At 54.4% G+C, this 60,948-nt stretch overlaps 1 pseudogene and 4 gene segments (V, D, J or C); 2 read left to right on the top strand and 3 right to left on the bottom strand.

Annotated features, from left to right (window-relative positions):
- Window positions 1–4,205: 4,205 nt before the first annotated feature.
- Window positions 4,206–17,932, top strand: LOC128946269 (Ig heavy chain V region 914-like). The segment is given in 3 exon segments: window positions 4,206–4,325; window positions 9,074–9,325; window positions 17,831–17,932. Coding segments are annotated over 3 exon segments (474 nt in total).
- A 1,555-nt stretch (window positions 17,933–19,487) lies between these two features.
- LOC128946268 (immunoglobulin heavy variable 3-64D-like) lies at window positions 19,488–22,504 on the bottom strand. The segment is given in 3 exon segments: window positions 19,488–19,493; window positions 19,807–20,105; window positions 22,459–22,504. Coding segments are annotated over 3 exon segments (351 nt in total).
- Window positions 22,505–27,747: 5,243 nt separating this feature from the next.
- LOC128946266 (Ig heavy chain V region 914-like) lies at window positions 27,748–28,258 on the bottom strand (annotated as a pseudogene).
- A 2,856-nt stretch (window positions 28,259–31,114) lies between these two features.
- LOC128946265 (immunoglobulin heavy variable 3-64D-like) lies at window positions 31,115–50,012 on the bottom strand. The segment is given in 2 exon segments: window positions 31,115–31,522; window positions 49,983–50,012. Coding segments are annotated over 2 exon segments (438 nt in total).
- A 103-nt stretch (window positions 50,013–50,115) lies between these two features.
- On the top strand, window positions 50,116–52,623 carry LOC128946264 (Ig heavy chain V region 914-like). The segment is given in 2 exon segments: window positions 50,116–50,443; window positions 52,598–52,623. Coding segments are annotated over 2 exon segments (345 nt in total).
- Window positions 52,624–60,948: the final 8,325 nt, after the last annotated feature.

The raw sequence follows: 60,948 nt of genomic DNA, 5'->3' as shown, positions 1-60,948 counted from the left end.
GCTGGATGCGCCAGAGACCCGGGCAGAGTTTGGAGTTTGTGGCGAGTGTCACCGGTGATGGCGCCACTCCCAGATACGCGCCGTCATTCAAGGGCCGGTTCAGGATCTCCAGGGACAACGGGCAGAGCTTGGTGATGCTGACCATGAACAACCTCAAGGACGAGGATTCCGCCGTTTATTTCTGCGTCAAACTTTGCAATGGTTGCGCTGGCAATGCTATTGACGCTGGTTTTGGCATCAATCCTGATAGTGACCATGATGGTCAGCAAATATTTCCAGTCCCAGAGATCCTTCCCCAAAATCCCAGCTGTGTTCCTAAAATATTGACCATTTCCCCCAAACTCCACCGTCACTTCCCCAATTCCCAATTTCCCCCAGTTTCCCCCATTTCTCCCCATTCTGGCCCTTCCCCTCCGTCCCAGTGCGGAACGGCGATCGCTCCAGGCCCCTTTGCTCACAAAGCTTTTTGTGCAGCCGGTGCTCTGCCGCAGCGCCCAGAGGCTGAGCTGCCCTCTGCCAAACACAGATGTTCACAATGACCAAAACCAGGAACTTTCTGTTTCCTTTCCTGCCCCGGCTGGGCCCCAGCAGCTGCCGGGGAGGAAGTGGGGGGAGGCTGTGGAGCCCCAAAACCACGGCGTCTTCTCCTCCCTCCCTCCCTCCCTCGCTCCCACCTGGGGCTTCACTGCTCCCTCAGCGGCCGCGGTGTCTGGGGCTGCTCCTTGGGGCTGGGACTGGAATCCTCTCTCTGGAGAAAACCCCCTTTTTTTTACACAAAAATCTCAGGAAATTTTGGGGAAATTAAATTTTTCAAATTGATCTCGAGTCGAGGGTTCCATGTTGAGCGAAGCAGAGGGGTCCAAGGGTGGAGTCACCTGGAACCTTCCATCGGTCAAGGGCAGGGTCAGAATGGCCAAGGAGAGCTCAGGAGCCAAAATGGCCCCGAGTGGGCCCCGAGCTGAGGTTTGGGGCCAGGAGCTGAGAATGTGGGGCAGAGTCAGGGCAGGGTTGGGGCACGGGGACAGGAATGGGGTCAGGGGCTGGGGATTGGGGAAGGGTCTGAGGAACGGGGACAGGGGGGACACAGCGATAAGGGTGGCATCAAAACGATCAGGAGCAGCCCAATCATCAGCAGCAGCTTTGGCACAGAAATAGGGTCCGGAATCCTCATCCTTGAGGTTGTTCATGGTCAGCGTCGCTGAGCTGTGCCCGTTGTCCCTGGAGATCCTGAACCGGCCCTGGACTGAATCCGCGTAGCCGATGCCTCCTCCAGTGTTGAACCCTGCGACGAATTGCAGCCCCTGCCCGGGTCTCTGTCGATACCAGCTCATCCCAAAACCGCCGAAACTGAACCCGGACCCTCGGCAGAGGAGGCGCAGGGACCCCCCGGGGGGCTGGAGGTTCCCCCTGCACTCCAGCAGGGTCACGGCGGCCCGGAGCCCTGCGGGACAAAGGGCAGATGGGGATGAGGGAAAAAATCCACCCAAATGTTGATTCCTGCCTGCAGATTCTGTTGTTGGGCTTAAATTGTGGCACTTTCTCCACCTCCCGATCCTGCTGGCCCTCCTAGGTGGGTTCAGGTCCCTTTTGGGATCTGGTCACCCCCAGCACAGCCCACGTCCGGGTCCGGCTCCTCATCTCCATCTCCCCTTTGTCGCGCAGGGCTCCAGGCGGCCGTGACCCTGCTGGAGTGCGGGGGGGACATCCAGACCCCCGGGGGGTCCCTGGGCCTCCTCTGCCGATCGCCCGGGATCGATTTTGGGATTATTGTGATGGCCAGTGGATCCGCCAGAGACCCGGGCAGGTGCTGGAGTTCATTGCAGATATCAGCACCACTGGCAGCACCAGCTACGCGGATTCTTTCAAGGGCCGGTTCACGATCTCCAAGGACAACGGGCAGAGCTCGGTGACGCTGACCATGAACAACCTCAAGGACAAGGATTCTGGATCCTATTTCAGTGCCAAATATGCTTATACTCCTGATGGTACATATGGTGTTCCTTCTATTGACGTGCCGGGCTTGGCCCCATTCCCCAACCAGCACTGCAGGAGCATCAGGGCATAGGACGGTCGGGACAGACCGATGGACACGAGAGATCTCTGCAGCCAGGTCTGGAATTTGGGGTTTATTGCAAAGGACGAAATGCAGGGCCCTGCTGGGAGCTGCCAGGCACAGCTGGAGCAGGGCTGAGAGAAGAGAGGGGAGAGCGGGAGAGAGAGTAAGAGAGTAAGAGAGTAAAAAAGGTAAATGAGTAAAAGGGTGAGAGAATAGAAAGGGTAAGAGAGTGAAAAAGTCAGTGAATAAAATGGTAAGAGTGTAAAAGGGTAAGAACATAAAACTGTAAGAGAATAAAAGGGTAAGAGAGTGAGGTTCCCACCACAATACAATTAATCTTCTCTGTAGAATATTCTAATTCTCACTAACCAATCTGGTCCAATATACAAACCCTACAGCATTTACATACAGCCTATAAGAATCGTTTCATTACCATACTCTATTACATTTTAAACCCTAAAATCCCCTCTTTGGGCCCTTCTGCCAAGCTGTGGGGTCTACTCTGACCCTTGGAGCTGTCTGCAATCACAGGGTGTTGTTCCATCAAAATGGGATCACCTTCAGCCGGCCACGCTGAACAACTGTTTTCCAGTTTTTCAGTAACTGAGGGATCTCAAAGGTTGCTTTCCTTTCAATCTCGCTGATGGTTTCCATATTCTCAAAATCTTTTGCCAGGCAATCACATTGATAAGGCTTTCCTGTTTCATCTTCCCCAACCAGCATCAGCATAAGCACCGTCACCATCGGTGTCCTTGGCGCAGAAATAGGATCCGGAATCCTCGTCCTTGAGGTTGTTCATGGTCAGCGTCACCGAGCTCTGCCCATTGTCCCTGGACATCATGAACCGGCCCTTGACTGAATCCGCGTAGATGGTGCTGCCACCACTGCTGGTGACGGTTCCGACCCACTGCAGCCCCTGCCCGGGTCTCTGGCGGATCCAGGCCATTCCAAAATTGCCGAAACTTAACCCGGACCCTCGGCAGAGGAGACGCAGGGACCCCCCGGGGGGCTGGAGGTCCCCCCCGCACTCCAGCAGGGTCACGGCCGCCCAGAGCCCTGCGGGAAAAAGGGGAGATGGGGATGAGGGGTTGCAAAAGTCAGGTGGAGGTGTCCAATTAATTAATGGGGGAATTGAGGATCATTGCAGGGTTTAAAGCACTTTACAATACTGGAAATCTCTGTTGGAGATTTGGGGCGAGACAAAGGGAATTTGGGGCAAACCAGTGAAGGTTTGGGGATGGGCAGCGGCTGTGACCCTGCTGGAGTGCGGGGGGGAACTCCAGCCCCCCAGGGGGTCCCTGCCCCTCTTCTGCCGAGGGTCTGGGTTCGATTTTGGACAATTTGGGATGGGCTGGATGCGCCAGAAACCCGGGCAGGTGCTGGAACACATCGGAGGGTTCAAAAGCGATGGGAGCACCTACTGCACGCCATTCAGGGGCCAGGTCACGATCTCCAGGGACAACGGGCAGAGTTTGGTGACGCTGACCATGATCAACCTCAAGGACGAGGATTCAGGATCCTATTTCTGTGCCAGATGCAGTGATGGTGGTTGGAATGGTGCTGCTGTTTCTTATGGTGACAATCCTCAGCATCGCCCCAAGCCCGCAGCGCGAGTTCCCAAAATTTCCCAAATTACTTCTCCCAAATCCCAACCCTTGACCCCATTTTTGAACTTACTCCCCAGTCTCCACTATTGCTGTCCGAATTCCTGATGTTTCCCCAATTTTGCCCATTTCACTAAAATCTCCCCCAGCTCCCGGGCCCTGATTGGAGGAGGCCTGAACTGGAGCCCAAGGGAGAAGGTTTGGGGCCAATGGTTGAGTTTTGGGGCAGGAGCAGGGGAGGGTTTGGGGTCAGTGCTGACCATTGGTGCAAATGGGGACAAAGGGTCAAGGGCTGGGTAAATGGGTGAGGTTTGGGATGAAAAGCAGAACTCTGGGGACTCAATGATGGGAGTCGGATGAACGGCAGGAGCTTGAGACCATCAGGGGAATCGTCACCATTAGCAGCAGCACTATAACCATCAGCAGCCCTGGCACAGAAATAGGATCCGGAATCCTCGACCTTGAGGTTGTTCATGGTCAGCGTCACCGAGCTCTGCCCGTTGTCCCTGGAGATCCTGAACTGGCCCTGCACGGAAGGCGCGTACATGGAGTTCCAGCCCTCCTTCCTGATGCTCCCAACCCACTCCAGCCCCTGCCCGGGTTTCTGGTGGACCCAGAACATGGTGATGGCGCCGACATCGAACCTGGACCCTTGGCACAGCAACGTCAGGGACCCCCCGGGGAGCTGGAGGTCCCCCCCGCACTCCAGCAGGGTCACGGCCGCCTGGAGCTCTGCGGGACAAAGGGAAGATGGGGATTAGGCCAAAGCTCAACCCTTGACCCAAATCCTGACTCTTGGCCCCTCCTGGGACCCTTGGAGTTCATCATCCTCCTCCTCCCAGGTGGGTCCTGCCCCTTTTACCTGCAGCCATGCCCACTTTGAAGCTCTAGAGTAATGAGGTTTCTCATCCCCATCTCCCCTTTGTCCCGCAGGGCTCTGGGGGGCCGTGACCCTGCTGGAGTGCGGGGGGGACCTCCAGCCCCCCGGGGGTCCCTGCGCCTCCTCTGCCGAGGGTCCGGGTTCATTTTCGGGGATTATGGAATGTACTGGATCCGCCAGAGACCCGGGCAGGCTTTGGAATACGTCGCAGGAATCCACTACAATAGTGCCAACACCATCTACCCGCCATCGGTCAAGGGCCGGGTCACGATCTCCAGGGACAAGGGGCAGAGCTCGGTGACGCTGACCATGAACAACCTCAAGGACGAGGATTCCGCCGTTTATTTCTGCGCCAAGTGTGCTGCTAATAATTACCCTGTACATGCTGCTCGTAGTGACGATGCCCATGGTGTCCCCATCCCCATCCCCTTATCCCCTCCCTGTCCCCATTGCCCAGACCCTTCCCCAATACCCCCAGCCCACACCCAGCCATTGACCATTGATCCCAAACTTGCTCTGCCTCCGCCCCAATTCTCACCCGCTGACCCCAAACCACAACTCCTGACCCCTAATCTCCTGTTTGTGCCCCAAACTTTGCTCTGAAGGTCGGGGTTTGAGGCCCAGGGTCCCTATTTGGGGACAAAGGTTGAGGATTCGGTCAGTGGCTGCTGCTGCAGGGAGCATAAAGTGGGGATTTGGGGCAGATTCGGGCGAGGTTTGCTGCCAACTTAGTTGGGTTTGGGGCAGAAGCAGTTCGCGGGTTGTGGCTCCGTGGTTGTTGGTGTTGGAAATGGGGGAGATCTGGGACAAAGGGTCAAGAATGGGGTCAAGGGCTGACATTTGAAGGAAGGGTCTGAGATTTGGGAACAGGCGGGGCTCAGAAATGGTGATGCCACCACTGGCATGGTCAGTATAAGCTACAGCAGCAGCAGCGCTACCAGTGCTGTAAGATTTGGCACAGAAATAGGATCCGGAATCTTCGTCCTTGAGGTTGTTCATGGTCAGCGTCACCGAGCTCTGCCCATTGTCCCTGGAGATCCTGAACCGGCCCTTGACCGAATCCGCATAGTAGGCGCTGCCATGGCTGCTGATACTGGTTACTGCTTCCAGCCCCTGTCCGAGTCTCTGGCAATGCCAGCCCATCCCAAAACTACCGAAAACGAACCCGGACCCTTGGCAGAGGAGGCGCAGGGACCCCCCGGGGGGCTGGAGGTCCCCCCCGCACTCCAGCAGGGTCTCGGCCGCCCAGAGTCCTGCGGGAAAAAGGGGAGATGGGAATGAGGAACCTGATTGGCTGAGGGCCACAAAGTTGGCGTGTCAAACCGGAAAATGGGGTGGGACTCACCTTAGAGGGGCAGCCGGAGCAGGACAACTAGGATGGGGTGGTCCAAAGGTTCCAGTTTCGGGCCCAGAGTCGGGGTTTGGGTCAAGGGTTGAGCTTTGGCCTCATCCCCATTTCCCCTCTGTCCCGCAGGGCTCTGGGCAGCAGTGACCCTGCTGGAATGCGGGGGGGACCTCCAGACCCCTGGGGGGTCCCTGCGCCTCCTCTGCCGAGGGTCCGGGTTCAGTTTCGGGAGCTACGACATGTTCTGGATCCGACAGAGACCCGGGCAGGGGCTGGAGTGGCTCGCATGGATCAGGAACGATGGTGGCAACTCCGGCTACGCGGATTCAGTCAACAGCCGGGTCACGATCTCCAGGGACAATGGGCAGAGCTCGGTGACGCTGACCATGAACAACCTCAAGGACGAGGATTCCGGATCCTATTTCTGTGCCAAACGTGCTGGTAGTGGTCATGGTGCTGGTGCTGCTGCCTATAGTGACGATGGCCGTGTTGGATTCACCCCATCTCTGTGTCCTCACCTGTCCCCAAACTGAGATTCTCCCTTCAAATTGTCCCCCAAACCTCAGCCCTTGACCCTTTGTCCCAAATCTCCCCCGTTTGCACCAATGGTCAGCACGTACCCCAAACCCTCCCCTGCTCCTGCCCCAAAACTCAACCATTGGCCCCAAACCTTAACCCCTGGCCTCCAGTTCAGGCCTTGCTCTCCAAGAGTTCCCATTCCTGCCTGTGCCAGCTCAGCCAATCAGGGCCTGGGGAGCTGGGGGAGATTTGGGTGAAATGGGCAAAACTGTGGAAACATCAGGAATTCGGACAGCAATAGTGGAAACTGGGGAGTTAGGTCAAGAATGGGGTCAAGGGTTGGGATTTGGGAGAAGTAATTTGGGAAATATTGGGAACTCGGGCAGCGGCCTTGGGGCGATGCTGAAGATTGTCAACATAAGCAACAGCAGCACCATTCCAACCACCATCATTGCATCTGGCACAGAAATAGGATCCGGAATCGTCATCCTTGAGGTTGATCATGGTCAGCGTCACCAAGCTCTGCCCGTTGTCCCTGGAGATCGTGACCCGGCCCCTGAACGATGGATCGTAGTAGGTGCTGCCATCGCTTTTGAACCCTCCAATGTGTTCCAGCCCCTGCCCTGGTCTCTGGCGCATCCAGCGCATCCCAAATTGTCCAAAATCGAACCCAGCCCCTCGGCAGAGGAGGCGCAGGGACCCCCCGGGGGCTGGAGGTCCCCCCCGCACTCCAGCAGGGTCACGGCCGCCTGGAGACCTGTGGGACAAAGGGGAGATGGGGATGAGGCCAAAGCTCAACCCTTGACCCAAATCCTGACTCTTGTCCCGAAAATGGGACCCTTGGGGTTCATCATCCTCCTCCCAGGTGGGTCCTGTCCCTTTTTTCCCGTTGGCCACGCCCACTTTGAGATTCTCAACCAATCAGGTTTCCAATCCCCATCTCCCCTTTGTCCCTCAGGGCTCCGGGCGGCGGTGACCCTGCTAGAGTGCGGGGGGGGCCTCCAGCCCCCCGGGGGTTCCCTGCGCCTCCTCTGCCGAGGGTCCGGGGTCGATTTTGGGAATTTTGGGATGGGCTGGATGCGGCAGAGACCCGGGCAGGGGCTGGAGTTTTTCGCGAGTGTCACCAGTGATGGCGCCACTCCCAGATACGCCCTGTCATTCAAGGACCGGTTCAGGATCTCCAGGGACAACGGGCAGAGCTCGGTGACGCTTACCATGAACAACCTCAAGGACGAGGATTCAGGATCCTATTTCTGTGCCAAACGCACTGATCCTGGTGCTGCTCCTTATGCTGCTGATGTTTGTCGTTTCAGCCCCATCCCTTTGTCCCCTCCCGTCCCCGTTCCCCAGACTCTTCCCCAAAAGAGTCCCCCGTTCCCCAGCCCCTGACCCCATTCCTGTCCTTGTGTCCCAACCCTGCCCTGCTCTGGCCCCAAATCTCAGCTCCTGGACCCAAATCAGGGCCGGTTTCACCCTGAGCTCGGCCTCGTCCCTCCAATCCCAACCACTGCATCCAGACTTGTCAAGTTTCAGCCCAAATCTCCCCTGCGGGCATCGAGTCCCAGCCACTAACCCAAATCTGCGCCGTTGGCCTCACATCAGGAATTTTGGGCTAAAATTTGAATTCTTGATCCCTGATCTTTACTTTGGGCCAAAATCCAGACATTTCGGTAACTTTTGGGGAACGACGGCACTGAGTGTGGCCCAGAGGGTACATGTCAGACAGAACCAGAGCAGGGCTGGGACACAGGCTGAGGGATGGGGTCAGGGGTTGGGGTATGGGGGAAGGGTGTGGGGAACAGGGAAAAGGCCAAAAGGATAAACTGGAGCAGCATCCCAATTACCGGCACCAGCAAATTTGGCACAGAAATAGGACCCGGAATCCTCGTCCTTGAGGTTGTTCATGGTCAGCATCACCGAGCTTTGCCCGTTGTTCCTGGAGATCCTGAACCGGCCCTTGACAGATGGCGCGTAGTCAGTGGTGCCTACACCAGTGTTGATCCCTGCAACCGATTCCAGCGCCTGACCGGGTCTCTGGCGGATCCAGAGCATGTCAGAGCTGCTAAAACTGAACCCAGACCCTCAGCAGAGATGGCGCAGTGACCCCCCCGGGGGGCTGGAGGTCCCCCCTGCATTCCAGCAGGGTCACGGCTGCCCAGAGCCCTGCGGGACAAAGGGGAGATGGGGATGAGGCCAAAGCTAAAACCCTTGACCCAAATCCTGACTCTGGGCCCCAAACTGGGACCTTTGGACCACCCCATCCTAGTTGTCCTGTTCCTCCTGCCCCTCTCAGGTGGGTCCCACCCCATTTTCCCGTTTGACACACCCACTTTGAGGCTCACAGCCAATCACGTTTCTAATCCCCATCTCCCGGGGATTAGAAACCGCACTCCAGCAGGGTCACGGCCGCCCGGAGTCCCGCGGGACAAAGGGGAGATGGGAATGAAGGAAAACATCCACCCAAATGTTGATTCTTGCATGCAGATCCTGATGTTGCCCAAAAATTGCGACTCTTGGACGTCACCATCTTTCTCCTCCAACTCCTGCCAGTCATCCCGGGTTGATCCCACACACTTTTTCTGGAATGGCAGCGCCAACTTTTACCACACAGCCAATCCATCCCCTCATCCCCATCTCCCCTTTGTCCCGCAGGGCTCCGGGCAGCCGTGACCCTGCTGGAGCGCGGGGGGGACCTCCAGCCCCCCGGGGGGTCCCTGCGCCTCCTCTGCCGAGGGTCCGGGTTCAGTTTCGGCAATTTTGCCATGAACTGGGTGCGCCAGAGCCCCGGGCAGGGGCTGGAATTCGTGGCGTACATAAACATTGGTGGAGCCACTTACTACGCGCCATCCGTCAAGGGCCGGTTCACGATCTCCCAGGACAACGGGCAGAGCTCGGTGACGCTGACCATGAACAACCTCAAGGTCGAGGATTCCGGATCCTATTTCTGTGCCAGGGCTGCTGATGGTTATGGGGCTGCTCCTAATGGTGACGGTACCCCTGATGGTCTCAAGCTCCTGCCTTTCATCCCACTCCCATCGCTGAGTCCCCAGAGTTCTGATTTTCATCCCAAACCTCACCCATTGACCCAGTCCTTGACCCTTTGTCCCCATTTGCACCAATGGTCAGCACTGACCCCAAATCCCCCACTGCTCCTGCCCCAAAAATCAACCATTGGCCCCAAACCTTCACCCCTGGCCTCCAGTTCAGGCCTCCTCCAATCAGGGCCCGGGAGCTGGGGGAGATTTGGGTGAAATGGGCAAAATTTGGAGAAAGTCGGAAATCGGGGCAGTAATGCCAGAGTTTGGGGGTAAATGGTGACCATCTGAGGAGAAGGTCTGGGATATTGGGAAAGGATCTGCGGGGATCAGGGACATCTGGTGACCATCATGGCGGGGGGGACCACTGCCGGAACTGTCACTAAGAGCAGTACTATCATAACTGTAACTACTAGCAGTACCACGTTTGGCACAGAAATAGGATCCGGAATCCTCGTCCTTGAGGCTGTTCACGGTCAGCGTCACCGAGCTCTGCCCCGTTGTCCCTGGAGATCGAGAACCGGCCCTGCATCGACGGCGCATAGTCGCTGTAAGCACCACTGCTGATACTGGCAATGTATTCCAGTGTCTTCCCAGATTTCTGTCGGATCCAGATGATTCCAAAATACCCAAAATCAAACCCGGCCCCTCGGCAGAGGAGGCGCAGGGACCCCCCGGGGGGCTGGAGGTCCCCCCCGCACTCCAGCAGGGTCACGGCCGCCCGGAGCACTGCGGGACAAAGGGGAGATGGGGATGAGGCCAAACCCCACACCTTGACCCAAATCCTGACTCTGGGCCCCAAATTAGGACCCTTGGAGTTCATCATCCTCCTCCCAGGAGCATCCCGCCCCTTTTTCCAGCTGGCCACACCTGCATTGAGGCCCTTGACCAATCAGGTGTCCCATCCCCATCTCCCCTTTGTCCCGCAGGGCTCCGGGCGGTCGTGACCCTGCTGGAGTGCGGGGGGGATCTCCAGCCTCCCGGGGGGTCCCTGCGCCTCCTCTGCTGAGGGTCCGGGTTTGATTTCGGACAATTTGGGATGTACTGGTTTCGCCAGAGATCCGGGCAGACGCTGGAATACATTGCCAGTGTCAGCAGCAGTGGTGGCAGCACCTTTTACGCGCCATCGGTCAAGGGCCGGTTCACGATCTCCAGGGACAACGGGCAGAGCTCGGTGACGCTGACCATGGACAACCTCAAGGACGAGGATTCCGGCTCCTATTTCTGTGCCAAACGTGACAATGGTTATGCTGATGGTAATGCTGCTGCTCTTTTCCTTGACTTCCGGTAGTGACCATGATGGTCGTGAAATTTCTCCAGTCCAGCGATACTTCCCCCAAGTTTCAGCCCTTCTAAAACCTCGACCATTTCCCCCCAAGCTCTGCCATTGTTGCCCCAACTCTGTGCTTTCCTCCAATTTTGCCCATTTCCCCCAAATCTCTGCGAAGTCCCAGGCCCTGATTGGAGGAGGCCTGAACTGGAAGCCAGGGGTGAAGGTTTGGGTCCAATGGCTGAGTTTTGGGGCAGGAACAGGGGAGGGTTTGGGGTCAGTGCTGACCATTGGGGCAAATGGGAGAGATCTGGGACAAAGGGTCAAGGGCTGAGGTTCGGGAGAAGGGTTGGGTTTGGGGACACGGGGCTCAGACAGGGGTGATGCCAAAACTGGCATGGTCAATATGAGTAGCAGCAGCAGGCCAACCAGCATTAGCAGATTTGGCACAGAAATAGGATCCGGAATCCTTGTCCTTGAGGTTGTTATGGTCAGTGTCACCGAGCTCTGCCCGTTGTCCCTGGAGATCCTGAACCAGCCCTGGACTGATGGCGCGCACTCGGTGTAGCCTCCATTGTTGTTGACACTCGCGACGTATTCCAGCCCCTGCCCAGGTCTCTGCCGCATCCAGCCCATCCCAAATTGTCCAAAATCGAACCCGGACCCTCAGCAGAGGAGGTGCAGGGACCCCCCGGGGCGCTGGAGGTCCCCCCCGCACCCCAGCCCCCCGGGGAGTTCCTGCGCCTCCTCTGCCGAGGGTCCGGGTTTGATTTTGGGAGTTTTTGCATGCACTGGGTGCGCCAGAGACCCGGTTAGGGGCTGGAATACATCGCCAGTATCAGCAGCAGTGCTGGCAGCACCGACTACATGCTGTCGGCCAAGGGCCGGGTCACGCTCTCCTGGGACAACAGGCAGAGCTCGGTGACGCTTACCATAAACAACCTCAAGGACGAGGATTCCGCCATCTATTTCTGTGCCAAACGTGGTACTCGTGGTTATGGTGGTGCTGCTGCTTATAGTGACGATGGCCGTGGTGGATCCATCCCCATCTCTGGGTCCTCACCTGTCCCCAAACTGAGACGCTTCCTTTAAATTATCCCCCAAACCTCAGCCCTTGACCCTTTGTCCCAAATCTCCCCCATTTGCCCCAATGGTCAGCAGTGACCCCAAACCCTCCCCTGCTCCTGCCCCAACACTCAACCACTGGCCCCAAAACTTCACCCCTGGCCTCCAGGTCAGGCTTCCTCCAATCAGGGCCCGGGGAGCTGGGGGAGATTTGGGTGAAATGGGAAAAACTGGGGGAAAGTCCAGAGTTGGGGAAAAGATGGTGGACACTGGGGGAGAAGGTCAAGAATGGGGTCAAGGGTTGGGATTTGGGGCAGGATTTGGGGATTTTGGGACATTTGGGGAGCCAGGTATGGGGGTTTGGGGCCACCACCAGCATCATCACCATGTCCATAGCTCGCAGAGAGGATTCCAGCCCAGCCCCAAGGAGCAGCCCCAGACACCGCAGCCACTGAGGGAGCAGTGAAGCCCCAGGTGGGAGCGAGGGTGGGAGGGAGGAGAAGATGCCGTGATTTTGGGGCTCCGCAGCCTCCCCCCACTTCCTCCCCGGCAGCTGCCGGGGCCCGGCCGGGGCAGGAAAGGAAACAGAAAGTTCCTGGTTTTGTTCATGGTGAACATCTGTGTTTGGCAGAGGGCAGCTAAGCCTCTGGGCGCTGCGGCAGAGCGCCGGCTGCACAAAAAGCTTTGTGTGCAAAGGGCCCTGGAGCGATCCCTGTGCCACACTGGGAAGGAGGGGAAGGGCCAGACTGGGGAGAAATGGGGAAAATTGGGGGAAATTGGGAATTGGGGAAGTGACGGTGGAGTTTGGGGGAAAATGGCTGAGATGTGAGTAAAAGAGCAAGGATTTTGGGGAAGGATCTCTGGGATTGGGGAAATTTTTTGACCATCATGGTCACTATGTGGATTGATTCCAGCATCAATAGCATTGCCAGCGTAACCATTGGAAAGTTTGACACAGAAATAAACGGCGGAATCCTCGTCCTTGAGGTTGTTTATGGTCAGCGTCACCAAGCTCTGCCCGTTGTCCCTGGAGATCCTGAACCGGCCCTTGAATGACGGCGCATATCTGGGAGTGGCGCCATCACTGGTGACACTCGCCACAAAGTCCAAACCCTGCCCAGGTCTCTGGCCAATCCAGCCCATCCCAAAACATCCGAAACTGAACCCGGACCCTCGGCAGAGGAGGTGCAGGGACCCCCCGGGGGGCTGGAGTTCCCCCCCCCACTCCAGCAGGGTCACGGCCGCCCGGAGCACTGCGGGACAAAGGGGAGATGGGGATGAGGCCAAAGCTCAACCCTTGACCCAAATCCTTACTCTGGGCCCAAATTGGGACCCTTGGAGTTCATCATCCTCCTCCCAGGTGGGTCCTGCCCCCTTTTTCAAGCTGACACTACCACCCATTCATGCCCTCAGCCAATCAGGTTTCCCATCCCTTCTCCCCTTTGTCCCGCAGGGCTCCGGGCGGCCGTGACCCTGCTGGAGAGCGGGGGGGAACTCCAGCCCCCCGGGGGGTCCCTGCACCTCCTCTGCCGAGGGTCCGGGTTCAGTTTCGGCAGTTTTGGGATGATGTGGATGCGCCAGAGACCTGGGCCGGCACTGGAATACGTCATGAGTGTGAACAACAATGGTGGTTACCCCGACTACGCGCCGTCGGTAAACGGCCGGGTCACAATCTCCAGGGACAATGGGCAGAGCTCAGTGATGCTGACCATGAACAACCTCAAGGACGAGGATTCCGGATCCTATTTCTGTGTGAAATCTGTCAATACTGGTAACCCTGTTGCTGCCTGTATTGACCATTCCGTTGGTTGCACCACCCCATCAGAGCCCCTCTTGTCCCCAAACCCAGACTCTTCCTCCCCAAACCTAAGTCCTTGACCCTTTGTCCCAAATCTCCCCCATTTGCCCAATTGGTCAGCACTGACCCCAAACCCTCCCCTGCTCCTTCCCCAAATCTCAACCATTGGCCCCAAACCTTCACCCCTGGCCTCCAGTTCAGGCCTCCTCCAATCAGGGCCTGGGACTCGGTAGAGATTAGGGAGAAATGGGCAAAATTTCGAGGAAAGTACAGAGTTGGGGCAACAATGGTAGAGTTTGGGGGGAAATGGTCGAGGTTTTAGAAGGGCTGAAACTTGGGGGAAACATCGCTGGGATTGGAGAAATTTCACGACCCTCATGGTCACTAGCAGAAGTGAAGGCAAAAACAGCAGCAGCATTACCACCAGCATAACCATTGTCACGTTTGGCACAGAAATAGGATCCAGAATCCTCGTCCTTGAGGTTGTTCAGGGTCAGCATCACCGAGCTCTGCCCGTTGTCCCTGGAGATCCTGAACTGGCCCTTGATCGATGGCACGTAGTTGATGCTGCCACCATTGTCACTGATCCCTGCGAGCCACTCCAGCCCCTGCCCGGGTCTCTGGCATATCCAGAGCATGGAGAAACTGCCGAAACTGAATCCGGACCCTCGGCAGAGGAGGCGCAGGGATCCCCCGGGGGGCTGGAGGTCCCCCCCGCACTCCAGCAGGGTCACGGCCGCCCGGAGCCCTGCAGGACAAAGGGGAGATGGGGATGGGGCCATGCAAAACTCAGGCAGAGCTGTACAAATAATTAATGGGTGGATCGGGGCTAATGGCAGAGTTGAAGGAACTTTACAATACTGGAAATATCTGTTGGAGATTTGAGCCCAGACAAAGGGAATTTGGGGCAAAATTCCAGTTTAGGTTTGGGGATGTGCTCAGGGCGGCCGTGACCCTGCTGGAGGGCGGGGGGGACCTCCAGCCCCCTGGGGGGTCCCTGCGCCTCCTCTGCCGAAGGTCCGGGTTTGATCTTGGGAATTTTGGGATGGGCTGGTATCGACAGACACCCTGGCAGGGACTGGAGTGGATCGCAGCGATCTGGAGCAATGGTGCCACCTGGTATGCGCCATCAGTCAATGGTCGATTCACGATCTCCAGGGACAACGGGCAGAGCTCGGTGACGCTGACCATGAACAACCTCAAGGACGAGGATTCTGGATCCTATTCCTGTGCCAAGCGAAGTTCTGGTAGCAATGCCAACACTGCCAGTACTCTTGGCTGTTCCCCCATGGCCATGTCCCCAGCTGTCCCCAGACCCCTGCCCAGGCCCAGCCCTGGCCCCTCTGTCCCCACCTGGGCTGGTCAATCTCTCCATGGTTGCCCAGGGCCAGGGGTTCGAGTCCTGCAGTGGGAGTTTCCCACTGACCCTGACCTGGGGAGGGGCTGGACTGTAGGGGGAGGGCTCTGCCTGGGCACCTGGACCCCATTCCTGACCCTTTGTCCCAGTCCTAGTCTGGTTTTGTCCCCAATATCACCTCTGGGCCACACTCAGTGCCCTCGTACACCAAAGATTACAGACAAGGTCAACATTTGGGACTAAGGCTGAGATGAGAGGTCAAGAATTTAAACCTTGGGCTAAAATTCCTGACGTGAGACCATAAACAGCACCATCATTGCTATAAGCACCGGCTGCTTTGGCGCAGAAATAAATGGCGGAATCCTCGTCCTTGAGGTTGTTCATGGTCAGCGTCACCGAGCTCTGCCCGTTGTCCTTGGAGATCGTGAACTGGCCCTGCACCGATGGCGCGTAGTTGGCGCTGGCGCTGAACCCAGCGAGCCACTCCAGCGCCTGCCCGGGTCTCTGGCAGATCAAATACAGGGTGAAACCTCCAAAATAAAACCCGGACCCTCGGCAGAGGAGGCGCAGGGCCCCCCCAGGGGGCTGGAGTTCTCCCCCGCACTCCAGCAGGGTCACGGCCGCCCGGAACCCTGCGGGACAAAGGGGAGATGGGGATGAGGCCAAAGCTCAACCCTTGACCCAAATCCTGAACCTTGGCCCTAAATTGGGACCCTTGGAGTTCATCATCCTCCTCCCAGGTGGGTCCTCTCCCTTTCTCCACATGGCCAAGCCCACTTTGAGGCCCTGGGCCAATCAGGTTTCTCATCCCCATCTCCCCTTTGTCCCGCAGGGCTCCGGGCGGCCGTGACCCTACTGGAGACTGGGGGGGACATCAAGCCCCCCCAGGGGGTCCCTGCGCCGCCTCTGCTGAGGGTCCAGGGTCAGTTTTGGGGGTTTTTGCATGCAGTGGCTGCGCCAGAGACCCGGGCAGGTGCTGGAATGGTTTGCAGGGATCAGCAGCAATGGTGCTTACACCGACTACGCATCGTCGGTCAAGGGCCGGGTGAGGATCTCCAGGGACAACGGGCAGATCTCGGTGACGCTGACCATGAGGAACCTCAAGGACGAGGATTCCGGATCCTATTTCTGTGCCAAGGATGCTGGTGCTACTGCTCCTGATAATGATGCCTATGGTATTGGCCCCGCACCCATCGCTGTGTCACCACTTGCCCTCACCTGTCCCAGACCCTTCCCCAACCCCCAGCCCCTGACCCCATTTCTTTCCCCGTGCCCCAACCCTGCCCTGACTCTGCCCCACATTCTCAGCTCCTGGCCCCACACCTCAGCTCGGGGCCCACTCGGGGCCATTTTGGCTCCTGAGCTCTCATTGGCCATTCTGACCCTGCCCTTGACCGATGGAAGGTTCCAGGTGACTCCACCCTTGGACCCCTCTGCTTCTCTCAGCATGGAGACCTTGGCTTTAGATCAATTTGAAAAATTCAATTTCCCCAAAATTTCATGAGATTTTGGGTAAAAAACCAGGGTTTTTTCTCGATAGCTCCCAGAGAGTATTCCAGCCCAGCCCCAAGGACCAGCCCCAGACACCGAGGCCGCTGAGGGAGAAGTGAAGCCCCAGGTGGGAGCGAGGGAGGGAGGGAGGGAGGGAGGAGAAGACGCCGCGATTTTGGGGCTCCGCAGCCTCCCCCCACTTCCTCCCCGGCAGGTGCTGGGGCCCAGCCGGGGCAGGAAAGGAAACAGAAAGTTCCTGGTTTTGTTCATTGTGAACATCTGTGTTTGGCAGAGGGCAGCTCAGCCTCTGGGCTCTGCGGCAGAGCGCCGACTGCACAAAAAGCTTTGTGAGCAAAGGGGCCTGGAGCGATCCCCGTTCCACACTGGGACGGAGGGGAAGGGCCAGAATGGGGAGAAATGGGGAAAATTGGGGGAAATTGGGAATTGGGGAAGTGATGGTGGAGTTTGGGGAAATGGTCAAGATTTGAGAAAGAGGGGTGGGGATTTTGGGGAAGGATCAGAGAATTCTGAGATATTTGGGAAGAGAGAGGAGAGCGCTCCGGACCACAAGCACCATCAACACCATAAGCAGCACCCCCACCACCACAACTACTACTGTAACATTAGGCACAGAAATAGGATCCGGAATCCTCGTCCTTGAGGTTGTTCATGGTCAGCGTCAACGAGCTCTGCCCGTTGTCCCTTGAGATCCTGAACCGGCCCTTGACCGACGGCGCGTAGTTGGTGTAAGCACCAGTGTTGTAGATCCTTGCGACGTATTCAAGCACCTGCCCGGGTCTCTGGCGCACCCAGAACATGTCAACACTCCCGGAACTGAACCCGGACCCTCGGCAGAGGAGGCGCAGGGACCCCCCGGAGGTTTAGAGGTGCCCCCCGCACTCCAGTAGGGTCACGGCTGCCCTTTGTGGGACAAAGGAGAGATGGGGATGAGGCCAAAGCTCAACGCTTGACCCCAAAATTCCAACTATTGGCCCCAAATTGTGAACATTTCGTCCTTCTCCCCCTGATCCTGGCCACTATCCAGAATGGATCCCATCCGTTTTTCCAACTGGCCTGGATGACCTGGGGACTCTCGAGCAATCAGGTTTCCCATCCCCATCTCCCCTTTGTCCTGCAGGGCTCCGGGCGGCCGTGACCCTGCTGGAGTGTGGGGGGGCACCCCAGCCCCCCGGGGGGTCCCTGCGCCTCCTCTGCCGAGGGTCCGGGTTCAGTTTTGGCAGTTTTGCCATGCAGTGGTTGCACCAGAGACCCAGGCAGGGGCTGGAATTCGTCGCGTGGATCAGGAGCGATGGTTCCAGCACCATCTACACGCTGTCGGTCAAGGGCCGGTTCACAATCTCCAGGGACAACGGGCAGAGCTCGGTGACGCTGACCATGAACAACCTCAAGGACGAGGATTCCGGATCCTATTTCTGTGCCAAGGCTTCTGCTGATGGTTGGGCTGCTGCTGCTTACATTGACCCTGCCGGTGGTGGCAGCGCCCTTGCCTGAGCCCCTCTTGTCCCCAAATCTCAGAACCTTTACCCAAATCTCAGCCCTTGACCTCATTCTTTACCCATTTTCCCAGATCTGCCCCATTTCCACCAAAGACCCCAAACCCCCAAACTGGTTCTGCCCCAAGCCCTCCAGCTTTGGCCCAAAAACTCGCCCGATTCTGCCCCAAATCCCCACTATGGGCTCCCAGCCGCAGCCACTGACCCAAACCTCACCCGCTGCCCCCAAATCTATGCCATTGGGGCAGTTTTGGGGCACGAGGGGGAGATTTGGGGCCCAGAGTTGAGTTTGGGGCCAGACCCAGGGGAGGGTTTGGGGCCAATGGGCAGCGTTGGGGCAAAGAGGGCGGGGTTGAGACAAAGGGTAAAGGGTGGGTCAGGGGGGTTTGGGGAAGGGTCTGGGGACAGCTGGGGAAAGGGACGGGGCTGAAACCCCAAACACGAACCCAACCACTGGGAGTGAAACCAATGGCATGGGCGGCATTCCAGACAGCATAGAAATCCTTGGCACAGAAATAGATGGCGGAATCCTCGTCCTTGAGGTTGTTCATGGTCAGCGTCACCAAGCTCTGCCCGTTGTCCCTGGAGATCGTGAACCGGCCCTTGACCGAATCTCCGTAGTGGGTGGTGCCAGCAGTGTTGATCTGTGCTACGAACTCCAAACCCTGCCCGGGTCTCTGGCACATCCAGCCCATGGCAAAACTGCCGAAACTGAACCCGGACCCTCGGCAGAGGAGGCACAGGGACTGCCCGGGGGGCTGGAGGTGCCCACCGCACTCCAGCAGGGTCACGGCCGCCTGGAGCCCTGTGGGACAAAGGGGAGATGGGGATGAGTGGTTGCAAAAGTCTGTCTGAGGTGTCCAAGTAATTAATGGGTGGATTGGGGCTAATTGCAGGGTTTAGGGAACTTTTCCATAGAGGAAATTTCTGTTGGAGATTTGAGGCCAGACACAGGGAATTTCTGGCAAAACCAGTGAAGGTTTGGGGATGGGGGAGTGGCCGTGACCCTGCTGGAGTGCGGGGGGGACCTCCAGCCCCCCGGGGGGTCCCTGCGCCTCCTCTGCCGAGGGTCCGAGTTCAGTTTCGGCAGTTTCTCCATGCTCTGGATCCGCCAGAGACCCGGGAAGGGGTTGGAGTGGCTCGCAGGGATCAGTGACAATAGTGGCAGCACCAACTACGTGCCATCGGTCAAGGGCCGGTTCAGGATCTCCAGGGACAACGGGCAGAGCTCGGTGACGCTGACCATGAACAACCTCAAGGACAAGGATTCCGGATCTTATTTCTGTGCCAAGGTTGCTGGTGCCAGTTGGGGTAATGATGTCTGTGCTCTTGGCCTCTTCCGCTTGACTGGGTCCCCTCCTGTCCCCAATCTCCAGACCCTTCCCCCAAATCTCAGTCCTTGAACCCATTCTTGACCCCTTGTCCCAGATCTCCCCCAGTTCCACAACACCGACCATGGAGCCAAAAGCCCCAAACTGGTTCTGCCCCAAACCCAATTAAGTTTGCACCAAAATCACCCGATTCTGCCCTAAAGCCCGACTTTGTGCTCCCAGTCAGAGCTGCTGACACGAATCCCCAATTCTGACAGAAATTTGAACCCTTGGCCTCAAACCCCGAAATGCAGAGCAAAGTTTTGGGGCACAAAGAGGAGATTTGGGGTCAGGAGTTGTGGTTTGGGGTCAGCGGGTGAGAATTGGGGCCAGGGCAGAGCAAGGTTGGGATCAATGGCCAAGGGCTGGGTGTGGGCTGGGGGCTTGGGGGAAGGGTCTGGGGAACCGGGACAGGGGGGGATAAGGGGATGGGGATGGGGACACCATGGGCATCGTCACTACGAGCAGCATGTTCAGGGTAATTATTAGCAGCACACTTGGCGCAGAAATAAAAGACGGAATCCTCGTCCTTGAGGTTGTTCATGGTCAGCGTCACCGAGCTCTGTCCGTTGTCCCTGGAGATCCTGAACCGGCCCTTGACCGATGGCGCATAGTAGGTGTTGGCGCTATTGTAGCAGCTGCCTGCGACGTATTCCAAACCCTGCCCGGGTCTCTGGCGGATCCAGTACATTCCATAATCCCCAAAACTGAACCCGGACCCTTGGCAGAGGAGGCGCAGGGACCCCCCGGGGGGCTGGAGGTCCCGCCCGCACTCCAGCAGGTTCACAGACGCCTGGAGCCCTGCGGGACAGAGGGGAGATGGGGATGAGGCCAAAGCTCAACCTGTGGAGGATTTTATTAAGAGTTGGTTAGCTGAGAAAGGCCATACTGACATAATGCCACTGGTTAAGCTGAAAGAGGGAGATCAGCATTCTCTGATTCAGTGACTGCTGACAAGCAAGAATGCCGGATGGCCTTGCTGCAACATGAGGAAAGGGAGGTGAGATTAGTCCTGAATATCTGCAGAATGTAACAGAAGAATAAGCACAAGAATGTAGAAGTAGGTGTAGTTGCTGATATGTAACTAACCAATCCTGAGCTCAACTTTTGCAATATGTATGAAGCTTATTAAGAACTATATTTAACCCGCCATATTCGATCAATAAATTGGACTTGGATGAACCAACTGGTGTCTGGTTCTCCTTCCTCCAACAAATGGTGGAGAATGCGGGCAAAGGCACTCTGAACGTTCGCTCTCTTGGATTATAAATTCGCCACGGTCGAGGAAGTTGGGTGAGAGTCCTTGCAGCCGGGACGGTGCCGGATTTTAAAAGCACCCTTGAGGATTACAAAAGGTATCTCAAGTCTCTACGTGTCGCCGAGAGCCTGGAAGGGCTGCAACAGCGCGCGCTGATATATAGGTATGGATAGGCAAGCGACATACGATCCCTTCTCCTCATATTTAGAAAGACGAGGAGTAAAAGGGATAGATTTAAAAAAGGAATTGCCAGGGTTATTAGCTTATGGTTATTCTAAAGCAATTTTTGCTAATTCATATACAGTTCATGAGATAGTAGAGTGGAAAAGGTTTGGGGATATCCTGTGGGATACAGTGTTAGATGATGATAAGTCAGCAAAGAAATTTGGCAAGTTATGGCGGGTGGTGTATAATACGTTACTTCAGCAGGTCTCTGAGAGAAAGGCAGCAGAAAGGGCGACAGAAGCTCATAAGAGGAATATAGGGTATGGTCGTGAGGATGATCCCTTAGCACCTTCTGTAACTCAGATACTTATGCTTAAGGGTCCCCAGCAAAATGGTGTGGAAAATTTTCCCTTAGATACAGTGGAACCATCTGCACCCTTCCTGTCAGAGGGGGAGGTCGAGTTGGATGGTGGAGGTAAGAGCAAGCCAGCTTTGCCTCCGCCGCCAGCTTCAGGCGAGTTGGATGGTGGAGGTAAGAGCAAGCCAGCTTTGCCTCCGCCGCCAGCTTCAGGCGGGTCGGACGGTGGGCGGGGGAGCAAGCCAGCTTCGCCTCCGCCGCCACCTTTGCCTCCGCCGCTTCCCCCGAGCGGGCCGGCTCCCGGGGGGCCACTTCCCCCGCGCAAGTCGTCTCCGGTTTCACTGTCAGCTCCAGCAGCGGGTGGGCCGCTTCCGCCGCGCGAGCCGGCTCCTGCTCCACCGCCTTCCCCGTGCGAGAGCTCGGTCTCGGTACCGAAGTGCCAGCAGCATAGCACCCTTAAAGGGCCAGATCCCATCCCGGGGGCACACAGTGACCTATGAGGGGAGATGGCTAAACAGAGGAGGGAAGCTTGGGCTGCTGTGGCAAAAGAAGTAATGCAAATGGGGGATGGCGAGGCGGTGGAAATAGTTTCTAATCTTGCATGTCCGGTCACATACACACCACAGTAGGATGCACAGGGGAACCTTACGCATAATATAGCGGAATATAATCCCTTAGATTGGAAGATGTTAGCTCAATTACGTTCTACGGTTAGTTTGGAGTAAAAAGTGAACCTGTTAGGCAAATGCAAGAGTGTTAGCTACTTTAGGGGCAAATTGGACTATTGAGGAAGCTTTAGAGCGAATGGCATTAATGCCAACAGCTTCACAGGCATTTCTAGCAGAAACTTTAAAGGAATTAGGATTAGGGTTACAAAAGCAAGCAGAGTCTACTCAAAATCAGGTGTTAGCTGCTCAGAATCAGGTGTTAGCTGCTCTTGCTCCTCTCCGAAGCGGCTCACTGGCGGACACGCAGAGCTCGAGACCATTCATCAAGTGTTACTGATGGGGCAATGAGGGACATACGCGCCCAGACACAAGTTGCCGCCGTGACATCGGAGACATCAGCTGCTGCCGTAACATCACTGTCACCTCCTGTCTGCAACCGCAACAGCAGAGAGCCTCGGTTTGGATTTATCAGCAGCAGTAGACGTCACACTAATGACGAACCGGCCTGAGAGGATACAAACTGGAGTAAAGGGTCCTCTTATATTAAATGGATAAAAATGTGGAGCATTGTTATTAGGACGTTCTTCAATAACTATGCTGGGATTATTTGTATTGCCTGGTGTTATCGATGCGGATTATACAGGGGAAATACAAATTATGGTTTACACCCTTTATCCTCCTATTAAAATAACAAAAGGACAACGCATTGCACAATTAATACCACTATCACAAATGACATCTGGTATACCATCATTTACTGGACAAACGCGGGATGAAAAGGGTTTTGGCTCTACTGGTGTTACACTTTTGGACTGTGGATTTACAAAATAGACCAAAACAAAAAGTGGAGATTACCCATGGGCATCAAAGCATAACCCTTTATGGATTATTGGATACAGGAGCTATTACAGCTTTTACAGATGCAGGAAAGAAATCAAGGCGTGCTGCTGTCACCTGGCAAGAAAAAGGACAATGGAAGCATCAACTTCTTACAGCAGATCCTGCAGATAGTTTACAAACTTTGGAATTGTTGGCAGTAGTATGGGCAGTGTCCAACTTACAGGAGCCTTTAAATGTGGTCACAGACTCTATGTATGTTGCCGGAGTAGCCAGACGAATAGAGGAAGCAGCAATTAAGGGAGTGAATAATAAACGATTGTATGAGTTATTGATACAATTAAGGAAAGCTTTACGAGAGAGAAATGCAGTGTATTCTGTGATTCATATTAGGAGTCATAAATGGTCTGACGGTTTAGGAGAAGGGAATGAATGTGCAGACAAATTGGTTACTTTACCCATTGATAACTCTTGTCCTATTGATAAGCATACATTGGCCAGAGAAGCACATAGTAAATATCATCAAAATGCAAAGGGATTAGCAAAGCACTTTGAGCTGTTTGTCAGAAGCTAAGGCTATTGTTAGAGCATGTCCAACATGTAGTTATCATAATGGTGGAATAGGTTTAGGCATTGGAGTTAATCCTCGAGGTTTGGAAATAAATGAAAAATGGCAAATGGATGTTACACAGGTACCTAGATTTGGTAAAGTTAAGTGTGTGCATGTCACTGTAGATACATATAGTCACTACATATGGGCTACGGCTCAGGCAGGACAGAAAGCTATACATGTTATTAGGCACCTGTTAAGTTGTTTTGCTGTTATGGGAGTTCCAAGAAGTATCAAAACGGATAATGGTCGAGCCTATGTAATTGCTAGGGTCCAGAAATTTTTGAATCAGTGGTCTGTTAAGCATGTGACAGGTATTCCACACTCTCCTACTGGATAGGCAATAGTGGAAAGAGCAAATGGTACCCTTAAGCAGTATATTGAAAAGCATCAAGATATAAAGGACCCACAATCATGCTTAGCTAAGGTTCTGCATGTGATCAATCATTTATGTATTTTTGGGGAAGACGATATCCCTCCTGCAATTAAACATCATCCGAGGTCAGGTCAGGAAAACTCGACTACAGGATTATGGGAAAAACCTGCAAAAGTATTATATTGGGGTTGGGGATATCTTTGTGTTTCCTCACCTACAGGACCTTTGTGGGTGCCTGCTAAGTGGACTAAACCTGTTTTTGATGCAGCCTCTGGTGGACTGTCTCACGGAGGAGGACAGGGAGCGACTGAGGGAGAAACTGCCTCTAGTCCTACAACCGCTGCTGCTACAGCTGAAGGGACACTCGAAAGTGTTGGACAGAGCACTGACACGTCACTATCGGACGGCCCAGGAGTTGATTGGTTTTATTGACTCATTATCAACTTTTCGTTTAACAAATCCAGCAAAGGAACATTGCCTTGACTGTTATGATTCACATTGTGCTGCCTGGATAGCCCTACGTTGTGGGGGCTGTGATAATATTTTTGGATAGAACAATCATTATTGCGGGATTTATGGTGTCACACTTGTGAGCACAAGCATACGTGGGGTAAAAGCTGGCAAGATGAATTAAGGAGACAAACGGGACTAAATGCATATGTAGCTTTAAATCTTTATGAGTCTCCTGAACAGAAAATTCTTGCTTATTATCAATGGGAAGTACAATGTGTTGTAAACAGAATTGAGGTTCAAAGTAAATCACGTATAGTCTCTGTAAGGTGTAGAAAATTAGTTCCTTTAACGCAACGTTCTATTGTAGGGCCCTTCAGGGGGAATCCTGAAAGAGCGTTAGATCATTGCATTGAAAAATTACAAAAATTAAGTTTGAAAGTGACGGGACCAGTGAAATTAGGAGCAGCAAAACTGAAAACTGATAAGAAAAAGAAGGCTAGAAAGGGAACAACCTCTTCTAAATAAGGCTAATTAGTTTTCTATGATTAGGACAATTTTACAGTTGTGGGACCCTCGGGACGAAATAAAATACGCCTTGCGCTAAAGAAAGAGCTTGAACTATTAGCCTTATATAGTAAGAAAGGTGAAGAGGCTTTGCAATCACCACCATTAAATTGGTTGCATTGGGTCGAAGAGACAGATTTTTATACTGGTCCTTACTTACATTCACTTCCTTGTTATGTTTGCAAAAGGGATGCTGATAAGTGCTATGCATGGATAGCTTTGCATTGTGCTGATTGCAATAAGGTTTATTGGTATTCACAGAGGACAGTAGGAATTTTATGGTGTCACCCTTGTTTTGGGAAGTGGATTCAAGATTTTGTCTGGGTTAGAGCTCTTGAACAAAGTACTGGCCTGCCAGGAAGGGCAGGATTAAAGCTTTTTGAGAGTGCAGAACAAGTGGCTATAGCATATATTAGATGGAAGTTACAGCAAGTACTTAGAGAGCTTGAAGTTACTAGTGCCTCACGCATTATAGCAGCTCGCTGTAAATGATTTGCTTTTAAACCTACCTGATGCTATACCTGTAAGCAAGGATGCTGATTTGGAATTAGATCAGTGTATTCAGAAATTGACTCAGCCTTACAACAGACATTCTAACAAACCAGGGAAAAGACAACGAAGAAAGGAAAAACAGAGAAAGCAGAAAGAAAAATGAGGTTTGTTTTTATACTGCTCAATGCTGTAGTGAGTGAAGTAATAGGGATAACACGTTTCAGTCAGCCAAGAGAAAATCTATGGGTAACACTTGCTAATCAAATTAATCAATCATCGCTTTGTCTTAGTCTTGGAGGAATTACTAACCCATTTCGAACATGCCGGGTGGGACTTCCGGTGTGGTCTCCTGGAGAATTTTGCGGTTTGATAAATAATCGAACTTTATGTATGTCTAACATGTCAAACATCACATTGCCAGTGCAGCAAGGGTACACTGCAGGTCAGAGTGATGGCTATCGCCAATGCTTACTAATCCAATCACTTAACACCTCCTTGCATTCTCCTCCTGAAGAATTGGATCTTTTTGGAAGTGCAAATGCCAGTATGTCTCACACCACAGCTGGCGGATGGTTTAGTTTCAAATCCTTGGATGCCCAGAATTTAAATCAACCTAAAGACACATGGGCCACCTTAGATTCATCCCTGAATTTGAGTGAATTTTCTCCACAGCATTACAGTCAATGTAACGGCACAAACATCACGGCACCAATGAAGTTACCTACAGGAATATTTCTAATTTGTGGAGACAGGGCATGGAATGGTGTACCAGCTAAACCACAGGGTGGACCCTGTTATTTGGGAAAATTGTCCTTGTTTCACCCTAATGTATCCTTGCTAATGCAGCTCAGTCAAACATCAAACAGGAAAAAGCGTAGTATACATGACTTGGACTCCAGCCAGATAGGAGATCCAAAGTTTTGGGGTACATTCAGACAAGTAGTAGTTTCAACTATCTTACCAGGAGCATCTGCCAATAAGGCTATGAATTTAGCAAAACAATTAGGGTGCTGGACAAGAAATGAGCTGAACCAGACATCCCAAATTCTGGACATGATGACTGCAGATGTGCAAAATGTTAACCATGCTGTTTTACAAAATAGAGCTGCTGTAGACTTTTTGCTCTTAGCACAAGGGCATGGATGTGAAGAATTTGAGGGAATGTGTTGTATGAATTTGTCTGATTATTCGGTGCCCATTCATACTAAGATAAAAGAACTACAACAGGGACTTCACAATCTCAAAGAAGAAGAAGGTTTAGGAATTGACGAATGGCTTAAAGGCTTAGGGCTTGGACCATGGCTAAGGAACATTGTGATCTATGCTATAGGACTACTGGGTGTAGTTTTACTGTTTTTGCTTATTTTGCCTTGTGTCTTTAATTGTATTCTAAACATGGTCAGTCGTATGATAGCAAAAATGCAGACTAGTCTTCTTGCTCAAGAAGAAAACGGGGGAAATGTGGAGGATTTTATTAAGAGTTGGTTAGCTGAGAAAGGCCATACTGACTTAATGCCGCTGGTTAAGCTTGAAAGGGAGGTCAGCAGTCTGATTCAGTGACTGCTGACAGGCAAGAATACCGGATGGCCTTGCTGCAACATGAGGAAAGGGAGGTGAGATTAGTCCTGAATATCTGCAGAATGTAACAGAAGAATAAGCACAAGAATGTAGAAGTAGGTGTAGTTGCTGATATGTAACTAACCAATCCTGAGCTCAACTTTTGCAATATGTATGAAGCTTATTAAGAACTATATTTAACCCGCCGTATTCGATCAATAAATTGGACTTGGATGAACCAACTGGTGTCTGGGTCTCCTTCCTCTGACAGTTCACGGTCAGCGTCACCGAGCTCTGCCCGTTGTCCCTGGAGATCCTGAACCGGCCCTTGACTGATGGCGCATAGCCAGTGCGGCACCCAGTGTAGCTGAACACCGCGACCCAGTCCAACCCCTACCTGGATTTCTGGCGAACCCAATCCATTCCAAAACTCCCAAAACTGAACCCGGACCCTCGGCAGAGTAGGCGCAGGGAACCCCTGGGGGGCTGGAGGTCCCCCCCGCACTCCAGCAGGGTCACAGGTTCAGTTTTGGGAGTTATGAAATGTTCTGGATCTGCCAGAGACCCGGGCAGGGTTTGGAATACGTCGCAGGGATCTACAACCCTGGTGGAACCACCTACTACAATCCATCGGTCAAGGGCCGGTTCACGATCTCCAGGGACAACGGGCAGAGCTCGGTGACGCTGACTATGAACAACCTCAAGGACAAAGATTCCGCCACCTATTTCTGTGCCAAGAGTGCTGGTGCTGGTGGGGCTGAAAGTGCTCATCATATTGACGATGGCCTTGCTGTCCCCAACCCATCTCCGTGTCCCCCCCCATCCCCATTGCCCAGACCCTTCCCCCACACCCCCAGCCCACACCCAGCCCTTGACCATTGATCCCAACCTTGCTCTGCCTCGGCCCCAATTCTCACCCGCTGACCCCAAACCACAACTCCTGACCCCAAATCTCCTCTTTCTGCCTCAAACCTTTGCTCTGAAGGTCGGGGATTTAGGCCCGTGGTCCCGATTTTGGGACAAAAGTTGAGGATTCGTGTCAGCAGGTGTGGCTGGGAGCGCAAAGTTGGGTTTTGGGGCAGAATCGGGCGATTTTGGTGCAAACTTAGTTGGATTTGGGGCAGAACCAGTTTGGGGGTTTGGCTCCATGGTTGGTGTCGTGGAACTGGAGGAGATCTGGGACGAAGGGTCAAGAATGCGGTGAAGGGCTGAGACCCAGGGGAAGGGTCTGGGGATTGGGGAGAGGAGAGGACACTGAGATGGGGGCTTGGATCCACCATGGATGTCATCCAAATTAGCACCAGGACACACATAACCAGCATAAGCAAGTTTGGCGCAGAAATAGGATGCGGAATCCTTGTCCTTGAGGTTGTTCATGGTCAGCGCCACCGAGCTCTGCCCGTTGTCCCTGGAGATCCTCAACCGGCCCTGCACCGATGGCGCGTAGTAGGCGCTGCCACAGTGTTGATCCCCGCGAGCCACTCCAGCCCCTGCCCGGGTCTCTGGCGGATCCAGTTCACGTAGTAGCTCCCGAAACTGAACCCGGACCCTCGGCAGAGGAGGCGCAGAGACCCCCCGGGGGGCTGGAGGTCCCCACCGCACTCCAGCAGGGTCATGGCCGCCCGGAGCTCTGCGGGACAAAGGGGAGATGGGGATGGGGCCAAATCTCAACCCTTGACCCAAATTCTGATTATTAGCCCCAAATTCTGACCTCTGGGCCTTCTCATCCTTCTCCAATGTGGGTCCCGACTCTTTTCCAACTGGCCAAACCCACTTTAAAGCCCTGGACCAATCAGGTTTCTCATCCCAATCTCTACTTTGTCCCGCAGGGCTCTGGGCGGCCGTGACCCTGCTGGAGTGCGGGGGGCACCTCCAGTCCCCCGGGGGTTCCCTGCGCCTCCTCTGCTGAGGGTTCGGGTTCTGTTTTGGGGGTTTTGGCATGCACTGGGTGCGCCACAGACCCGGGCAGGGGCTGGAATGGCTTGCAGGGATCAGCAGTGGCGCTTACACCAACGACGCGCCATTGGCGCAGGGCCGGTTCAGGATCTCCAGGGACAACGGGCAGAGCTCGGTGACGCTGACCATGAAAAACCTCAAGGACGAGGATTCCGGATCCCATTTCTGTGCCAAGGGTTCTGGTGCTACTGCTCCTGATAATGATTCCTATGCTATTGGGCCCGCACCCATCGCTGTGTCTCCACTTGCCCTCACTTGTCCCAGACCCTTCCTCAAACCCCAGCCCCTGACCCCATTCCCATCCCCGTGCCCCAACCCTGCCCTGGCTCTGCCCCGCATTCTCAGCTCCTGGCCCCACACCTCAGCTGGGGGCCCACTCGGGGCCATTTTGGCTCCTGAGCTCTCCTTGGCCATTCTGACCCTGCCCTCCACTGATGGAATGTTCCAGGTGACTCCACCCTTGGACCCCTCTGCTTCTCTCATCATGGAGCCCTTGACTCAAGATCAATTTGAACAATTTAATTTCCCAAAAATTTCATGTGTTTTTTGGGTAAAAAAAAGGGGGTTTTCTCCAGTGAGAGGATTCCAGCCCAGCCCCAAGGAGCAGCCCCAGACACCGAGGCCGCTGAGGGAGAAGTGAAGCCCCAGGTGGGAGCGAGGGAGGGAAGGAGGGAGGAGAAGACACCGCGATTTTGGGGCTCCGCAGCCTCCCCCCACTTCCTCCCCGGCAGCTGTTGGGACCCGGCCGGGGCAGGAAAGGAAACAGAATGTTCCTGATTTTGGTCACTGTGAACATCTGTGTTTGTCAGAGGGCAGCTCAGCCTCGGGCGCTGCGGCAGAGCGCCAGCTGCACAAAAAGATTTGTGTTCAAAGGGCCCTGGAGCGATCACCGTGCCACACTGGGACGGAGGGGAACTGGGGGAGATTGGGGAGAAATAGGAAAAACTGGGGGGAAATTGGGAACTGGGGAAGTGACAGTGGAGTGTGGGGGAAAGTGGTCAAGATTTGAGAAAGAGGGGTGGGGATTTTGGGGAAGGATCAGAGAATTCTGAGTTATTTGGGAAGAGAGAGGAGAGGGCTTGGGACCACAACCACCATCAACACCATAAGCATAAGCGCCATTACCACAGCCACTGGTGTAACATTTGGCACAGAAATAGGATCCGGAATCCTCGTCCTTGAGGTTGTTCATGGTCAGCGTAACCGAGCTCTGCCCGTGGTCCCTGGAGATCGTGAACTGGCCCTTGACCGACGGCGCGTACCAGGTGCTGCCACCAGTGTTGATCTCTGCAACGTACTCCAGTGCATTCCTTGGTGTCTGTTGATACCAGCCCATCCCAAAACTTCCGAAACTGAACCCAGACCCTCGGCACAGCAACGTCAGGGACCCCCCGGGGGGCTGGAGGCCCCCCCCACACTCCAGCAGGGTCACGGCCGCCCGGAGCCCTGCGGGACAAAGGGGAGATCGGGATGAGGCCAAAGCTGAACCCTTGACACAAACCCTGACTCTGGGCCCGAAACTGGGACCTTTGGACGACCCCATCATTGTTGTCCTGGTCCTGCTGCTCCTCTCAGGTGGGTCGCGCCGCATTTTCCAGTTTTACACACCCACTTTGAGGCCCTCAGCCAATCAGGTTTCTCATCCCCATCTCCCCTTTGTCCCGCAGGGCTCTGGGCGGCTGTGACCCTGCTGGAGTGTGGGGGGACCTCCAGCCCCCCGGGGGGTCCCTGCGCCTCCTCTGCTGAGCGTCCGGGTTCACTTTCGGGAGCTACGACATGAACTGGGTGCGCCAGAGACCCGGGCAGGGGCTGGAGTTGGTCGCGGGGATAACCACTGGTGGAGGCACCTGGTACGCGCCATCGTTCAGGGGGAGGTTCAGGATCTCCAGGGACAACGGGCAGAGCTCAGTGACGCTGACCATGAACAACCTCAAGGACGAGGATACTGGATCCTATTTCTGTGCAAAATTTGCTGGTGCCGGTAATTGGGGTGCTGCTCCAGTTTATCCTTTTGGCCTTTTCCCCGTTCCCCACACCCTTCCCCCATACCCCAACCCCTGACGCCACTCCTCACTCTCTGTCCCAGGCCTTCTCTGGCTCTGCCCTAAATGTCCCCTCTGGGCCACACTCAGCGCCCTCGATCCCCAAATGTCACCGAAATGCCTGGATTTGGGCCCAAAGTTAAAATCAGGGATCAAGAATTCAAATTTTTGCCCAAAATTCCCCATGTGAGGCCGACGGCGCAGATTTGTGTCAGTGGCTGTGACTCAGTACCTGCAGGGGAGATTTGGGGTAAAACTGGACAAGTCTGGGGGCAGTGGTTGGGATTGGAGGGGCAGGGCTGAGCTCAGGGTGAGACTGGCCCTGATTTGGGGCCAGGAGCTGAGATTTGGGGCCAAGAGCTGAGATTTGGGTCCAGGAGCTGAGATTTGGGGCCAAGAGCTGAGATTTGGGGCCAGGAGTGGAGATTTGGGGCCAGAGCAGGGCAGAGCTGGGACACGGAGACAGGAATGGGGTCAGGAGCTGGAGTTTGGGGAAAGAATCTGGAAAATAGGGACAAGTGGGAAAACAGCAATGCGGATGGGGAGAAAAGGATGCGCAGCAGGAGCCCAAGCAGCACCAGCAGATTTGGCACAGAAATAGGATCTGGAATCCTCGTCCTTGAGGTTGTTCATGGTCAGTGTCACCGAGCTCTGCCCGTTGTCCCTGGAGATCGTGAACCGGCCCTTGACTGATTCCGCGTACCGGGTGCTGCCACCATCACTGTTGATGCCGGCGATGTATTCCAGCCCCTGCCCGTGTTTCTGGCGCACCCAGTTCATGGCAAAATTCCCAAAACTGAACCTGGAGCCTCGGCAGAGGAGGCGCAGGGACCACCCGGGGGGCTGGAGGTCCCCCCCGCACTCCAGCAGGGTCACGGCCGTCTGGAGCCGTGCGGAACAAAGGGGAGATGGGGATGAGGCCAAAGCTCCAACACTGTCACAAATCCTGACTCTTGGCCCCAAACTGGGACCCTTGGAGCTCATCACTGTTCTCCCAGGAGAGTCCCGTCCCTTTTCCAGCTGGCCATGCCTGCTTTGAGGCCCCTCTCCCCTTTGTCCCGCAGGGCTCCGAGCGGCCGTGACCCTGCTGGAGTTCAGGGGAGACCTCCAGCACCCGGGGGGTCCCTGCGCATCCTCTGCCGAGCGCCCGAGTTCGATTTTTGTGGTTCCCCCATGGGCTGGATTCGACAGAGTCCTGGGCAGACGCTGGAGTATGTTGGGAGTATCAACTGCAAGGGTGGTTGGACAGGTTATGCGCCATCGGTCAAGGGCCGGTTCACCATCTCCAGGGATAACGGGCAGAGCTCGGTGACGCTGACCATGAACAACCTCAAGGACGAGGATTCCGGATCCTATTTCTATGTCAAATGTCATGTTGGCCCCACTGGTTGGATTTGTGGTGGTGGTATTATTCAGTCTGGTGGTTGGGTTGCAGGTGGCCACGTGCCCACCCCTCTGTCCCCACCCATTCCCGTTTTCCACGCCCTTCCCCCAACCCTCTGCCCTTGACCCTATTCCTGACCTCGTCTCCCAGCTCTCAGCTGATTCTGCCCCAATTTCTCTGCTCCTGGAAACTAAGTTGATCCAAACCTTGACATCTGGCCTGAAATCTTCACTTTTATAACAAACTTTTTGGGAAAAAAGTGTGGATTTGTGGTCAGGAGTTGTGGTTTGGGGTCAGCGGGTGAGAATTTGGGCCGAGGCAGAGCAAGGTTGGGATCAATGGTCAAGGGCTGGGGGTGGGCTGGGGGTTTTAAGGAAGGGTCTGGGACACGGGGACAGGGGGGGACACCGGGATTGGGACACAACCATCATCATCACCTTAATTAGCAACAGCACCACCAACACCTATACCAGAAGATTTCCCGCAAAAACAAACGGCAGAATCCTCGTCCTTGCGGTTGTTCATGGTCAGCGTCACCGAGCTCTTCCCGTTGTCCCTGGAGATCCTGAACCGGCCCTTGAATGATGGATTGCAGTAGGTGCTGCCATTGCTGGCGATCCCCGTGAGCCACTCCAGAGTCTGCCCAGGTCTCTGGCGCATCCACATCATCCCAAAACTGCCGAAACTGACCCCGGACCCTCGGCAGAGGAGGCGCAGGGATCCCCCAAGGGGCTAGAGGTCCCCCCCCGCACTCCCGCAGGGTCACGGCCGCCGGGAGCCCTGCGGGACAAAGGGGAGATGGGGATGGGGCCAAAGCTCAACCCTTGACCCAAATCCTGACTTTTGGCCCAAAATTTGGACCCTTAGATTTCATCACCCTTCCCCCAGGAGGATTCTCCCCCTTTGTCCAGCTGGCCACACCCACTTGGAGGCCCTTGACCAATCAGACTTTTTATTTCCATCATCTCCCCTTTGTCCAGCAGGGCTCTGGGCGGCCATGACCCTGCTGGAGTGCGGGGGGCACCTCCAGCCCCCCGGGGGGTTCCTGCGCCTTCTCTGCCGAGGGTCCGGGTTCAGTTTCGGGAGCTACGACATGTTCTGGGTGCGCCAGAGACCCGGACAGTGGCTGGACTGGCTTGCGTGGATCAGGAGCGATGGTGGCAACTCTGGCTACGCAGATTCAGTGAATGGCAGGATCACGATCTCCAGGGACAACGGGCAGAGCTCGGTGACGCTGACCATGAACAACCTCAAGGACCAGGATTCCGGATCCTATTTCTGCGCCAAATGTTACAGCAGTGCTTGTGGTCCTAATATTGCTGCTGGTTATGATGACGATGCCAGTGGTGGCCCCTCCTCAATGCTGTGCCCACAAACCTCCCAAAACCCCACATTCTACTCCCAAATCTTTAGTGTTGGCCACAAATCTTGACCGTTTTCCCCAATCTCCACCATCATTGTCTCACCTCACACATTTCCATGGGGCTTTCAGAATTTGAAATACTTCTCAAAGGTTCATCCCCAAAACCCTGCCCTGTGTGCCCCAGATCTCAGCGGGGTTCACTTGTGACCATTGGCCCCAAACTCAGCTGGTTCTGCCCCAAATCTCAGCTCTTGGCTCCAAGGCTCAACCAAGGTTCTCAAATGTGGGTGCAAATGGTCGAGATTTGGGGAAAACGGGCCAGATTTGGGTCCGTGGGGGTCAACACTGGGGTCAAGGGTAGGAGGGAAGGACCTGGTGAATGGGGATGGAGACAGGACCAAAATTAGAACGAGCAGCATGAGCCCCCCAACCCCAAACATCAAAGGCATTTTTGGCACAAAAACAGGATCCGAAATCCTCGTCTTTGAGGTTGTTCATGGTCAGCGTCACCGAGCTCTGCCCGTTTTCCCTGGAGATCCTGAACCGGCCCTTGACCGATGGCGCGTAGCCGATGTTTCCATCCGTGTTAGTGATCCCCGCAAGCCATTTCAGTCCCTGCCCGGGTCTCTGGCGAATCTAACCCATCCCAAATTGTCCAAAACTGAACCCAGACCCTCGGCAGAGGAGGCGCAGGGACCCCCCGGGGGGCTGGATGTCCCCCCCACACTCCAGCAGGGTCACGGCTGCCCAGGGCCCATCCCCAAATTTTCACCAATTTCACTCATAACTCCCCTGGTTTAGCCCCAAAACCCCACCAGCGTTTTCCATATCTCAACATGCCTCAAACCCTGCAATTAACCCAAATCAATTATTTAATTAATTAGACACCTCATCCTGAGCATTCTGCATTGATTACACAGTTAATACACTGTTAGGTACCCCCAATTCTCCCCGGGATCTCAACCCAGGCACATCACGGCCTTGGCCTCGAGCTCCCCCGAGCTCCTGGCCCTGCTGCTTCTTCTGCCCCTCCCAGGTGGCCCTGCCCCTTTTTCCTGGAAGTCACTCCCCTTTTCCCCTTCTGGACCAATCAGGTTTCTCATCCCCATCTCCCCTTTGTCCCGCAGGGCTCCGGGCAGCTGTGACCCTGCTGGAGTGCGGGGGGGACCTCCAGCCCCCCGGGGGGGTCCCTGTGCCTTCTCTGCCAAGGGTCTGGGTTCAGTTTTTGGAGTTTTGAAATGAATTGGGTTCGACAGAGACCTGGAAAGGGGCTGGAGTGGGTCGGAAGTATCAGCAGCAGAGGTGGCACCTGGTACGCGCAGTCGGTCAAGGGCCGGTTCAGGATCTCCAGGGGCAACAGGCAGAGCTCGGTGACGCTGAGCATGAACAACCTCAAGGACGAAGATTCCGGATCCTATTTCTGTGCCAAAGTTGCCTATAATAATTGGGGTGCAGCTGCCGGTGTGGATGGTGTTCACCCCATCCCCATCCCTGTGTCCCCACCTGACCCCGTTTCCTAGACCCTTCGCCAGACCACAACCCCTGACCCCATTCCTGTCCTTGTGTCCCAGCTCTGAACTGGCTCTGCCCCAGTTCTCAGCTCCTGGACCTAAACATCAGCTCTTGGCTCCAAGCTCAACCAAGGTCCCCACACGTGGGTTCAAATGGTCGAGATTTGGGAAAATGGGCCAGATTTGGGTCTGTGGCTGTGACTCAGTTCCACTAGGATTATTTTGGAGCAGAATGGCTCCAGTCTGTGGGCAATGGTTGGGATTTGAGAGCCCAGGATGAGCTCAGAGTGAAACCGGCCCTGATTTGGGGCCAGGAGCTGAGATTGGGGCAGAACCAGTTCAGAGCTGGGACACGGGGACAGGAATGGGGTCAGGGCTAGGGATTGGAGGGAGGATCTGGGGAATGGGGAGAGGGGGGACATGGGGACAGGGACAGGGCCAAAAACAACAAAAGCTCCAGCACCACCCCAACCTCCATTAGTTAAACCAGATTTCACGAAAAAATAGGATCCGGAATCCTCGTCCTTGAGGTTGTTCATGGTCAGCATCACCGAGCTCTGCCCGTTGTCCCTGGAGATCATGAACTGGCCCTGCACCGAATCCGTGTACCCAGTCCAACCACCATTGTCCCAGATCGCCGCGATGAATTCCAGCCCCTGCCCGGGTCTGTGGCGCATCCAGCCCATGGCAAATTTCCCAAAATCAAACCCGGGCCCTCAGCAGTGAAGGCGCAGGGACCCCCCGGGGGGCTGGAGGTGCCCCCCGCACTCCAGCAGGGTCACAGCCGCCCGGAGCCCTGTCGGACAAAGGGGAGATGGGGATGGGTCGATGCAAAAGTCAGGTGGAGGTGTCCAATTAATTAACGGGTGGATTGTGGCTAATTGCAGTGTTGAAGGCACTTTAAAATACTGGAAATCTCTGTTTCAGATTTGGGGCCAGACAAAGGGAGTTTGGGGCCAAAACACCGTGAAGGTTTGGGGATGGGGGAGTGGCCGTGACCCTGCTGGAGTGCGGGGGGGACCTCCAGCCCTCTGGGGGGTCCCCGCGCCTCCTCTGCCGAGGGGCCGGGTTCAGTTTCGGCAGTTCTGACATGTTCTGGATTTGCCAGAGAGCCGGGCAGGGGCTGGAATGCTTTGCAGATATCAGTAATGGTGGTGGAAGCACCGCGTACACGCCATCGGTCAAGGGCCGGTTCACGATCTCCAGGGACAACGGGCAGAGCTCAGTGACGCTGACCATGATCAACCTCAAGGACAAGGATTCCGGATCCTATTTCTGTGCCAAGGCTGCTGGTGCTGGTTGGGGTAATGATGTCTCTGCTCTTGGCCTCAACCCCTTGAATGTGTCCTCTGATGTCCCCAGTTCCCAGACCCTTCCCCCTAATCTCAGCCCTTCGCCCCTTCTTGACCCCTTGTCCCAGATCTCCCCCATTTCCAACACCACCAACCAGGAAGCAAAAACCCGTAAACTGGTTCTGCCCCAAATCCAACAAAATTGGCAATAATACTCACTCGATTCTGCCCCAAATCCCCACTTAGCGCTCCCAGCCACAGCCACTGACACGAGGCCTGAACCTTTGTCCGCAAACGGGACCCAGGGCCTCAAACTCCGGCCCTCAGAGCAACGTTTTGGGGCACAAAGTGGAGATTTGGGGTCATGAGTTGTGGTTTGGGGTCAGCGGGTGAGAATTTTGGGCCGAGGCACAGCAAGGTTGGGATCAATGGTCAAGGGCTGGGTGTGGGCTGCGGGTTTGGAGGAAGGGTCTGGGGAACGGGGACGGGGGGGGACACGGAGATGGGGACACAGCCATCATCATCACCTTAATTAGCAACAGCACCACCATCACAAGTACCAGCAGATTTTCCGCAAAAATAGACTGCGGAATCCTCGTCCTTGAGGTTGTTCATGGTCAGCGTCACCGAGCTCTGCCCGTTGTCCCTAGAGATCGTGAACCGACCCTTGACTGATGGTGCGTAGTAAGGTGTAGGCCCTATTGTAGTAGATGCCTGCGACGTATTCCAAAACCTGCCCGGGTCTCTGGCGGATCCAGTACATTCCATAATCCCCAAAACTGAACCTGGACCCTCGGCAGGGGAGGCGCAGGGATCCCCCGGGGGGGCTGGAGGTCTCCCCCGCAGTCCAGCAGGGTCACAGCCGCCCGGAGCCCTGTGGGACAAAGGGGAGATGGGCGTGAGGCGATGCAAAAGTCAGGCAGAGGTGTCCAATAAATTAATGGGTGGATTTGGGCTAATTGCAGGGTTGAAGTCACATTACAATACTGGAAATATCTGTTGGAGATTTAGGGCCAGACAAAGGGAGTCTGGGGCAAAACTGACCAAGGTTTGGGGATGGGGGAGAGGCCATGACCCTGCTGGAGTGCGGGGGGGATCTCCAACCCCCCCGGGGGGTCCCTGCGCCTCCTCTGCCAAGGGTTCGGGTTCAGTTTTGGGGATTATGGAATGTGCTGGATCCGCCAGAGACCTGGGCAGGGGCTGGAATATGTTGCAGGGATCTGGAGCAGTGGTGCTTACACCGCATACGCGCCATTGGTCAAGGGCCGGTTCAGGATCTCCAGGGAAAACGGGCAGAGCTCGGTGACGCTGACCATGAACAACCTCAAGGACGAGGATTCCGGATCCTATTTCTGTGCCAAATCTGGCTATGATAATGATTGGTGTGCTGCTGCTTCTGATGAAGACGCCAGTTATGGATTCACGCCGATCTCCAAGTCCCACCTGTCCCCAAACCCAGACACTTCCCCCGAACCTGAGCCCTTGACCCTTTGTCCCAAATCTCCCCCATTTGCACCAATGGTCAGCACTGACCCCAAACCCTGCCCTGCTCCTGCCCCAAATCTCAACCATTGGCCCCAAACCTTCACCCCTGGCCTCCAGTTCAGGCCTCCTCCAATCAGGGCCTGGGGAGCTGGGGGAGATTTGGGTGAAATGGGAAAAATTGGGATAAAGTCTAATGTTGGGGCAATGATGGTGGACACTGGGGGAGAAGGTCAAGAATGAGGTCAAGGGTTGGGATTTGGGCAAGGATTTGGGGATTTTGGGACATTTGGGGAGCCAGGGATGGGGAATTGGGGCCACCACCAGCATCTTCGCCATGTCCAGAGCTCCCAGAGAGGATTCCAGCCCAGCCCCAAGGAGCAGCCCTAGACACCGAGGCCGCTGAGGGAGAAGTGAAGCCCCAGGTGGGAGCGAGGGAGGAAGGGAGGAGAAGACGCCGCGATTTTGGGGCTCCACAGCCTCCCCCCACTTCCTCCCTGGCAGCTGCCGGGGCCTGGCTGGGGTGGAAAGGAAACAGAAAGTTCCTGGTTTTGGTCATTGTGAACATCTGTGTTTGGCAGAGGGCAGCTCAGCCTCTGGGCGCTGTGGCAGCGGAGGTCCAAGGGTCCCAATTTGGGGCCAAGGTTCAGGATTTGGGTCAAGGGTGGAGCTTTCGCCTCATCCCCATCTTCCCTTTGTCCCGCAGGGCTCCGGGCGGCCGTGACCCTGCTGGAGTGCGGGGGGGACCTCCAGCCCCCAAAGGGGGTCCACTGCGCCTCCTCTGCCTAGGGTCCGGGTTCAGTGTTGGCAGTTTTGGGATGTTCTGGATCCGCCAGAGACCCGGGCAGGGGCTGGAGTGGGTTGCGAGTATCAGCTACAATGGTGGTTGGACCGGGTGCGCGCCATCGTTCAAGGGTCGGTTCACGATCTCCAGGGACAACGGGCAGAGCTCGGTGACGCTGACCATGAACAACCTCAAGGACGAGGATTCCGGATCCTATTTCTGTGCCAAACGCACTGATCCTGATGCTGCTCCTTATGCTGCTGATGTTTGACGTTTCGGCCCCATCCCTGTGTCCCCTCCTGTCCCCGTTCCCCAGACTCTTCCCCAAAATTCCATCCCCTGACCCCACTCCTGTCCCCGTGACCCAACCCTGCCCTTCTGTGGCCCCAAATCTCAGCTCCTGGCCCTAAATCTCACCTCCTGGCCCCAAATCAGGGCCGGTTTCACCCTGAGCTCGGCATCGTCCCTCCAATCCCAACCATTTCCCTCAGACTTGTCCAGTATTACCCCAAATCTCCCCTGCGGACACAAAGTCACAGCCACCGACCCAAATCTTCACCATTGGCTTCAGATCGGGAATTTTAGGCCAAATTTCAATTCTTGATCCCTGATGTTAACTTTGGCCCAAATCCTGACATTTCGGTGACATTTGAGGAACGAGGGCACTGAGTGTGGCCCAGCGGTGACATTTGGGGCAGAGCCAGAGCAGGGCTGGGACAGAGGGACAGGAATGGGGTTTGGGGGAAGGGTCTGGGGCGCGGGGATGCAGACAGGGACGCAGTGATTAGATCAGTTTGATCAAGACGAGCAGCAGCATTACAACAACCATCAATACTGGTTTTGGCACAGAAATAGGTGGCGGAATCCTCGTCCTTGAGGTTGTTCATGGTCAGCATCAGCCAGCTCTGCCCGTTGTCACTCGTCAATGTGAACCGGCCCTTGACCGAGTCCGCGTAAAAGATGCTGCCACTTCTTCTGCTGATCCCTGCCACCATTTCCAGCCCCTGCCCGGGTCTCTGACGGATCCACAGCATTGCAAATTTTTCGAAATCAAACCCAGAGGTTTCGGCAGAGGAGTCTCAGGGACCCCCCGGGGGCTGGAGGTCCCCCCCGTGCTCCAGCAGGGTCATGGCCACCCGGAGCCCATCCCCAAACCTTCACCAATTTCTCTCATAACTCCCCTTGTTTAGCCCCCAAAACCCCACCAGAGTTTTCCATATCTCAACATGCCTCAAACCCTGCAATTAACCCAAATCCATTCTTTAATTACTTAGACACCTCATCCTGAGCATTCTGCATTGATTACACAGTTAATACACTGTTAACGACCCCCAAAACCCCCGGGACCCAAACCTGGGCACATCCCGGCCACGGCCTCGAGCTCCCTCCGGCTCCTGGCCCTGCTGCTCCTGCTGCCCCTCCCAGGTGGGTCCCATCCCTTTTTCCTGGAAGTCACACCCCTTTTCCCCTTCTGGACCAATCAGGTTTCCTATCCCCATCTCCCCTTTGTCCCGCAGGGCTCCGGGCGGCCGTGACCTTGCTGGAGTGTGGGGGGGATCTCCAGCCCCCCGGGGGGTCCCTGCACCTCCTCCGCCGAGGGTCCGGGTTCAATTTTGGGAGTTATAAAATGTTCTGGGTCCGCCAGAGACCCGGGCAGGGGCTGGAATACGTTGCAGATATCAGCAACAGTGGTGGCTACACCGACTACGCGCCATCGGTCAAGGGTCAGTTCACGATCTCCAGGGACAACGGGCAGAGCTCGGTGATGCTGACCATGAACAACCTCAAGGACGAGGATTCCGGATCCTATTTCTGTGGGAAATGTGCTTACACTGGTGGTTGTAGTTCTGATGATGGTGCTATTGACGTGCCGGGCATGGCCCCATCCCCAACCAGCACTGCAGGAGCATCCGGGCACAGGACGGCCAGGGCACACAGATGGACACAAGAGATCTCTGCAGCCAGGTCTGGAATTTTGGGTTTATTGCAAAGGACGAACTGCAGGGCCCTGCTGGGAGCTGCCAGGCACAGCTAGAGCAGGGCTGAGAGAAGAGAGGGGAGAGCGGGAGAAATGGTGAGGCGGTAAAAGAGGAAGAGAGTAAGAGATTAAAAAGGTCAGAGAGTAAAAAGCATGAGAGAATAAAAAGGGTAAGAGAGTGAAAAAGTGAGTGAATAAAAGGGTAAGAGCATAAAACTGTAAGAGAAAAAAAGCATGAGAAAGTGAGATTCCCATCACCATACAATAAATCATCTTCTGCGTTGAATATTCTAATTCTCACTAACCAATCTAGTACAATATACAAATGCTATAGCATTTCATCCAGCCTATAAGAGTCATTACATTACTACACTTTGTTACATTTTAAACCCTAAAAACTCCTCTTTGGAGTTACTTTAAACCCTAAAAACCCCTCTTTGGAGTAACTTTAAACCCTAAAAACTCCTCTTTGGCCTCTTCTGCCAAGCTGTGGGTCTGCTCTGACCCTTGGGCCTGCCTGCAGGCAGAGGGTGTTGTTCCATCAAAATGGGATTACCTTCAGCCGGCCACACTGTTGTTTTCCAGTTGTTCAGTCACTGAGGGATCTCAAAGCTTGCTTTCATTTCAATCTCGCTGATGGTTTCCATATTCTCAAAATCTTTTGCCAGGCAATCACATTGATAAGGCTTTGCTGTTCCATCCTCCCCAGCCAGCATCAGCATAAGCACCGTGACCATCGGTGTCCTTGGCACAGAAATAGGATCTGGAATCCTCGTCCTTGAGGTTGTTCATGGTCAGCATCACCGAGCTCTGCCCGTTGTCACTGGAGGTCGTGAACCGGCCCTTGACGGAATCCGCGTACCAGGTGCTGCCACCACTGCTGGTGATGGTTCCGACCCACTCCAGCCCCTGCCCAGGTCTCTGGCGGATCCAGGCCATCCCAAAATTGCCAAAATTGAACCCAGCCCCTCGGCACAGCAACGTCAAGGACCCCCCGGGGGGCTGGAGGTCCCCCCCACACTCCAGCAGGGTCACGGCCGCCCGGAGCCCTGCGGGACAAAGGGGAGATGGGGATGAGGCGATGCAAAACTCAGGCAGAGTTTTGCATCCAATTAATTAATGGGTGGATTGGGGTCAATTGGAGGCTTGAAGGCACTGTATAATACTGGGCATCTCTCTTGGAGATTTGGGGCCAGACAAATGGAATTTGGGACAAAGCCAGTGAAGGTATGGGGATGGGGGAGGGGCCGTGACCCTGCTGGAGTGCGGGGGGGGCCTCCAGCCCCCCAGGGGATCCCTGCGCCTCCTCTGCCGAGGGTCCGGGTTCAATTTTGAAAGTTTTGGGTTGGGCTGGTATCGACAGAGACCCGGGCAGGGGCTGGAATTAATTGCACAGAACAGCAAAGGTGGCAGTACCGACTACGTGGATTCGGTGCAGGGCCGGTTCAGGATCTCCGGGGACAACGGGCAGAGCTCGGTGACGCTGACCATGAACAACCTCAAGGACGAGGATTCCGGATCCTATTTCTGTGGGAAAGCTTCGTGCTCTGGTCGTGTTCCTAGTGCTGGTTATGTTGACGATGCCCGTTATGGCCTCCAGCTCCTGGTTCCGATACCACTCCCAGCACTGAGTCCCAAGAGTTCTGATTTTCGTCCCAAATCTCACCTCTTGACCCAGCCCTTTACCCTTTGTCCCCATTTGCCCCAATGGTCAGCACTGACCCCAAACCCTCCCCTGCTCCTGCCCCAAAACTCAACCATTGGCCCCAAACCTTCACCCCTGGCCTGCAGTTCAGGCCTCCTCCAATCAGGGCCCAGGGAGCTGGAGGAGATTTGAGGACATCAGGGAGATTTGGGGCAAGTTTTGCTGCCAACTTACTTTGGTTTGGGGCAGAACCAGTAAGGGCTTTGTGGCTTCGTGGTTGGCATTGCTGGAAATGGGGGAGATCTGGGGGAAAGGCTCAGGAATGGGGTCAAGAACTGTGATTTGGGGAAGGGTCTGGGGACTGGGGACAGGAACGGCTCACAACTGGTGGTGTGACCACCGGCAAGGTCAATATAAGCAGCAGCATCATCACCACCACCATAAGCAGATTTGGCACAGAAATAGGTGGCGGAATTCTCGTCCTTGACATTGTTCATGGTCAGCGTCACAGAGCTCTGCCCTTTGTCCCTGGCGATCGTGAACCGGCCCTGCACCGATGGCCCGTACCAGGTGCTGCCACCACTGCTGCTGATCCCCGCGAGCCACTCAAGCCCCTGCCCGGGTCTCTGACGCACCCAGAACATTTCAAAATTCCAGAAATTGAACCCGGACCCTCGGCAGCGGAGGTTCCCCCCGCACTCCAGCAGGGTCACGGCCGCCCGGAGCCCTGCGGGACAAAGGGGAGATGGGCATGATGAGATGCAAAACTCAGGTGGAGGTGTCCAATTAATTATTGGATGGATCGGGGGTAATTGCAGGGTTTAACATAAGTTAAAATATAAGGAACCTCTGTTAGATATTTGAGGCCAGACAAAGGGAGTTTGGGGCAAACCAGAGAAGGTTTGGGGATGGGGGAGCGGCCGTGAACCTGCTGGAGTGCGGGGGGGACCTCCAGCCCCCCGGGGGGTCCCTGCACCTCCTCTGCCGATGGGCAGGGTTCAGTTTCGGGAGTGTTGCCCTGCAATGGCTCCGACAGAGACCCGGGCAGGGGCTGGAATGGGTCGCGGGGATCTGGAGCAGTGGTGCCAACACAGAGTACGTGCCATCGTTCAAGGGCCGGGTCTCAAACTCCAGGGACAACGGGCAGAGCTCGGTGACGCTGACCATGTACAGCCTCAAGGAGGAGGATTCCGGATCCTATTTCTGTGCCAAATCTGCTGGTGATAATTGCAATACTGGTGCTAATTATGAAGTCGCCTGAGGTGGATCCACCCCCATTGCAATGTCTCATTCTGTCCCCAAAGCCCAGGTCCTTCTCCAAAATCTCCGCCCTTGACCGTTTGTCCAACGTCTCGCCCATTTCCACCCAGGGTGACGAAAGACCCCAAACCACGACTGGTTCTGCCCCAACCAAACTGAGTTGGTGCCAAAATTTGCCAAATTTAGCCTCAAATCTCGGCCCTTTGGGATCTTTCGGGGGTCAAGGATCAGATTTGGGACCGAGAGTTGAATTTGGGCCCACACCCAGGGCAGGGTTTGGGGCCAATGCGCAGCGTTGAGGCAAAATGGGCAAGGCTGGGACAAAGGGTCAGGGTGATGGTTTGGGGCCAGTGGTTGAGTTTTAGGGCAGAAACAGGCGAGAGTTTGGGGTCAGTGTTGACCATTGATGGAAATGGGGACAAAGGGTCAAGATCTGAGACAAGAGGTGAGGTTTGGGACAAAAATCGAAAATTTGGAGATCCAATGATTGGACAGGAGCAAAATCTAGCAGTTTGACGCTATCAACAGCATTGTCACCATGAGAAGCAACAGCCCAAAAACCAGCACAAAAAGCCCTGGAACAGAAATAGGATCCGGAATCCTCATCCTTGAGGTTGTTCATGGTCAGCGTCACCGAGCTCTGCCTGTTGTCCCTGGAGATCCTGAACCGGCCCTTGACCAATGGCGCATAGCCGATGTTTCCACCAGTGTTAGTGATCCCCGCGAGCCATTCCAGCCCCTGCCTGGGACTCTGACGGATCCAGCCCGCCCCAAATTGTCCAAAACTAAACCCGGACCCCCGGCAGAGGAGGCGCAGGGACCCCCCGGGGGGCTGGAGGTGCCCCCCGCACTCCAGCAGGGTCATGGCCGCCCGGAGCCCTGCAGGACAAAGGGGAGATGGGGATGAGGCCAAAGCTCAACCCTTGACCCCAATCCTGACTCTTGGCCGTAAACTGGGACCCTTGGAGTTCATCACCCTCCTCCCAGGTGGGTCCTGTCCATTTTTCCAGCAGGCCCCGCCCTCTTTGAGGTCCTCAACCAATCAGGTTTATGATTTCCATCTTCTCCCCTTTGTCCTGCAGGGCTCCGGGCAGCCGTGACCCTGCTGGATTGCGGGGAGGACCTCCAGCCCCCGGCTGGAGATCAATTTTAAAAATTCAATTTCCCTAAAATTTTCAGTGTTTTTGCGTAAAAAATATGGGGTTTTTTCTCCATACCTCCCAGAGAGGATTCCAGCCCAGCCCCAAAGAACAGCCCCAGACACCGAGGCCGCTAAAGGGAGAAGTGAAGCCCCAGGTGGGAGCGAGGGAGGGGGGGAGAGAGGAGCAGACGCCGCGATTTTGGGGCTCTGCAGCCTCCCCCCACTTCCTCCCCAGCAGCTGCCGGGGCCCGGCCGAGGCAGGAAAGGAAACAGAAAGTTCCTGGTTTTTGTCATTGTGAACATCTGTGTTTGGCAGAGGGCAGCTCAGCCTCGGGGCGCTGCGGCAGAGCGCTGGTGTGGAGGATTTTATTAAGAGTTGGTTAGTTAAGAAAGGCCATACTGACTTAATGCCACTGGTTAAGCTTGAAAGGGAGGTCTCTAGTGCTCTTTCAGGATTCCCTCTGAAGGACCCTACAATCGAACGTTGTGTTAAAGGTACTAATTTTCTACACCTTACAGAGACTATACGTGACTTTACTTTGAACCTCAATTCTATTTACAACACATTGTACTTCCCATTGATAATAAGCAAGAATTTTTTGTTCAGGAGACTCATAAAGATTTAAAGCTACATATGCATTTAGCCCTGTTTGTCTCCTTAATTCATCTTGCCAGCTTTTACCCCACGTGTGCTCGTGCTTACAAATGTGGCACCACAAATCCCATAATAATGATTGTTCTATCCAAAAAGTATTATCACAACCCCCACAACGTAGAGCAATCCAGGCAGCACAATGTGGATCATAACAGTCAAGGCAATGTTCCTTTGCTGGATTTGTTAAACGAAAAGTTGATAATGAGTCAATAAAACCAATCGGCTCCTGGGCCGTCCGATAGTGACGTGTCAGTGCTTTGTCCAACACTTTCGAGTGTCCCTTCAACTGTAACAGTAGTGGTCGTAGGACTAGAAACAGTTTCTTCCCCAGTAGCTCCTTGTCCTCCTCCGTGAGACAGTCCACCAGAGGCTGCATCAAAAACAGGTTTAGTCCACTTAGCAGGCACCCACAAAGGTCCTGTACGTGAGGAAACACAAAGATATCCTCGACCCCAATATAATACTTTTGCAGGTTTTTCCCATAATCCTGTAGTCGAGTTTTAATTTCCTGACCTGACCTCGGATGATGTTTAATTGCAGGAGGGATATCGTCTTCCCCAAAAATACATAAATGATTGATCACATACAGAACCTTAGCTAAGCATGATTGTGGGTCTGTTAAATCTTGATGCTTCTCAATATACTGCTTAAGGGTACCATTTGCTCTTTCCACTATTGCCTATCCAGTAGGAGAGTGTGGAATACCTGTCACATGCCTAACAGACCACTGATTCAAGAATTTCTGGACCCTAGCACTCACATAAGCTCGACCATTATCTGTTTTGATACTCTTTGGGACTCCCATAACAGCAAAACAACTTAACAGGTGCCTGATAACATGTGTAGCTTTTTCTCCTGCCTGAGCCGTAGCCCATATGTAATGACTATATGTATCTATAGTGACATGCACACACTTAACTTTACCAAATCTAGGTACCTGTGTAACATCCATTTGCCATTTTTCATTTATTTCCAAACCTCGAGGATTAACTCCCATGCCTAAACCTATTCCCTCATTATGATAACTACATATTGGACATGCTCTAACAATGGCTTTAGCTTCTGATAAACTCAGTTCAAAATGTTTTGCAAGCCCTCTTGCATTTTGATGATATCTGCTATGTGCTTCTCTGGCCAATGTATGCTTGTCAATAGGACAAGAGTTATCAATGGGTAAAGTAACCAATTTGCCTGCACGTTCATTCCCTTCTCCTAAACCTTCAGACCATTTATGACTCCCAATATGAATCACAGAATACACTGCATTTCTCTCTCGTAAAGCTTTCCTTACTTGTATCAATAACTCGTACAATCGTTTATTATTCACTCCCTTAATTGCTGCTTCCTCTATTTGTCTGACTACTCCGGCAACATACATAGAGTCTGTGACCACATTTAAAGGCTCCTGTAAGTTGGACACTGCCCATACTACTGCCAACAATTCCAAAGTTTGTAAACTATCTGCAGGATCTGCTGTAAGAAGTTGATGCTTCCATTGTCCTTTTTCTTGCCAGGTGACAGCAGCACGCCTTGATTTCTTTCCTGCATCTGTAAAAGCTGTAATAGCTCCTGTATCCAATAATCCATAAAGGGTTATGCTTTGATGTCCATGGGTAATTTCCACTTTTTGTTTTGGTCTATTTTGTAAATCCACAGTTAAAAGTGTAACACCAGTAGAGCCAAAACCCTTTTTCATCCCGCGTTTGTCCAGTAAATGATAGTATACCAGATGTCATTTGTGATAGTGGTATTAATTGTGCAATGCATTGTCCTTTTGTTATTCTAATAGGAGGATAAAGGGTGTAAACCATGATTTGTATTTCCCCTGTATAATTCTCATCGATAACACCAGGCAATACAATGAATCCCAGCATAGTTATTGAAGAACGTCCTAATAACAATGCTCCACATCTTTATCCATTTAATATAAGAGGACCCTTTACTCCAGTTTGTATCCTCTCAGGCCTGTTCGTCATTAGTGTGACGTCTACTGCTGCTGATAAATCCAAACCGAGGCTCCCTGCTGTTGCGGTTGCAGACAGGAGGTGACAGCGATGTTGCGTCGGCAGCTGGTGTCTCCGATGTCACGGCGGCAACTTGTGTCTGGGCGCGTATGTCCCTCATTGCCCCATCGGAAACACTTGATGAATGGTCTCGAGCTCTGCGTGTCCGCCAGTGAGCCGCTTCGGAGAGGAGCAAGAGCAGCTAACACCTGATTCTGAGCAGCTAACACCTGATTTTGAGTAGACTCTGCTTGCCTTTGTAACCCTAATCCTAATTCCTTTAAAGTTTCTACTATAAATGCCTGTGAAGCTGTTGGCATTAATGCCATTCGCTCTAAAGCTTCCTCAATAGTCCAATTTGCCCCTAAAGTAGCTAACACTCTTGCATTTGCCTAACAGGTTCACTTTTTACTCCAAACTAACCGTAGAACGTAATTGAGCTAACATCTTCCAATCTAAGGGAGTATATTCCGCTATATTATGTGTAAGGTTCCCCTGTGCATCATACTGTGGTGTGTATGTAACCGGACATGCAAGATTAGAAGCTACTTCCACCGCCTCGCCATCCCCCATTTGCATTACTTCTTTTGCCACAGCAGCCCAAGCTTCCCTCCTCTGTTTAGCCATCTCCCCCCATAGATCACGGTGTGCCCCTGGGATGGGATCTGACTCTTTAAGGGTGCTATGCTGCTGGCACTTCGGTACCGAGACTGAGCTCTCGTACGGGGAAGGCGGTGGAGCAGGAGCTAACTCCAGCGCGGGGGAAGCGGCCCCCCCGCTGCTGGAGCTGACAGTGAAACCGGAGACGACTCGCACGGGGGAAGCGGCCCCCCCGCCAGAGCCGGCCTGCTCGGGGGAAGCGGCGGAGGCAACGCTGGCGGCGGAGGCGAAGCTGGCTTGCTCCCACCCCCACCATCCGACCCGCCTGAAGCTGGCGGCGGAGGCAAAGCTGGCTTGCTCTTACCTCCACCATCCAACTTGCCTGAAGCTGGCGGCGGAGGCAAAGCTGGCTTGCTCTTACCTCCACCATCCAACTCGCCTGAAGCTGGCGGCGGAGGCGAAGCTGGCTTGCTCCGACCCCCACCATCCAAATCGCCCTCCCCCTCTGACAGGAAGGGTGCAGATGGTTCCACTGTATCTAAGGGAAAATTTTCCACACCATTTTGCTGGGGACCCTTAGGCATAAATATCTGAGTTACAGAGGGTGCTAAGGGATCATCCTCACGACCATACCCTATATTCCTCTTATGAGCTTCTGTTGCCCTTTCTGCTGCCTTTCTCTCAGAGACCTGCTGAAGTAACGTATTATACACCACCCGCCATAACTTGCCAAATTTCTTTGCTGACTTATCATCATCTAACACCGTATCCCACAGGATATCCCCAAACTTTTTCCACTCTACTATCTCATGAACTGTATGTGGGTTAGCAAAAATTCTTTTAGAATAACCATAAGCTAATAACCCTGGTAATTCCTTTTTTAAATCTATCCCTTTTACTCCTCGCCTTTCTAAATATGAGGAGAAGGAATCGTATGTCGCTTGCCTATCCATACCTATATATCAGCGCGCGCTGTTGCAGCCCTTCCAGGCTTCCTGCGACACGTAGAGACTTGAGATACCTTTTGTAATCCTCAAGGGTGCTTTTAAAATCCGGCACCGTCCCGGCTGCAAGGACTCTCACCCAACTTCCCCGACCGTGGCGAATTTATAATCCAAGAGAGCGAACGTTCAGAATGCTGCCTTTGCCCGCATTCTCCACCATTTGTCGGAGGAAGGAGACCCAGACACCAATTGGTTCATCCAAGTCCAATTTATTGATCGAATACGGCGGGTTAAATATGGTTCTTAATAAGCTTCATACATATTGCAAAAGTTGAGCTCAGGATTGGTTAGTTACATATCAGCAACTACACCTACTTCTACATTCTTGTGCTTATTCTTCTGTTACATTCTGCAGATATTCAGGACTAATCTCACCTCCCTTTCCTCATGTTGCAGCAAGGCCATCCGGCATTCTTGCCTGTCAGCAGTCACTGAATCAGAGACTGCTGACCTCCCTTTCAAGCTTAACCAGCGGCATTAAGTCAGTATGGCCTTTCTTAACTAACCAACTCTTAATAAAATCCTCCACACGCCGGCTTCACAAAAAGCTTTGTGTGCAAAGGGCCCTGGAGCGATCCCCGTTCCGCACTGGTACAGAGGGGAACTGGGGGAGATTGGGGAGAAATGGGCAAAATTGGGGGAAACCAAAAGCTGGGGCAGCGGTGGAGTTTTGGGGGAAATGGTCAAGATTTGAGAAACAGGGGTGGGGATTTTGGGGAAGGATCAGAAAATTCTGAGCTATTTGGGAAGAGAGAGGAGAGGGCTTGGGACCACAACCACCATCAACACCATAACAAGCACCACCACCACCACAACTACTACTGTAACATTTGGCACAAAAATAGGTGGCGGAATCCTCGTCCTTGAGATTGTTCATGGTCAGCGTCACCGAGCTCTGCCCGTTGTCCTTGGAGATCATGAACCAGCCCTTGACCGATGGCGCATAGTCGGTGTAACCTCCAGTGTAGTAGATCCTTGCGACATCTTGCACCCCCTGCCCGGGTCTCTGGCGGATCCAGAACAGGTCAACACTCCCGAAATCGAACCCAGACCCTCGGCAGAGGTAGCGCAGGGACCCCGCAGGGGGCTGGAGTACCCCCCGCACTCCAGCAGGGTCGCGGCCGCCTGGAGCCCCGCGGGACAAAGGGGAGATGGGGATGAAGGAAAACATCCACCCAAATGTTGATTCTTGCATGCAGATCCTGATGTTGCCAAAAAAATTGGGACCCTTGGACCTCACTGTCTCCCTCCTGCAACTGCTGCCAGTCATCCCGGGTGGATCCCACACCCTTTTTCTGGAATGGCAGCGCCAACTTTGACCGCACAGCCAATCCATCCCCTCATCCCAATCTCTCCTTTGTCCCGCAGGGCTTGGGGCGGCCATGACCCTGCTGGAGTGCGGGGGGGACCTCCAGCTGCCCGGGGGGTCCCTGCACCTCTTCTGCCGTGGGTCCGGGTACAGTTTCGGCAATTTTGCCATGAACTGGGTCCGACAGAGACCCGGGCAGGGGCTGGAATTCGTGGCGTACATAAACATTGGTGGAGCCACTTACTACGCGCCTTCGGTCAAGGGCCGGTTCACGATCTCCCAGGACAACGGGCAGAGCTCGGTGACGCTGACCATGAACAACCTCAAGGTTGAGGATTCCGGACCCTATTTCTGTGCCAGGGCTGCTGATAATTATGGTGCTGCTGCTAATGGTGACGCTGCCCCTGATGGTGTCAAGCTCCTGCCTTTCATCCCACTCCCATCACTGAGTCCCCAGAGTTCTGCTTTTCATCCCAAACCTCACCCATTGACCCAGCCCTTCACCCTTTGTCTCCATTTGCCCCAATGGTAAGCACTGACCCTAAACCCTCCCCTGCTCCTGCCCCATAACTCAACCATTGGCCCCAAACCTTCACCCCTGGGCTCCAGTTCAGGCCTGCTCCAACCAGGTCTTGGGAGCTGGGAGAGATTTGGGTAGAATGGGAAAAACTGGGAGAAATTCAGGATTTGGGGATGCAGGGGCAGAGTTTGGGGTAAAATGGCCGAGATGTGATGAAAAGGGCTGAGATTTGGTGGAGAGATCAGAGGACCAGGGGATATTTGGGAACAAAGTGGAGGGATTTGGGACCAAGATCAGAACCAGCAATAAATGCCACACCAACAGTACCATCACTATTGGCACAACCACCATCAACGCATTTGGCACAGAAATAGGATCCGGAATCCTTGTCCTTGAGGTTGTTCATGGTCAACGTCACCGAGCTCTGCCCGTTGTCCCTGGAGATCATCACCCGGCCCTTGAATGATGGCACGTAGGCGATGTTGCCACCGTTGTCCTTGATCCCTGCGATGAATTCCAGCCCCTGCCCGGGTCTCTGGCGGACCCAGAACATGGAGAAACTCCCGAAATTTAACGCGGACCCTCGGCAGAGGAGGCGCAGGGACCCCCCGGGGGGCAGGAGGTCCCCCCCGCACTCCAGCAGGGTCACGGCCGCCCGGAGCCCTGCGGGACAAAGGGGAGATGGGCACCAGGCCCAGCTGTGCCATTCTCATTCCCAGCACAGAGTCAGACACCATTCCCTCTCTCTCTCTGTCTCTCTCTCTCTCTCCCTCTCTCTCTCTCTGTCTCTCTCTTTCTGTCACAGGATTTTTCCTGGAGCAGCACAGAGAGAAGATGAAGAGGAAACAATTCCCATCTCTCCTCGCTGCTCCTGCTGTTTCTGCGCGTGTGGAATGTGTCCGGGGGATTGTTCCCCTCCAGGGATTCATCATTTGGGTTCTGCTGCAGATTGTTTTGTTTCCTTGGCCAATGGGCTCCAAGCCGTGACCTGGCTCTGTCAGACTCTCACGGGGATTCTTTAATGTTTTTTCATGTCTTTTGTATGGAATTCTTTTAGTATCCCTTTAGCATAGATTTAATATGGTATTAATGAGATATAATATAGTATTGATGAGATATAATATAGCATAAATGAGATGTTATATAGAATTAATGAGATATAATAGAGCAATAATGAGATGTAATATAGTATTAATGGGATATAATATAGAATTAATGAGATATAATATAGTATTAATGAGATATAATATAGCATTCATAAGTTGCAATATTCCATTAACGAGATGTAATATAGTATTAATGAGATATAATATAGTATATATGAGTTATAATATAGTATTAATGAGATATAATATAGTATTAATGAGATATAATATATTATTAATGAGATGTAATATATTAATAATGAGATATAATATTGTAATAATGTAATAAAATATAATAACAATGTAATATAGTAGAGATTTAATAGAGAAATTTTTCAGCATTCTGACTCATGGAGTCAGATGCCGTGACCCTGCTGAAGTCCGAGGGGCACCTCCAGCCCCCCGGGGGGTCCCTGCGCCTCCTCTGCCGAGGGTCCGGGTTCAGTTTTGGGAATTTTGGGATGCAGTGGGTCCGCCAGAGAGCCGGGCAGGTGACGGAGTCGCTCGGGGGGATTTAGAGCGATGGTTCCAGCACCGGCTATGCACCCTCAGTCAAGGGCCGGATCAGGATCTCCAGGGACAATGGGCAGAGCTCGGTGACGCTGACCATGAGCAACCTCAAGGACGAGGATTCTGCCACCTATTTCTGTGCCAAATCTGTTAATGTTTGGTATGATCCTGCTGGTGTTGTTTATAGATTTGACTGTGCCCCCCATCCCCGTGTCCCCCACTGTCCCTGTTGCCCAGACCCTTCCCCCAAACCCCCAGCCCTCACACAGCCCTTGACCATTGATCCCAACCTTGCTCTGCCTCGGACCCAATTCTCACTCGCTGACACCAAACCACAACTCCTGACCCAAAATCTCCTCTTTGTGCCCCAGACTTTGAATTAAAAGTAGAGATTTAAGGCCAAGGTTAAGACTTGGGTCACCTTTCTTGGCAGCTATGGAGAATTTGGGGAAGAACCACTCTAGGGTTGGGACAGAGTACGGAATGTGCAAAAGTGTTTGGGTTTTAGGGAAGGTTCTGGGATTTGTGGGCCGGTCGGGACACGGCCAGAGGGTCCGGACCAAAACGATCCACACCAGCACCAGTACCCCAATTGTTATAGGCAGATTTCCCGCAGAAATAGGATCCGGAATCCTTGTCCTTGAGGTTGTTCATGGTCAGCGTCACCGAGCTCTGCCCGTTGTCCCTGGAGATCATGAACTGGCCCTGCACCGAATCCGTGTACCCAGTCCAACCACCATTGTCCCAGATCGCCGCGATGAATTCCAGCCCCTGCCCGGGTCTGTGGCACATCCAGCCCATGGCAAATTTCCCAAAATCAAACCCGGGCCCTCAGCAGTGAAGGCGCAGGGACCCCCCGGGGGGCTGGAGGTGCCCCCCGCACTCCAGCAGGGTCACAGCCGCCCGGAGCCCTGTCGGACAAAGGGGAGATGGGGATGGGTCGATGCAAAAGTCAGGTGGAGGTGTCCAATTAATTAACGGGTGGATTGTGGCTAATTGCAGTGTTGAAGGCACTTTAAAATACTGGAAATCTCTGTTTCAGATTTGGGGCCAGACAAAGGGAGTTTGGGGCCAAAACACCGTGAAGGTTTGGGGATGGGGGAGTGGCCGTGACCCTGCTGGAGTGCGGGGGGGACCTCCAGCCCTCTGGGGGGTCCCCGCGCCTCCTCTGCCGAGGGGCCGGGTTCAGTTTCGGCAGTTCTGACATGTTCTGGATTTGCCAGAGAGCCGGGCAGGGGCTGGAATGCTTTGCAGATATCAGTAATGGTGGTGGAAGCACCGCGTACACGCCATCGGTCAAGGGCCGGTTCACGATCTCCAGGGACAACGGGCAGAGCTCAGTGACGCTGACCATGATCAACCTCAAGGACAAGGATTCCGGATCCTATTTCTGTGCCAAGGCTGCTGGTGCTGGTTGGGGTAATGATGTCTCTGCTCTTGGCCTCAACCCCTTGAATGTGTCCTCTGATGTCCCCAGTTCCCAGACCCTTCCCCCTAATCTCAGCCCTTCGCCCCTTCTTGACCCCTTGTCCCAGATCTCCCCCATTTCCAACACCACCAACCAGGAAGCAAAAACCCGTAAACTGGTTCTGCCCCAAATCCAACAAAATTGGCAATAATACTCACTCGATTCTGCCCCAAATCCCCACTTAGCGCTCCCAGCCACAGCCACTGACACGAGGCCTGAACCTTTGTCCGCAAACGGGACCCAGGGCCTCAAACTCCGGCCCTCAGAGCAACGTTTTGGGGCACAAAGTGGAGATTTGGGGTCATGAGTTGTGGTTTGGGGTCAGCGGGTGAGAATTTTGGGCCGAGGCACAGCAAGGTTGGGATCAATGGTCAAGGGCTGGGTGTGGGCTGCGGGTTTGGAGGAAGGGTCTGGGGAACGGGGACGGGGGGGGACACGGAGATGGGGACACAGCCATCATCATCACCTTAATTAGCAACAGCACCACCATCACAAGTACCAGCAGATTTTCCGCAAAAATAGACTGCGGAATCCTCGTCCTTGAGGTTGTTCATGGTCAGCGTCACCGAGCTCTGCCCGTTGTCCCTAGAGATCGTGAACCGACCCTTGACTGATGGTGCGTAGTAAGGTGTAGGCCCTATTGTAGTAGATGCCTGCGACGTATTCCAAAACCTGCCCGGGTCTCTGGCGGATCCAGTACATTCCATAATCCCCAAAACTGAACCTGGACCCTCGGCAGGGGAGGCGCAGGGATCCCCCGGGGGGGCTGGAGGTCTCCCCCGCAGTCCAGCAGGGTCACAGCCGCCCGGAGCCCTGTGGGACAAAGGGGAGATGGGCGTGAGGCGATGCAAAAGTCAGGCAGAGGTGTCCAATAAATTAATGGGTGGATTTGGGCTAATTGCAGGGTTGAAGTCACATTACAATACTGGAAATATCTGTTGGAGATTTAGGGCCAGACAAAGGGAGTCTGGGGCAAAACTGACCAAGGTTTGGGGATGGGGGAGAGGCCATGACCCTGCTGGAGTGCGGGGGGGATCTCCAACCCCCCCGGGGGGTCCCTGCGCCTCCTCTGCCAAGGGTTCGGGTTCAGTTTTGGGGATTATGGAATGTGCTGGATCCGCCAGAGACCTGGGCAGGGGCTGGAATATGTTGCAGGGATCTGGAGCAGTGGTGCTTACACCGCATACGCGCCATTGGTCAAGGGCCGGTTCAGGATCTCCAGGGAAAACGGGCAGAGCTCGGTGACGCTGACCATGAACAACCTCAAGGACGAGGATTCCGGATCCTATTTCTGTGCCAAATCTGGCTATGATAATGATTGGTGTGCTGCTGCTTCTGATGAAGACGCCAGTTATGGATTCACGCCGATCTCCAAGTCCCACCTGTCCCCAAACCCAGACACTTCCCCCGAACCTGAGCCCTTGACCCTTTGTCCCAAATCTCCCCCATTTGCACCAATGGTCAGCACTGACCCCAAACCCTGCCCTGCTCCTGCCCCAAATCTCAACCATTGGCCCCAAACCTTCACCCCTGGCCTCCAGTTCAGGCCTCCTCCAATCAGGGCCTGGGGAGCTGGGGGAGATTTGGGTGAAATGGGAAAAATTGGGATAAAGTCTAATGTTGGGGCAATGATGGTGGACACTGGGGGAGAAGGTCAAGAATGAGGTCAAGGGTTGGGATTTGGGCAAGGATTTGGGGATTTTGGGACATTTGGGGAGCCAGGGATGGGGAATTGGGGCCACCACCAGCATCTTCGCCATGTCCAGAGCTCCCAGAGAGGATTCCAGCCCAGCCCCAAGGAGCAGCCCTAGACACCGAGGCCGCTGAGGGAGAAGTGAAGCCCCAGGTGGGAGCGAGGGAGGAAGGGAGGAGAAGACGCCGCGATTTTGGGGCTCCACAGCCTCCCCCCACTTCCTCCCTGGCAGCTGCCGGGGCCTGGCTGGGGTGGAAAGGAAACAGAAAGTTCCTGGTTTTGGTCATTGTGAACATCTGTGTTTGGCAGAGGGCAGCTCAGCCTCTGGGCGCTGTGGCAGCGGAGGTCCAAGGGTCCCAATTTGGGGCCAAGGTTCAGGATTTGGGTCAAGGGTGGAGCTTTCGCCTCATCCCCATCTTCCCTTTGTCCCGCAGGGCTCCGGGCGGCCGTGACCCTGCTGGAGTGCGGGGGGGACCTCCAGCCCCCAAAGGGGGTCCACTGCGCCTCCTCTGCCTAGGGTCCGGGTTCAGTGTTGGCAGTTTTGGGATGTTCTGGATCCGCCAGAGACCCGGGCAGGGGCTGGAGTGGGTTGCGAGTATCAGCTACAATGGTGGTTGGACCGGGTGCGCGCCATCGTTCAAGGGTCGGTTCACGATCTCCAGGGACAACGGGCAGAGCTCGGTGACGCTGACCATGAACAACCTCAAGGACGAGGATTCCGGATCCTATTTCTGTGCCAAACGCACTGATCCTGATGCTGCTCCTTATGCTGCTGATGTTTGACGTTTCGGCCCCATCCCTGTGTCCCCTCCTGTCCCCGTTCCCCAGACTCTTCCCCAAAATTCCATCCCCTGACCCCACTCCTGTCCCCGTGACCCAACCCTGCCCTTCTGTGGCCCCAAATCTCAGCTCCTGGCCCTAAATCTCACCTCCTGGCCCCAAATCAGGGCCGGTTTCACCCTGAGCTCGGCATCGTCCCTCCAATCCCAACCATTTCCCTCAGACTTGTCCAGTATTACCCCAAATCTCCCCTGCGGACACAAAGTCACAGCCACCGACCCAAATCTTCACCATTGGCTTCAGATCGGGAATTTTAGGCCAAATTTCAATTCTTGATCCCTGATGTTAACTTTGGCCCAAATCCTGACATTTCGGTGACATTTGAGGAACGAGGGCACTGAGTGTGGCCCAGCGGTGACATTTGGGGCAGAGCCAGAGCAGGGCTGGGACAGAGGGACAGGAATGGGGTTTGGGGGAAGGGTCTGGGGCGCGGGGATGCAGACAGGGACGCAGTGATTAGATCAGTTTGATCAAGACGAGCAGCAGCATTACAACAACCATCAATACTGGTTTTGGCACAGAAATAGGTGGCGGAATCCTTGTCCTTGAGGTTGTTCATGGTCAGCATCAGCCAGCTCTGCCCGTTGTCACTCGTCAATGTGAACCGGCCCTTGACCGAGTCCGCGTAAAAGATGCTGCCACTTCTTCTGCTGATCCCTGCCACCATTTCCAGCCCCTGCCCGGGTCTCTGACGGATCCACAGCATTGCAAATTTTTCGAAATCAAACCCAGAGGTTTCGGCAGAGGAGTCTCAGGGACCCCCCGGGGGCTGGAGGTCCCCCCCGTGCTCCAGCAGGGTCATGGCCACCCGGAGCCCATCCCCAAACCTTCACCAATTTCTCTCATAACTCCCCTTGTTTAGCCCCCAAAACCCCACCAGAGTTTTCCATATCTCAACATGCCTCAAACCCTGCAATTAACCCAAATCCATTCTTTAATTACTTAGACACCTCATCCTGAGCATTCTGCATTGATTACACAGTTAATACACTGTTAACGACCCCCAAAACCCCCGGGACCCAAACCTGGGCACATCCCGGCCACGGCCTCGAGCTCCCTCCGGCTCCTGGCCCTGCTGCTCCTGCTGCCCCTCCCAGGTGGGTCCCATCCCTTTTTCCTGGAAGTCACACCCCTTTTCCCCTTCTGGACCAATCAGGTTTCCTATCCCCATCTCCCCTTTGTCCCGCAGGGCTCCGGGCGGCCGTGACCTTGCTGGAGTGTGGGGGGGATCTCCAGCCCCCCGGGGGGTCCCTGCACCTCCTCCGCCGAGGGTCCGGGTTCAATTTTGGGAGTTATAAAATGTTCTGGGTCCGCCAGAGACCCGGGCAGGGGCTGGAATACGTTGCAGATATCAGCAACAGTGGTGGCTACACCGACTACGCGCCATCGGTCAAGGGTCAGTTCACGATCTCCAGGGACAACGGGCAGAGCTCGGTGATGCTGACCATGAACAACCTCAAGGACGAGGATTCCGGATCCTATTTCTGTGGGAAATGTGCTTACACTGGTGGTTGTAGTTCTGATGATGGTGCTATTGACGTGCCGGGCATGGCCCCATCCCCAACCAGCACTGCAGGAGCATCCGGGCACAGGACGGCCAGGGCACACAGATGGACACAAGAGATCTCTGCAGCCAGGTCTGGAATTTTGGGTTTATTGCAAAGGACGAACTGCAGGGCCCTGCTGGGAGCTGCCAGGCACAGCTAGAGCAGGGCTGAGAGAAGAGAGGGGAGAGCGGGAGAAATGGTGAGGCGGTAAAAGAGGAAGAGAGTAAGAGATTAAAAAGGTCAGAGAGTAAAAAGCATGAGAGAATAAAAAGGGTAAGAGAGTGAAAAAGTGAGTGAATAAAAGGGTAAGAGCATAAAACTGTAAGAGAAAAAAAGCATGAGAAAGTGAGATTCCCATCACCATACAATAAATCATCTTCTGCGTTGAATATTCTAATTCTCACTAACCAATCTAGTACAATATACAAATGCTATAGCATTTCATCCAGCCTATAAGAGTCATTACATTACTACACTTTGTTACATTTTAAACCCTAAAAACTCCTCTTTGGAGTTACTTTAAACCCTAAAAACCCCTCTTTGGAGTAACTTTAAACCCTAAAAACTCCTCTTTGGCCTCTTCTGCCAAGCTGTGGGTCTGCTCTGACCCTTGGGCCTGCCTGCAGGCAGAGGGTGTTGTTCCATCAAAATGGGATTACCTTCAGCCGGCCACACTGTTGTTTTCCAGTTGTTCAGTCACTGAGGGATCTCAAAGCTTGCTTTCATTTCAATCTCGCTGATGGTTTCCATATTCTCAAAATCTTTTGCCAGGCAATCACATTGATAAGGCTTTGCTGTTCCATCCTCCCCAGCCAGCATCAGCATAAGCACCGTGACCATCGGTGTCCTTGGCACAGAAATAGGATCTGGAATCCTCGTCCTTGAGGTTGTTCATGGTCAGCATCACCGAGCTCTGCCCGTTGTCACTGGAGGTCGTGAACCGGCCCTTGACGGAATCCGCGTACCAGGTGCTGCCACCACTGCTGGTGATGGTTCCGACCCACTCCAGCCCCTGCCCAGGTCTCTGGCGGATCCAGGCCATCCCAAAATTGCCAAAATTGAACCCAGCCCCTCGGCACAGCAACGTCAAGGACCCCCCGGGGGGCTGGAGGTCCCCCCCACACTCCAGCAGGGTCACGGCCGCCCGGAGCCCTGCGGGACAAAGGGGAGATGGGGATGAGGCGATGCAAAACTCAGGCAGAGTTTTGCATCCAATTAATTAATGGGTGGATTGGGGTCAATTGGAGGCTTGAAGGCACTGTATAATACTGGGCATCTCTCTTGGAGATTTGGGGCCAGACAAATGGAATTTGGGACAAAGCCAGTGAAGGTATGGGGATGGGGGAGGGGCCGTGACCCTGCTGGAGTGCGGGGGGGGCCTCCAGCCCCCCAGGGGATCCCTGCGCCTCCTCTGCCGAGGGTCCGGGTTCAATTTTGAAAGTTTTGGGTTGGGCTGGTATCGACAGAGACCCGGGCAGGGGCTGGAATTAATTGCACAGAACAGCAAAGGTGGCAGTACCGACTACGTGGATTCGGTGCAGGGCCGGTTCAGGATCTCCGGGGACAACGGGCAGAGCTCGGTGACGCTGACCATGAACAACCTCAAGGACGAGGATTCCGGATCCTATTTCTGTGGGAAAGCTTCGTGCTCTGGTCGTGTTCCTAGTGCTGGTTATGTTGACGATGCCCGTTATGGCCTCCAGCTCCTGGTTCCGATACCACTCCCAGCACTGAGTCCCAAGAGTTCTGATTTTCGTCCCAAATCTCACCTCTTGACCCAGCCCTTTACCCTTTGTCCCCATTTGCCCCAATGGTCAGCACTGACCCCAAACCCTCCCCTGCTCCTGCCCCAAAACTCAACCATTGGCCCCAAACCTTCACCCCTGGCCTGCAGTTCAGGCCTCCTCCAATCAGGGCCCAGGGAGCTGGAGGAGATTTGAGGACATCAGGGAGATTTGGGGCAAGTTTTGCTGCCAACTTACTTTGGTTTGGGGCAGAACCAGTAAGGGCTTTGTGGCTTCGTGGTTGGCATTGCTGGAAATGGGGGAGATCTGGGGGAAAGGCTCAGGAATGGGGTCAAGAACTGTGATTTGGGGAAGGGTCTGGGGACTGGGGACAGGAACGGCTCACAACTGGTGGTGTGACCACCGGCAAGGTCAATATAAGCAGCAGCATCATCACCACCACCATAAGCAGATTTGGCACAGAAATAGGTGGCGGAATTCTCGTCCTTGACATTGTTCATGGTCAGCGTCACAGAGCTCTGCCCTTTGTCCCTGGCGATCGTGAACCGGCCCTGCACCGATGGCCCGTACCAGGTGCTGCCACCACTGCTGCTGATCCCCGCGAGCCACTCAAGCCCCTGCCCGGGTCTCTGACGCACCCAGAACATTTCAAAATTCCAGAAATTGAACCCGGACCCTCGGCAGCGGAGGTTCCCCCCGCACTCCAGCAGGGTCACGGCCGCCCGGAGCCCTGCGGGACAAAGGGGAGATGGGCATGATGAGATGCAAAACTCAGGTGGAGGTGTCCAATTAATTATTGGATGGATCGGGGGTAATTGCAGGGTTTAACATAAGTTAAAATATAAGGAACCTCTGTTAGATATTTGAGGCCAGACAAAGGGAGTTTGGGGCAAACCAGAGAAGGTTTGGGGATGGGGGAGCGGCCGTGAACCTGCTGGAGTGCGGGGGGGACCTCCAGCCCCCCGGGGGGTCCCTGCACCTCCTCTGCCGATGGGCAGGGTTCAGTTTCGGGAGTGTTGCCCTGCAATGGCTCCGACAGAGACCCGGGCAGGGGCTGGAATGGGTCGCGGGGATCTGGAGCAGTGGTGCCAACACAGAGTACGTGCCATCGTTCAAGGGCCGGGTCTCAAACTCCAGGGACAACGGGCAGAGCTCGGTGACGCTGACCATGTACAGCCTCAAGGAGGAGGATTCCGGATCCTATTTCTGTGCCAAATCTGCTGGTGATAATTGCAATACTGGTGCTAATTATGAAGTCGCCTGAGGTGGATCCACCCCCATTGCAATGTCTCATTCTGTCCCCAAAGCCCAGGTCCTTCTCCAAAATCTCCGCCCTTGACCGTTTGTCCAACGTCTCGCCCATTTCCACCCAGGGTGACGAAAGACCCCAAACCACGACTGGTTCTGCCCCAACCAAACTGAGTTGGTG

Source organism: Melozone crissalis, unplaced genomic scaffold, assembly GCF_028551555.1.
Source record: "Melozone crissalis strain CALT ecotype California unplaced genomic scaffold, PUWL_Pcris_2 ptg000079l_1, whole genome shotgun sequence".
Classification (NCBI taxonomy): domain Eukaryota; kingdom Metazoa; phylum Chordata; class Aves; order Passeriformes; family Passerellidae; genus Melozone; species Melozone crissalis.
Note: the sequence above shows the minus strand (reverse complement) of the source record. Positions and strands in the feature narration are given on the sequence as shown.